Source organism: Strigops habroptila, chromosome 8, assembly GCF_004027225.2.
Source record: "Strigops habroptila isolate Jane chromosome 8, bStrHab1.2.pri, whole genome shotgun sequence".
Lineage (NCBI taxonomy): Eukaryota > Metazoa > Chordata > Aves > Psittaciformes > Psittacidae > Strigops > Strigops habroptila.
In genome coordinates, this window is record NC_044284.2 from 53,531,350 (window position 1) to 53,592,297 (window position 60,948).

General features: G+C 46.1%; 2 protein-coding genes across 9 annotated transcripts; both read right to left on the reverse strand.

The window, feature by feature from the left end:
• Positions 1–1,547: 1,547 nt before the first annotated feature.
• On the reverse strand, positions 1,548–26,068 carry MKNK1 (MAPK interacting serine/threonine kinase 1). 6 transcript variants are annotated; one of them, XM_030495252.1, is made up of 14 exons: positions 26,009–26,046; positions 24,990–25,073; positions 21,354–21,460; positions 17,832–17,930; positions 17,071–17,168; positions 15,544–15,623; positions 14,034–14,107; positions 10,622–10,726; positions 7,525–7,580; positions 6,860–6,955; positions 5,715–5,909; positions 4,932–5,096; positions 4,225–4,268; positions 1,548–3,302 (listed from the first exon to the last, which is right to left on the reverse strand). In XM_030495252.1, the coding sequence occupies exons 4-14, from the start codon at positions 17,926–17,928 to the stop codon at positions 3,074–3,076; spliced, it is 1,239 nt and encodes a 412-aa protein (XP_030351112.1). In that variant the 5' UTR covers positions 17,929–17,930; positions 21,354–21,460; positions 24,990–25,073; positions 26,009–26,046; the 3' UTR covers positions 1,548–3,073. The 6 variants fall into 6 exon arrangements, with proteins under 6 accessions (XP_030351112.1, XP_030351111.1, XP_030351110.1 ...); XM_030495251.1 differs by lacking the exon at positions 21,354–21,460 and having other exon boundaries at positions 4,225–4,265; positions 24,990–25,051; positions 26,009–26,068; XM_030495250.1 differs by lacking the exon at positions 21,354–21,460 and having other exon boundaries at positions 24,990–25,051; positions 26,009–26,068.
• A 9,300-nt stretch (positions 26,069–35,368) lies between these two features.
• Positions 35,369–57,897, reverse strand: MOB3C (MOB kinase activator 3C). 3 transcript variants are annotated; one of them, XM_030494462.1, is made up of 5 exons: positions 57,707–57,845; positions 57,112–57,282; positions 49,464–49,963; positions 40,334–40,536; positions 35,369–36,333 (listed from the first exon to the last, which is right to left on the reverse strand). In XM_030494462.1, the coding sequence occupies exons 3-5, from the start codon at positions 49,882–49,884 to the stop codon at positions 36,304–36,306; spliced, it is 654 nt and encodes a 217-aa protein (XP_030350322.1). In that variant the 5' UTR covers positions 49,885–49,963; positions 57,112–57,282; positions 57,707–57,845; the 3' UTR covers positions 35,369–36,303. The 3 variants fall into 3 exon arrangements, with proteins under 3 accessions (XP_030350322.1, XP_030350323.1, XP_030350321.1); XM_030494463.1 differs by lacking the exon at positions 57,707–57,845 and having other exon boundaries at positions 57,112–57,322; XM_030494461.1 differs by lacking the exon at positions 35,369–36,333 and having other exon boundaries at positions 39,977–40,536; positions 57,707–57,897.
• Positions 57,898–60,948: the final 3,051 nt, after the last annotated feature.

Below are 60,948 nucleotides of genomic sequence, written 5' to 3' on the forward strand. Positions count from 1 at the left end.
CACAGGGCAGTGGAGAGTTGCTGCATCCTGCCACCCTGGCAAAACAACCTACCCCATCCAAACTCCATTATGAACTCTTAGCCACACACCTCCAAAGAGGCAGTCAAAACTAGACTAGACCCAAGAGCAGGACAACTGGCTTAAATCAACACCTCTTCTTTGTTTGGGGAGGTTTTCTCATTACACAGCATTACACAGCTCCGGCATCTACCGCTACCCGCTGCTTGCCCTCCTCTCTGCCAGAGCTTACTGCCTTGCTGAAGGAAACGTAATGTCCACGTTTCAGCTCTTCAGTGAAAAACCTGGCATCCTGGCTTCAAGACCTGAACAGATGAGTTTGGAAGTACACACCAGTGCGGAGCAAGGATGCTCTAGCACAGCTCACATGTGGAGGAAGCTGCTGGCAGCATCCAACAGGCAGCTGAGCACGCTGCCAGCACCAGGCTGGGCCCTGAGCCACAGGGGAAAAGCTTGTTAAAGCCAAGCCTGGCTGGGCACTTCCAGTGTTTCATACACCAGTGCTTGACATCCTTCGCGCTGCACATCCATCAGCTGAAGCTTTCTCCTCACACAGGAGGCTTCAAGCCCAGAGGAGTTCTTGCACAGCTAGACTGCAATTCCCCTAGCTGAAGGTAATGGCATGAATAACCGCAAACTAAGGTTTTCTTTGGACATTTCACTCTCCTCCTAAGCTCCCTTTTGTGAAAGGAAAGCAAACCTGGGTAGTAAGCCAGCTTCTTCCTCACTGTGCAAGAAGACACATTGGATTCACTTTCCATGCTGCATTTTGGAGAGAGAGAGGGAAGGACTGACTGTGCAGACCAACAGTTTGCCCAATAACACAGGAACAGCAGCAGCTTTGCTCTTTGCTCCACCAACTCACTCTCTGGGGCTACCTCTACCACTAGTGAAAGGCAAAAGGCACAGAGCAAGCTCAGCAAAGAATTACTTACCAATGCTTGAATAAACCTACCACATCCAGCCGTTCCTGGGCAAGCAGCACCTCTAACATCCCCTTCTCACACCTCCATGCTCATGCTGCTGCTTAGATTTCTGGAGTCTGAAAAGCTTTTGGGCTCCAAGAGGTATATTTGCATTGCACCACCACTCCTGGCCAAGCTTCAGGAGTTTTGCTTCATGCACAAATCAAAGGGGAGAACATGAAAGGTAACAGTGCAGGTAAGTTCCTGAACTCACCAGAGCTGTTATCTGATCTCTTATGAATGTCAAAAGGATCACAGGATCCCTTCCAGCCCTCTCCATGCAGCCGTATCTTTATTCTACTTCAAGAAAGCTGAGATCACAGGAACCTCCAGAGATTGATAAAGCAATAGAAGAGGGAGGTATGCTTAGCCTTCAGAGACTTAAATTGTCCTAAATCCAGTGTCACACAGAGAAGGAAGTAATTCTCTATTTTTCTATGTCATCAAAAATCAAGAGGAAAAAAAACCACACAGAACTACCCATTGTGTTAAATCCATAACTTAGACCATTTTAATAAAAACAAAGCAAAATGCATTTCATAATCCGTCCACTGGCACAATGTATAAAATCTTTGAAACAACAACTTTAATATTAGTCACAAAAACCAGCATATTGTATAAAAATAGCTGTGTGCACACTGCTAAAAGATAATGTAAAACCGCTCTGAATAGGCCATGCAAAGACATTCAGCCTTGACCTTTCAATTTCCAAGCACTCGTTGGATCTGCTACTTTATTCCTTCTCCTTCTGCTTGGGAGGGTTTTGTGCTGGCACTCGGAGGCCTCCTCCTCTCCCTCTTCCCCCTGTACACAATGCCCTGGCAAAGGGTTTCGGAAATGGCTGGCAAATTAAGGTGCATCATGTTGGGCATCTCAGTGGCCCAGTTTTCACAGCTTACGTTTCAGAAAGTGCTCAACATCCGTGTCCTTCCCCATGGACACCTCACCTTGGTCACTCAAAGGCTTCAGCTTTTCAGCCAGTACCCTTCCAAATTACTCCTGACCCCTGGAGCACCACAGTAGTAAAACTGAAAGGAAGAATCTAGACATCCAGCCCGAGGTCACTGCAGGAGGCAGAATGCAGGAGCTGCAGCACCATTTTTGGACAGATGTACCCCTGGCATTTGATAATCCTAAATCATTCACACACCAAAATTCACTGAAGCCTGTCCATTCCCATTAAGAACTCCAGGCAACACACACAAAAGGAGCCAGAGAAATGAGAGTTTACAGAAAGGAAGATGTAACTGAGGGTAGCATTGATACAGAAAAAACCCTGATACTAAATATAACCTGTTACATAAACAATCTGTTATACTGTGGTTATCTGACTTAACAATGTAACTGCCAGAGAAGGGGACATTTTGGACACCAAAACCAAACCCAATTACAAAAAGAGATGATACATTTTAGTTAAGAACAAAAAGATGTCAGATAAAGAAAGAACACATCCTCAGCTTTCGTCCCATATGCCAACACACGAACTATCAACAGGATGAAAAAGCAACCCGGTGCTCTTCATCTCTACAAACCTGAGCAATCCCTGTGCCTTTACCTCATACAGTTTAAGCCCAATGAAGGTAATGGAGACAGAGATCCACGCAGTCATCATCTTCGCTTCCTGAGTCTACACAAAGAGAGAAGGGCACTGTTGGTTGAGAACAGTCCCTGCTGCTGACATGAGCAGCAGCACCTTGCAAGACATGCCGTCAAGGAGAGCAGCCACAGGCAGGGAGAGCCTTGATGCTCTGCCAGGCAAAGCAAGAAAGAAGGTTTCCTTGTTTTCAAGCTCACATTTTAAAGCATGCTCTTCTAAGAGGAAAATAAGGAAAGCTTAGTGATTTATCACCTCAGATAATACAGCAGCAAACCCATCTTCCCCAGTTTAAAAACATCAGTTAAATTATCTTAATGCACCAATCCTGACAGGCAAAAAACATTCCCATAAAAAGCTGTCCCCTTAAAGTTACAAGTCACATCACAAGAGCAAGCTTCTAATCAAAGTGTCAGAAGCAGAGAAGCTTTTATCAGCGCTGAAAATCCAAATAAGAACACAGGCTGATCTTGCCAATCCATAGCAGGAAAGAAGTTCAAAAGGCTTTATGGGGAACTGGCTGGAAGTCAGTGTTTTTGGTGGCATGCGTCATTGCTCTGCGCTTGGCCAGGTGGGACTTGGACGGAGGTGAAAGCTTCATGGAGCACACAGCATGGGCAATGCTCTCCTGCTCTGCGCTGAGTTCGTTCTCGTGCTGAGACAACTGCCGGTTGAGGGCTATAGCCTCAGCAGCAAAAAGTGTCAGGTCTTTCGTGCTACTGTTCCTTTCAAGGGAAAAGGAGAAAGCGGTTAAAGCACACACACAGGGTCACTTCAGCTGGTTACCCTCACAGCAGAGTATTTACTTCCAGACAGTTTTATTTCTGCTATCAAAACATCGACACAGCAGCCAAAATGACCAGTTAATATTTGCATCTCTCTGTACTGGGAGGACCAGCAATACATAACAAAAAACCTCTGAGAATTTGGAAACAGCCACAGTTCTAGTCCTCGTTCTGCCAAGGACTTCCCATGTAAACCCAAGAAGCCACTTGAGATGCCATGCTCAATTTCTGCATGTTATAAAAGGATGGGTATATGAGGCAATACTGTTGTCTTTCTTCAGAGAACTGCAATCCCACTGCAATTGCACATCTGGCTTAAGGAAATGCATTTCTGATGGGAAGAACCACCTGGAATTACTACTGGCAGACAGGGAAACAGAAACAGAGATGTATGACTCAGGTTCTCTGGCATACAGAATCTGCCATCAAATCACTTTAAATGAGGCTTGCCCTGCTCACAGCTACATTGATACAGTGATTACCACCAACTACATGGAAGTCAGATCCAAGCCCATGTTCACCCATCAGAAAGTAGTCTCTTTGGATAATATATACCTTCATGCCTTTTTTCCTCCCCCCTCCCGGGCAGCAAACTGCCAAAACCATCATTATTTCATGTCTAAGATTAGCACTGCACCACAGGAATCCTCTCCAATGCCTCTCCCACAAACAAATAAGATTAGATCATAAAGAAAAATCAGAGCTTTAATATTTCTGATATTCTTAAAATTAGTACTGCGCATTTATGAAGTTCTTCTCTCAAGCAGGGATCTTACCCCCTGATTTGTCACCTCCTATCTCTCCCTATTCTTTCACTAATGATTCTTGGTCAAGTTTACAGACACATAAAAAAAAATATTACCTTTGAAGAACTTGAGGGGTAGGTAATCCCCTTTCAGGAGCCTGCTAGAAGAAGAAGTTAAGAAGAATTAGTTATATATGAGCAGCTGGAAACCAAGCTTTTCCAAGAGAGTGATAAAAACCAGGGGGCTCCCCCAGATCTTTACAACTAATGGATATTGCATGTAAACTAATTCACTGTGGGTTTACAAATCACATTTCATAATCAGTCTCCCTTCACAAAAAGATACCACAGTTTGCAGGTATGAGACTAAAGCTTTGGAAGCTCTCTAGAGGTTCTATCCCTTCTTCCCTGAACTGGGAACTAAAGCAATAGAGGACACTGCTGTTCTTTTAAAACCATATCTACCAGCAGACTGCTTTACTGGAGGAAAGAGTAACATCATAATTCGTGTACTGCAGTGCTTGGTATTCACAAAAAAGCCATTTAAAATGCATAAAGCAATAATTAAAAAACAAAACAAAACACATTTAAAGGTTGACAGATTCATCTAAATATTTATCACACAGAGCTCCAGAAAGAATAAAGCCACTGTGTATTGTTTAATTAATCAAGAGCACTAAAACACATAATGACTCTATTAAAAGTTCAGAGATGGTGAACAACTTGTTTGTCATTCTGGAAAACAAATAAGCCTTAAAATAAAAAATAACTCTGTGCATATATATTTTTTTTTTTTATATATATATATATAGGGGGATACATACTCCTTGAACCCATGAATGTTGCAAAACTTGAGCAGCACTAAGTCGTTCTTTGGCATCACGAACCAGCAACTTTGAGATGAGATCTTTGGCCTCGGAAGATATATGCGACCAGTCCTTGTCAGGAAATTCATACTTGCCCTCCTGAATGCTCTCAAAAAGCTTGTTCTAGTAAAGGAAAATAGAGTGCTACAGAAGAGTTCTCAGGTGGGATTCTTCTCACTAAATTTTATCCACCTAATGTGGTGGGTGACAGTTGAACCAGCAGTCTCCTTATGGAGTAAATGGAGAGCGAAAGGCAGCTGCAACAGAGTGCTTCAGTGCATCCTGTGATGGACATGACACACTGTGCGCTGCAAACATCTCCCAACCCCCTTTTAACAGTGCAGACAGTGTACTCAGGTTTTAGAAAGAATAAATTCAAGCCCTGCACGGAGACTCTCCTGGGGCTCAATTTTTACATGAGGAATTGTAGCGACTACCACAAATCAGTTTGAGAATTACAGAATACAGGAGGATACTGGGGTGGGGGTGAGGATATGGAGAAGCTTCCAGATCTCACAGCAGGAGGAGAAAGAGGCAGTTGCCAAACCTTACTTTAGAAAGGGATATCATCACTCAACTTATGTATTACCACCCTCGCTTCTTAGTGACAGCTTATCCTCCCAAATAACAGGTTGGGTAACAGTCACAGCTCTTCGCTGCTGGCATTATGGCAAGTCTTACACCCTAAGTTCACAAGGCAAACTACACTCTCCCACGTACGCCTAGGGCATGTGCGTTCACCTGACAAACTCTGCAGACTTCTCCTCTGTCCCAGCCACAGTCCGTGCCACAGTTGCCCACAAAAGGGGGGTAACCACTGAGCATGATGTACAGAATCACTCCCAGGCTCCAAAGATCACACCGCTTATCATAGAACGTGGCCTCCTCCATGAAGACTTCAACCACTTCGGGTGCCATATATTCTGCAGACCCACACTAGGAAACCAAATTCAAGCAAGTTTTCAAAGGGTGGGTCAAATCAAAACAAAACTCAGGTTTATCATTCTCCTCTCTTTATAGCAGGCAGCTTGGTCTAAAAGCAGAATAAGGCATCAGGGACTACTGAAGTTTACTGCTGGCTTTCACTGCAAGTCTCATTTTGTTAAACCAAATTACAACTGCTCCCCGCATCCCTCAAAGGTTAAATGGAATTGCCAAGAGCTTTGAAACATTTTGTGAGCATACAGCACAGGAAAAAATTAACACATTTCAGGTCTAAGGACTACAGAGACCTTATAGAGACGTAATAGTTCCTACTGTTCTTTAGCAGAATCGTAAGCTGATCATTCAATATGAATCTATGATCATTTATACAGGGTCCAAATATTAATTTACGTATTTCAGCTTTTTAAATCTTACCCATTAGTTATCAGGCTTCTCAGAAAGTAAACAAGGGAGGTGATTTCTGTAACATACTCTTGCAAAACTGACAGATTTTTCTTCCACAGTAATGCCAAAAGCATAGCACTGCAGTTTTTCCAAACTAATGTGTACTATAAACCCTGATTAGAGAGCTTGCATTCCCCTTAGCTCATAGGTCTTAGCTACAGAACCCAAACATGGGGAAACAAACACAAAACTAAGGTTCAAACTCAGTCCATAAGCACACAAAAAACCTCCACTAAAGCTTCCTCATTTAATGGAGTAAGGGATGAACAGGATTAATATGTTACTTTCTAGCCAACAGGAGAATTAACATGGTGAGCTCCTGCGCTTTGTTTATTTCTTCTATGACTGGGAAACCAAGACAGTATTTATCACTTTAAACGAACTATCCACCACTGGATGTAGTTGGCAGTAAGCCCTTTGGAAGCTCTCCTCTGGGGAGAAGAAAATTTGTTGTATGGTAGAAGAGAAGCAGCATGAAGCCACAGTATGTCTCTTACCGGCGTTGTCAATTCAGGAGTAGTTATTGGAGTACACGCACTGTTCAGCTTCACCCCACTACCAAGATCAAAGTCACATATTTTTACTGGTGATACCTAAAAATAAGGACAAAACAGTAAGCGATCCAGAAGACTGGGATTAATGCAATACATATGAACACAGCACCATGGGGAAAACCCCAGGACAGAGCACAAGTTGTTCTAGCAGCAGCACTACTGAAACTGTCTCTTAGAGCTACATTCCACTCCTTGCCTTTGCCCCCTCTGCCCCAGTTGCTCCCACACTGCCAGCATCTGACCCTGTTGCATGGGTTTTTTATTTGGCCAGGCAAGTGCCAGTACACATCGGGGCAGTTCGGGTACACATAACATGACCAGCTGCTCTGTAAATGTTGCTTGTCCATCTGGGTACTCAGAGCAGATGAGGTGCTAAGTTGTAATTGCCATGCCCTCTCTAACAACAATTGGCTTATGTCCTAGCCAGATGCTCACATTTTTGCGGCTCAAAGAAGAATTTAGTTTCTTTCAGGCTTCAGTTCTGTTACATTTAGTTCAAGTTCACTAATGGGTTCAAAGGTTTTCAAGAAGAGAAGAAGAAACAGAGTCTGTTTCTGGAAACCAAGTTAAAAAATACACTTCAGAAGGTTAAGAGAGCAGAGCAGCACCTTTTCTGGAGATTCGCACAGGATGTTTTCAGGCTTCAGGTCCCTGTGAGCAATACCTAGACAAGAGTACAAATGTTTGTTAGAGAAGATACTCTCCTGTTTGATTTCTCATTGTTTCTCTTTATTAGAAGGAGGCCTGAGAAATATTCTAGGCCTGAGTTTGCTACATACACACACACTCCCCCTTAATGATACTGCAAAAAATTTAATTGCAAAGTGTATTTGTTAAAAGTCACTGTTGCATCCTGCTGTACCTTTATCATCCTTAAACGTACATGAGAGCCAGCCAAGCAAATAACTGAAATTGCTAATACTGGAACGTTTTGGCTTAGTCCAACTTAATTATGTTAATTAAAAGCAGCTTATTAAGATGATTGACCTGTAAGAAAGTTTACTTGTGTACAGAGTTTATTCAAAATACTTTTGTGCCTTCTACAGTAAGGTCCTTCTTTCCAAATGGATCAACTGGTGTTTTGCTAAAGTCCTACCAGCACAGACAATATTTGAGACACTCTCCCCAATAAGACCCCTAAATTCCCAGGTGAAAATATCCTCCCGTTAACAGGGAGGTACATACTCACTGTTGAAGCAAAGGAAAATTTAAAGGGTTTAGTTCAAGATGCAGGAAAAAAGCTAAAGAAGAACAACCAAAGGGCTTTTTCACTCATTCAACTGCTATCAGAACGGGCAAATCCAACAGGGAAGCACAAATCTGTGCAATTCACATGCAAAGGTGGTTCTGCATTGTCAAAGCAGTTCTTCAAATGCCTAAACACACAATTTCCAGAAGTTCCCCAATTTTGATGAAACTTAATGGGAAGGCAGAAAATTGGGAGCAAAGAAATCAAATCGAATGAGCATCTTGGCTGTAATTTAACTGCACTCTAGCCTTGCTTTAAAAAATTACACTCCAAGCACACTTGATACTACTTCAGAGTATGAAAGAGAAAATACCCCACCAAATCCTAGGCACAGAAGTTTCTAATGTCTTTTCTTCAGCACGCTCTACAAGACGTGATTTAAAATAGAACATTAACAGCAGAGCATAGCATCAATTTGAAGGAATCAGAGCTTTCATAATGATGCAGTTCACACAGCTTATGCATGGAAGATGGCATAATGAATCCATCAAGATGGCCCGTGCTGACATTTACAGCAAGGCTGACAAAACTCCCAACAGGTGGCTTGGTTTGCCATGTGAAACCCAACAGCACTTTTTTGTATTATTGCTTGAATTCAAATGTCTGATTGTATAACATTTTATTTTGCAGTTACACAGCACTGAGTAAAGAAGACAACTGCCTTTAAACACTCCTCCAGTGGATTATCAGCAATAAAGCACAGATATCCCAAGTGGGTGTAAGGCAGTAATATCATCCAGCTGAGTTTTAAACTACTCTTGGCAAAAGAGTAGTCCTCATTCAATTTTTTTTCTTAAGCATCTAGCTATAGCACTTCACTATTAAGCTGTGCAATAAAACTGCTTTAATTTCCTGTTTACTTTAGTGTTCTGTATGCTACTTACTAATTATTTTAATGTCACATGGAAGAACCATAAAGAGAACAATAAAATGGAAGGGGATGTTGTAGCCGATTCTGCAAGCCACGGCCCTACTGAAACAATTCACGGCAAAAAACAAGAAAGCGGATTGCTGCTCTAAAGCCATTTTAATGACTCACTCTGCTCTTGTTTGGGAAAAGGGGAATTAAATCTAAAAGCTGAGAGAGAACTACAGGAAGATATTAACCAAGTCGATGTTAAACTCCCTTGAATAGTGTTCCTAGACTTTCGGCTGTTAAGCAACCTACTATAGCATTAACACATCAAGTAAGTATTTCTCTACATGTTCAGCCTAAGCTTTCTGTTCCTTATTTGCCTCATATCTCAAAGTCAAAATCTTCTAAATTCAGGTATTCAAAGAGTACATTCTCTGCAGGTTTGAGTTATCGCATAGACAGGCTATGAAGATTACAAAAAAAATCTTTATCCCAACTAAGTTTATTTCCACATTCAAATCAACTTCTAACATGGTCACAACATGTGACTTGATCCATATTCCACAGGTTTACCACTTTATTCCCTATGCATTGCTACACTTTTTGATGGGTTCAACCCATTGAGGTACCAATGCTGTGATTCCAACTCAAGCCTATAAGTCATCCTGTGACATATAAGTAAAGCCCACAATTAAACATTTATTGAACTGGGGCCAGTACTAAACAACTCGGATATCAAATGTAGATCTGCTGAGATCTACCTGGCTAATCAGAATGCCAAAATAAATGGAGTGAAAAATTAATCAAAATAAATAACCAATAAAAATAGCCTCCAATTAAACGTCATTCTATTCAGAGGTAGTCACTGTTACCTTAACTGGAGCTGCTTAATCTATGCAAGACCAGATAATTATGACACAGGAAAGATTTTAAAGGGATCATATTCAACGTGAATTATATACCCTGGGGTGACCATAACACACACAGAAATTTTGAAATGAAACAAAAGTATTCCCAAGTAGAAAAAGCAGGAGGAAAACATTTTAACATAAAAGAACTCTCTACAAACAGAACTGCTTTTAAATCTGAGCAAGTCCCAAATGAAATGAGGGCACCTTCAAACAAGGACTGTGGTCCACTTGTAGGTCTCCCAACCCAACAGTGGGGGTCTAAATGTGGAGACCAAAAGCTGCTACAGACAAAGACATTTTGTAACCAGCAGAAATTCTGGGTAAATACAGAAAAACATCTCTGTAGACCTGATCGAGAAGGACATTAAAAACAGTATTTAGCTCCCTTTTGAGTAACCTTTATATGGTAGCTTAGGTAACAAGAACAAGCAAACAGATTCAACCCTAATATTAATTCTCCCTGGATGCCAGTTTAACTTTTCTTCTTCAAAAGGCTATACCATCTTAACACAGCTGATGACTTAAACTAACACATAATGAAAACGGCACTATAGAGGAAAACAGCACAAGTCATCTGGCATTGCTGTAAATAGAAATGCTAATCAAAGCTGACTACTTAGAGATAAAACGTGTTCCATAACCTAAATGTACAATATCAACTAGTAAAGATGGAGACGGCTTTCTCTTACCTTTTGTATGAAGAAAATCCAGAGCAGAGGCAATATCTCTCACCACTTTGCTAGCTTCTCGTTCATTGAAGTGCTTCCGCTTTTGTATATGGGCCAGAATTGAACCTGCCAGAGTAAGAGGTGAAAGGAAAAACCTTAGCATGAATGCTGCCTGGGCTGAGAAAAGGCTTTGTCAGGTACAAGGATAAAAATACAACAGCCACTACTAGTCTGACACAAAGGGAGAACAGATCTCAGCACGAGCAGGGCCAGAAGTAATTCAGAGAAGTTATTTGCAACAAACACTCTTAGTATGTTTATGTGGCAGAAACTGAAATGTCACAATCCCATGTTTTTATACGAAAAGACCCTCAGAAAATAATGATGAACTAGTACCAAGTATCATGAATTCATAACCTCATTTCTCATATTTTATAACAGCCTTTCACAGCAGGCAACTTCTGTAGACCAAACAGGAAAATGACTAAGAGAAAGGTACAACTGAGCAGCTTCAATACTTAAGCACGCTAGGACGTAATTTTCAAACACTGCAGCCCTCTAGTTTAAGCACAGCATGAGAGGCAATCACTTTTTACTGCCCCAGCAAGACTGGTCTGTTTTCCACACACTGTAGGCAGTAGAGACTTGCTAATAGTACTAGTAACAAACATCAGCTAAGGATGTATATAGCACTTCAGCCAAACCCCATGCCACAGGTGGCCATGCTCAAACTAACTCTCTTCATTTTGTGTAATGTGACAATTGAAGCCCTTTTGTCTCAAGACCATCAAAATGAAAGGACATTCTACCTTTAAATTCCCACTGATATCAAGGTAAGGTTTGGACACTGACTTCACGCAAAATTTGCCTGGGACATGGAATCTGACAAAAGACCTCTCAAATATGAACATACTGAAGGACTAGTAGCTTGCAGGCAGAACTCCACTGGTATCCCCTTTAACAAAAGATACAGGGAGGTTCGATTCCTTATCTTCAACTGAAATCCATCAATCTTCTCAAAAGATTTAATTGGGTTTTTCAAATATATTTTTAATGTAGTCCACAGAGATCCAGGCCCACTAAACAGCCTTATTACAGCCTTCCATTTTCTTACTCAGAGAGGTATATTTATAAAAGCAATCAAGCTGAGAAATTAATGAAATAACTGCCATCTGTTATCGGCCCCCAAGACAGTAAACATTTATATCTCGGGTGATTTCATTTTTATTCTTCAGCTCTAGATGTGGAAGGAAACCTCTCATTCTCTATTGCGGTAATTCCTTTTCTTAAGCCATCAATGCTGCTGCCACTCCTCCACACTAAGGATTCAGAGAGGAAACAGCAAAGAGTCAAAAAGAAGACTCTTCAGATGTGCTTTGATATGACAAGTTTCTTGGATATGCACAGATATGCTGTGCCAGGTGGGTGGAGGAAGGCCACTTTGGACCAGGTTATCACATTCAAATACAGGTTTCCCCTGCCAAATAACACTAGTTATTTGTCTAGTTTACTACAGATTTCTTAAGGGCACAGAGTTCAAAGGGTTTTCCTGGTATAGTTGTTCATTACATCTTTAGAAAATAATAACAGTTCTTGAATGTTTCTATATTGCTGTGGAAAAGGCCCCAGGCTTTGCAGGAAACAATACTGAGCCACCTGAAGTGCTTATTTCACTCGGCAGGTTTATTTCAGATTGCCCTTCTGAATAGAGCTAAAGTTCCAAACTCTCTCAGATAAAAATTATATCAGTAACAATGAAAACATACTCTACAGACTTTATATTCAACCCACAGAAGAATCCCACAAAGAGAAAGAAGAGCAGGGCACTCCTGCCACAGCGGTTACCATCACTTCAGTATTCACCGTAGAGAAAGCATCATGTAGCACCTCCCAAAATGCACTTCAGAGGGAAAAAAGGGAGAAAAGGATTCTTTTATCATGCAAGTTCAGTATAATAAGCTGGATTTTAATGCTTTCAATTATAAAATGCTGTCAGGCAAGGATATTAAAGGGCTTCTGCATATCATGGTGAACTGAACACAGCTAGAACAGGAACACAGCTCCTTCAGTTACCCAGCTACAGGAAGGCAAAGCTGAAAATGGAAAGTCCAAGTTATGTCCCAGCATTGTAGGTAACATCAGTCTCTGAGACTGGAGTTTCTAGAGGCTTCCAGTGAAGATTAATGTTCTCATTCTTGCCTGCCAGGCTGCCTACATCCAAATCTGCAGCGTATCAGAAGCTGGTCTGACCCCTAATTCCCACTATCTCTTTCTTCAAACCCACATACCTCACACTTCAAATACTGAAATTTTTCAAAGAGAAAACTAGCCTCAGCCCTAGTTGACCACTGTAAAAACAGAGGCTATGAGAGGGAAGAAGGTGTAGCATTATTATCCTTCCAGCAGCAGCAGCGGTACACTGATAACGACAGTCTCACAGTCAAAGAGGAGGTTTAACTAACAGAAGAATGTGGAAATAGGAAAATAGACAAATGCAGATTCATCCCAACCAAGCCCTACTATAGCTAATTTGTCAGAGAACTCTGTGTATTAAGAAGAACAGTGTTAGAGGAAATCACAATGAAATGATGCAGTAAATTTAAGGGAAGGTAAACAAAAGCTTTTACTCAAGAAAACCATATCCTTCTCTTTTTAAAGAGTTCTGCATCTCTACTGAAAGAATCTACATTTCCTGCACATATTGTCTTGACCAGTGACAATAGATGATGTTTCATGGACAGAATACATTCCTTCAGAAACTCAGCTTTTTTTGAAAGGTGGGCCACACTTTTAACTGATGGTTTTGCAGAGCCATGCAATTAATGGATACTGTAATTATGCTCAATACAGACAAACGTGAGAAAGTCCACAAAGTACTTGTGGAATGAGAACACTTGACACTTCTTGTTCCCCAGGCGAGTGTTGAATGCTGGAGACCAGTGACCACACATGCTGACTTAACTGGCCCTCAAACAGCAACAAGCAGACTGCTTTACAATTACAGCAATACGAGGCAGAGGCAAGATGTTGCTTGAAACAGCGCTCTGTGAATTTCAAGAAACAAAGCCAACCCTATTTCAAGATAAAATACTACCAAGTATATAGATGCTGGACTAAGATCACGCATAATAATTGACATACTGTATGTCTCCACTTGTTTGAAGGTACAGTGACCTGCTAACTATATTCCAAAACTTCCACTTTAGCAGAGCTGACATTTCCATTGCTTACCTGCAGAAAGGGATTGTAAATGTATGATCATCAATATTCAAGAATAACCCCACTTCAAGCTTTGTATATTAATTCCTCTACTTCCTCTTTGTCTTAATATTCTGAGGCATTTAAAACAAGCTCTTCATTTTCTACTTTAAAACACTGAGACAAACAGGACTGAGACAATGCCACGAACAAAAGCACAGTTAATGCACGGTACCTCCTCGCAGCTTCTCGAAGACAAGGTAGTATCTTGTGTCATCTTCAAAAAATTCTATTAACTCCAAAATGTTCCTTTAAAAGACAAAAAAAACCACAGAGGGGAAATGGAAGAAACTGGCACAGACTGGAAATAGGGCAATAGTTTCGGCATGGATAATTAGGAAGTGCCAGAAGTAACCGAAAGTAAAAGTTCAAATTAAACAAATTGCTCTGGTTGCCGATGGCTTTAAAACCACATTTCCAACTCACACTGAAATTGAAGCAGGGGAAGCAGGCCAAACACCAAAATCATGGTTGTGAGAGAGTTCTGCTACTGCTCAATTCACAGGAAAATAACTGGTAATAGGTTGTATTTAATAATTTAGAATATTGCATTTGTGCTGAAGGCAAGAACATAAAAATAATTAAACTGGCACTCTTTCTCTCTGGAAATCACAAGGCAAAACACACAGGGCTCAAAGGAGACAGGCATCTGTCAGCATGATATTAAATCCAGCACTGTAGTTACGATTTGTAGGCTAACTCACTCCTGTTTAGCTAGTGTACAGCCTTTGCAGCACAACACAAACACCCCATGTTGCCTTGAGAATGACAAAAGTGTAAGACAGATTCTTCTATACTTATAGCACACACAAAACCTAAATTCTGTATGTAGTCATAAGAGCTTGAGCTTTTCCATCAGTTATGTAACTGGATGACCATATGCTCTTAACCACAAACAGAACAAAGATACAATCTGCTTCTCTATAGCACAACTTAAGCCCATGAGTTTGGTAAACAAGTCTGGTTTTAAATTATCTTCAGGTGTTGTACTAAAATTTGTCTCAGAAAGGCTCAATATAAACCACACAACTGAGTACAGATAACAGCTGCTGTATACATTCTAGATTAACAGAGACAACTAAAGGAATAGTTTCAGAATTGGCTGCAACTCATCACAGAGCCAGGGCTGCCACTGGCTGTGCAGCCTTTCCCTCCTCTGTAGCAGATTTAAAGTCATTTCATCCTGTGGCTATGTGAAGTCAGCACACATCCAAATGAAAGCTAAATTAGCTTTTGGCTGATCTAAGAGTTCCAGTGCAAAAGCAGGAAGGCTGACACAAAGAGGACAAACCACACATTAGGGAAATGAATGGCAAGACTGTTCCTTTCAACAGCAGCTGGTCTCAGGTCAGCTTTTACTGGTGGTGAAATCACTGGGGAGAGTGTCAAAATGTTAATTCCTCATCTGGCCAAGAGCCATGCATCGCTGAAGCACATTCAGGCTGCACTGACCTGGTTGCTACCTGAGTTATGTAACTTTTAATGTGTAAATATTTCCCCAAATTTCACCGGTAAGAGAAGGGGAAATTTTTACTTTGAACAGGTCAAGCCTAAATTTCAACAGGTTTTGAGGAGACTACTGCAAAGCAACGACGCCAGTCATGCATAAGAGGCTTAAAAGTTTGCAAAAATACTCAAGAAACTTCAAACAAACAAAAAAACCCCACACAAGGTTCTATACTTACTTGTTCCCCTGACACTGGTACAGCGTTTCTATTTCACGGAAGACCCGACTCCGACTATGCCCAGCATCTTTTTCAATGATCTGTGGAAAGAGTTAGAGCTCAAATTTGAAAATTCACTGCAGAAACTCTGCATGTGGCTGTGGAATTAGATAACTGATGCAAAGCTTGAACCTCAGGCATGCCCACCAGAGGAAAAAACACTCCACCTTTGTTTTATTTCTCATCTGCCATTTATTTATAGTGTTAGCAGAGCTCTGGAAGGCATTCAAAGGATGAGAGAAATGAAGACAGGAAGAGAAGTAAGGAACTAAATCCACATGTTACGCAGTCACTGACCAGTTACCACAAGTTTCTTCTTGCATCACTTTATATCTGCAATGTGCAGAAAAGACTATCCTTTTGAGTTCTAACAGAAACAGATTTAAGTCATATCAGACATTGAACAGTCAAAAAAGAAGATATTTGTCATCATAGGCACTTAAGTAAGAAGTGCTAAATTCACCACAAAATGAGTTTGGTTCATAGTGCAAACTTCATGGAAACCCAATAGTAGGACCTAATGTGTTGAAGAAAATATACATTCAGTCTCAGAGCCCTTCTGTACAGCCATCAGAAGTCACCTTCCTTTACACACTCCTCAGGCTGAAAGATTACAAGGGCCTTCCAAAGAGGCTGAGACTACACAATTGCTACGTGACCTGAAAGCTCATGCCATTACCACAAATACTACCACCATCAGTACCCAGTATTGGTTTCTCATCTTTACAGCCAGAGTTCTGCGGTATGGAAGAGGCAACCATTCACCAGTACTACACTTGACTTGGTATCTGACCCTGTCTAATTCATAATATAGTGGTTTGTTTATTTATTCCAACTTCAACAATTCTACAGAGTACACACAAAATCATAGCATCTGCAGGACTAGATTTTTAATGGGGCTTAAAATTTGTGCACATGGTTCTAGAAAAGAATCAAGCATAAAGCTTTCCTATTTGTGTTTGTAATTAAATAAAGGACTTAGAATAACCACCGACCTGTAGATGAGCACTAACACTTAATATAGTGGTATTAATGAAGATTCACCTCTATCAAAAAATAAGAGACAGCTTTACATTAACTAATGGCAGTAACTGATGCTCTCTGAATTCAGAGCAGCATTCTCAAAAGCTTGCATTATTTGGTAGCCCATGCTAGCTAATGGCTCTCCCCCTTCTTTCACAGGGAGAGAGAAAAACTGGTTGGGCAGTCAAATCAGGACATGAGGGGAAAACTTGCCCTGAGACCCAACCATCACATAGTCATTTGCTGTTTGTGAATTCAGTCTGTGGCTGATACTACCAATTCACTCTGAAGGCACCATACTTAAGACGACAGAATCTCAATTGTTATAAAGCAGGCTCGTTTAAAGCATCAAAATGTTCTAAAAGGTTTTTCTATTACCCACTCTATTACAGGTTTTCACTGAGATACTAGGAGGAAGAAGATATATTACCCACAGAAGCGATGCTGCTTTTATTCTATACTTACTTTTACTGCGTATTCTTTCCCAGTTTGGAGGCTGACAGCACCCTGAACTTTGGCATATGCTCCCTCACCAAGCAGCTCAGCAGTCAGCTTGTACAAGTCTGGCAAAGAAATCCAACAGAAAGGACACATTAGCCACAGCATTTCAGTGAGTAACACCAAGACAAGCTATTTATCTGATGAGCATCCCTCATATGACAGCAACTGAAAAAATTGCCTTGGTAATGAAGACAGAAAATAGATTTATGCAGTATTAAAGTAGATGTGCCAGCCTTAATTATGCCTCATTTTTCACTTCCCCCCCCTTCAAATTCCAAAAAGATTTAAAGGAGACTTCATTCCAGTATCAAAATTACAAATCTGTTCATACAAGAAAAGTTTTGTATCTCAGCAATTGCTAGGACCTCATCCACCTTCCCTCCCTTCATGTAAAACTCAGAACCAGTTTTTTCAGGTTGAAAACATTTCACTCCTTGATCAGAAAATGCCTACTAAGTATTCAAATTTGAGGGCTTAGACCTAATAGACCGCTACCACCTTGATTTGCAATGTACAATGTTTCTTGCACACTAAGAAGTTTTACCACACTGAACTGTGTTTTACCTACAATGCTTCACAGAATGAAGACCAAAACATGAGGGATAAAGAAAAACACAAATGTCAACTTATAATATTTGCCAAAAAGCAATGTTTAGCAAAGAAAACTGTGAACAGCAGAGGGAAAACAGACCATTAAAATTAAAAGCTTAGAAGTTGCCACCAACCTTCAAACTTCCCAGGGACGTGATCTGTGGCTCTGGTTCTTTTTTTCTTTTTCCTTTTCCCACTGTCTGCTATGGGGAGAGGCTGACTGCTGACCATTGCTGTGTGGCAGAACATAAAGATGCCTTTAACACACAATTACTTCAGGAGAAAATGAACATGCGCTTCTCTGTTTATGTTCTTAAGCTATCCAAAAGTTTCTCTGTTTGTCTTCATCACAGGCTGCCATACCAGAGAAAACCTAAAAAGACAATTTGGGCTCTAATTAACAGCTCAGGGGAGGTTTGATAAACAAATGTAAAAATAGAAGAAATAACTATACTGAATCCTCCTCTCACAGCACAGTAAGGCAAAGCATGGGAATAACTTTGTCAACAACCACCATCAGCTACACACAACATAACACGTGCCCTGCTGTAAGACAAGATTTACAGCCCTCACAAGGGTGTTATTCTTAGAATTATTCTTCTGGTTTACAAGTAGACGGGTTTTTTTAAGATAGCTTAAGAAAATGAACTTCCAAAACAGGAGGAAGGTGTGGGGAAGTTTCAAACAACCTGGTGAAATGAAGCAACCACAGGAGCGAATAGGTCAAAGGAGTAATCTAGGTCAGTTTATGCTGCCAAAAGGCCAGAAAAAAATCTCTCATATAAACACAATGTGCCTTTCTAAACCACAGATAAGTGGATAACTTCTGCTCCAAAACAAGCAGTGGTTATAGCATTTAGGTATTTTTTTTCCTGCACCACTAGCTGCAGATATTACAAGAGCTAAGTCAGAGATAACAATTCACTGATGCAAGATAATAGGGCAAGAAAAGAAAGAACACCCACATATTCTTATGGAAGGCCTAAATAATAACATTGCCATACACTTTCTCTGCTAGAGGTTGCTTCATACAGCTAACCTATCTCCAAAAAGGCTAAACAATTCCACCCTATAGTCACATGAGCACTTCACACCACCAGTCACAGCCTATCAAATTGGCCTTAACAGTTAAAAATCATGGCTCACAGTCTTTAAGGCAGTAGCAAAGCAGTGCTGAGACATTTTACAGCCAGGATTCCTAAGAAAATTTGCAATTAAAGATCCTGTACTACAGAAAAAACCCTAGAAATAGTGTCATTATGAACACTGGTAATGAAAGAAGAGCAAGCCCTAAAAACGACGACAAAAAGTATTCTGGCAATTCTTCTCTAACAAAGAGCCTTTGTAAACAGCAGTTTTTCTGCCTTCCGCTGTTTCTAAAGTACTCATAACACGCAGGAAAAGTTCAGAGGCAGAAAAGGTTACACAACAGCCTACCAATACATGAAATATTTTTTCTTTGCTTCATTGTATTTTCCTTGCCAGTATTTGTCAGTAAAGGCTATTATGACTGTCACTTAGAACTCGTACCTTGTCTAAAAATTTAAGACAAGTGCTATTTTGAAGCCCTTTCTCTTTAACTGAAATACTTAAACATGTTCACTTAAAGCCTCAAGACAATAGTAAATCCTCATTTTCAAGTCTTAAGCAGAATGTGTTAAGAAATCATCATGATGGATGACATATGTGAGTTCTCAAATACAGTAAGAAATATGAAAGCATACATTTTACCAACTTCTGAAGCAACAGCTTCTTTTTAACTCAGACTGACACACATACAGCTTTGTATTTTAACAGAAAGAAAAGGCTTGTCTTTGACAGCAAGTTCCAGCTCTCCCTGATTTCAATTCAGCCTGCATTAGAAGTTATTCAGAATTGGGACTGAAATGACGCATATGAAGCTGCTCGGAGGTAGAGCTAGTCCGCTTGAAAGTGGTGCCTGATTTCCAGAAGGTGTCAAACAAGTCATTTTAATGACCTGACCTTCTGCAAGTCAACAAGTCATATGTAGACAGGTTCTATTCCATTTCAACTATTACATGGTTTCAGAGCTTGTAACAGACTAAAACTTAGCAAAAAGACAGGAGATGAATCCTGCATCTTAGTACAGCTGACATATTTCTTCACAACCCTCCCCTGCACTCTACCACTTGGCTATGATATTTACCATCTGCTGTTTAGTAACTCACTGCATTATTTCAATTCCCTTTAGTCTGACTCAATTCCTAAATTACAGAGAACTGCTTCCCTGAAACCAGGAAGTTCACTGGTCATGTATATAAAAACCAAGCTACTGAAAAGCTGATGTTTTCAAACTAGTCCTGACCAAATTTGTTATCAGAGAGGCATGAAATGTTTGCTATGTTAGCTTCTTATTACCCTTCTGGTCTGCTACTTCACATCATCGTGTAGCTCACTTCTGTCAACACAGCTTTTCCTTTAAAGGTATCACAGCTTTATTCTCGTTATTCACTTTGTTATAACGAACTTAAGTTAGAGCTGGTATGACAAGAAAATGCCTTTAACCCAGCCAAATGCTTTAGAGGTTTTTGAAGCTTTCAAATAAATGCTCGTTTCTGTGACCATAAACCAAAGAGTTTCTGATGACACTGAAAGACAGTGTGCCTCAACCATCCCGGCAACACTGAGGTGTCTTTGCATGCTGCAGGACTACCTTTGGTGACAAGGACACTGTGGGCTCTGAGGAAGCTCACCCTGCCAGACAGAAAGCTCAGAGACTGGATGAGCTGCTTTGGAGGGAAATGGCCCAGGGACACATCAGGCCCAAGATGAATGTCTAACTGTTGTCATTTTAAGGTCATTTTACAATATGGCCTGAAGCACTGAACCCCTGCTTCCACCAAATCAACTTTCCCACCCATTTTATCATCTACTCTGGCTGACTGCAGAGAGGTGGGAGTAGAACACTACTTGGTGTTCAGAGCAGACTAGCCAAAACTTTGATAAAAAGCACTTCTTACATCCCACTTCTTACTTATCCATAACACTCAGACTGTACTCCAAGAACTCCTGTCTGACCAGCAGTCTGACAAAAGCTGAAGAAATAGGGAACAGTTCAAATTCTGATCTGTCCTTCTCCTCCAGTCAGGTTAGGATTATTGCTCACAGGAAAATGTAACCCAGCCAAATCCATGCTGCAACAAAAAAGAGAACAAGTTTCTGTCTTTGCTGCAGTTTTGCTGAAGTCCTGTATCTTATTATCATCATCATAATTCAGTGTTTAGGCAATATTTAACATACATATTATTCAGAGCCTGTGTGGGAAGGTATGGTTACAGCCCTTCCCTTTTGCTATTGTGGCCTCTACAGCTACCTTCAAAAGGATGACAAAAACACTTATCATAAAGACTTGCAAACAATGCCAAGTAAAGAAGAAAAGGAACAATTACCACAAGTTTCACTTCATCCAGATCTTAAATGACCTTTCATCTTGCTTCCTAACACTTCATACCAAACATACCAAACATACCAAAATCCAAACTCGCCTCTCATTCTAATCCACTTCCCAAAGGAAGGAAGGGTATATTTAGAAAACAAGCACATATATATACCAGCATGCATATATTTAGAAAACAAGCACAAGTACAGGAAGCACTTGGAGAACACAGATGCTTTTTCTATTAAGAAGAAGATACCTTGTTTGTGCACTTGAGTTCAACGGAAGAAAGCAGTTTAAGAAGAAAGCCTGGGTACTCCCACCTCCTTCAAAAGTGGGTCTTGCTTAAGCCAGGTTGTTCCACAGCTGAAAAGAAACAAAATCACATTTATACTCAGAAATCACATAAATATTATTACAGACATCCGGGTAGGACTCAAGAGTCTCAAGAGACTGTAAGTGCCAGTTATGACGAGCTTCATGGGAGCACACAGCAAGATTGCACCCCTGCATTAAAGACTTTTTAACTCTAAAGTACAAAATACAAAACATAGTGCTATTTCCAGCCCTCCCATCATTTCAACTGAAGAGAAGACCCCCTCCTTACAGTCCTGCAAAAACAAGGGAGGGATTTATGGTGTGCATTAGCTCTTCTTGTTGTACCATTGGAGAACCATAACTGATTTAGAGATAAAATACAGAATTACTGTTAACAAACAAGAGCTATCATACTCCTAACCTAGATCAACCCTCTGCCAAGACAGAGCACCACAACTACAGCCATAACAGCACCAAGTTAAAGCATATCTTGAAATTGGCATCAAAGGCAGCCAAACCGGCTCCAACACCAGGAGCATGAGAAAGCATTTTCTACAGCTGAAAAGCTTCTCCTGAGAACAGGTACCACTAGCACTGAATTCACTTCTAGCAAGCAGCAAACAAGGCAGTGATGTTCAGGTAATACCATGTGAAGAAAAGAAGAATCAGGAGCCTTCTGTGGTTTCACAGGGGATAGCCACAACCCGGAATTCAATAGATGAAACAAACTCAAAGTTGATGTGCTATCACAGGATGTTTTCAGACCACTGAGGTGGTACCTAAACGGCTGCAATTACCAAACGATTACTGTCCCACAGATGCTGCAAAAGCAAAGGCTTTTTACTCAGACTGAATAAAAGCCCACTGAGATCCCTAATAAGGCTTCTGTAATTGAGATTTAGAAACACTATTTTGACTATCTGAACAACACAGGCACACCAGTCAACACCTTCTGAACAGCAACCAACTTCTCTGTTGATTTACGCTTCTTTTCAAAGCCGTTGTTTACTTCTTCAAACAGCTACAGATTCAATAGAATAGTTAGGCATGAGTAAGCCCCTTGATTCCACAAGCACGACATACCAGTGACTCTCAGACTTCAAATATAGAAGTGTGTGCTCAAAGCTCAAAAAAAAAAAGTTAAGCCACTTTAAAGTTTCAGACATCCAGAGTTTTAGACATAGAAACAAGAGGGAAACAGATTTCAGCCTCACTGTCCTCCCAGCTCAGTTGCTCACATCATTCTTGGATCCTCCCTTCTCCAGCAACACTTTGATACCTTTACATGTGGCTCATAATGAAACAGGACTCACTCACCAGGTGCTAACTCTGCCAAAATCTCCTAGTTGCAGGAAGCTCAGAAAAATCAAAGTTACCTTTTTAAAGCAGCTACATAGTGATTAATTGTGCTGGTAACACTACACATCAAGAGAAACACAATTTGAAGAGGACAGATATCCCGTCCTTTAGGACAGCCCTGTGTCAAATCCAGAGGCAGATTATTTTAATACTTATTATGTATTACATTAACTAAGAATGTTAATTTCAAATTATAAGAAGTGAGTATTCTTACAGGTCATTAATCTTTACAGCAGTTAGCCATAATTCACTTTTAGCTGTCAGAGTTACTTTCTCATCCCACCTACAAGAAAACTTCTAGTATCACTTAATTCACTAATCTGAATTATCCATGAAGGAAGAGTAACTTAAAAAACATTCCAACATCTTCCCAATAAGATACAGGAGCATTAACATTTTAGAGTGAACACTCGAGAGTCCACAGGAAGCCCGACCAATCTGATTTAATGAAAGAGCAAGTCAAAGAAAAATTACCAATTCTGCCCTATCACTGTAACACCCACAGAGTTTAACAGCTGACACCATCCTTATAAAATCCTTCACTCTGCAGAAAAGGTTACAGCAACCTTTTTCTTTACCTCTATACATGTCTTTCTGATTCCCTTCCGTCACACGTTTAGAAGACCAGAGTCACTTTATCTTCTGTGTACACAAGTTGCAGAGTCTAACTTCTCATGCTCTCAGCTATTCACTTCCTTTGCAAACTAAGCATGGGGCTTCCGAGGTTCTGAGTCAAACCCTCCAGCAATGGGTGGATCTCACCTTGCAGGACAGCACATAAAGTTATTTCAAACAGATTTCTCCCACCCCAATTTATTTCTTCACCATGATTACTACTGGGGAAGCAGGGAGAAGCTTAATGGAGAGAAGAGCACACAGAATTCCTTTCCCTCTCCTGCTGGGAGAAAATAGCATATTTTAGCACACGTGCTGTAGACGTGAGATGTGCTGCTGAGGTCTGCCTGTGTCTGCATAGACACACATGCATTTCTTAAAAAGCATCAGCTATTATGATAGCAAAAGAACTGTTACCACCCCCACTGGAAAGTCAAAGGCAAATAAGGCAAGTGTGCTGACCCTACTATGAGTTAACAAGTAAGGATAACAAATGAGACTGAAGGTGGCTTAAAAACAGAGTAATCTGTTTAATTTCTTGTTCTAGGACAACATGACTCTGAGATACACAGATGATAGGACATAGGGTATATTTAATGGGGCTAACAAATAAATGCCAAAGCCTTGTCAGGAACAGCGTGCCATACACACTGGATATCACACTGAAGACCGTCTTCCCTCCTTCCACATACAACAGTACAGCCAAACAAGGTATTTAATGCTACTGACCACTGACAGACAATTCATATTTAAGAGTTTCCATCACAGTGCAGTAGGAACTTAGCTGCAAAATTATTTTAAACTCCAGATCACACATATTCTAAATGAGAAAAGTCCTTACAATAGTATTTTGACTCAACTACTCAAAGCTTCTTTAACCCCTGGAGCACTTTTAAATTAGAGATATATAAGGCAAGTAAGTTCTGAAGGCCACTTACTAAAGAGTAAGCTGCTTACTCTATTCTGTTTTATGGCATCAACAACTCTCAGAAGACTGTCTCTGAGTCACCAGTTAGTTCCTCTAACCCCACTCAGCTCCCTTGCTAGTTTTCAAGGCTAAACCAAACCCTTCTTAGAAGACAACTTTTCATTTTATACAGATACAAGATAAGCATTTCCTGTTCTTGCTCCACACCCCACAAATGATCAGATGATGACACTTGTCACTGGATAAAAAAGCTACATAGCACACTCCCATATTAGCAAGCAGCCTTGTTTGGAGAGGTTAATCTACCTAAATGTGTTTTTAAGTTTGAACCAAGACAGATTTTTCTTCCTTTTCCCTCCTCTGTACTTTCAACTCTACAATGAATAGTCATTAAAATCCACTGCAGTTTCACATTTGATGTCACATAAAATTTGTACCAGTGTTTTAACATTTGTTACAAGGAAGGTACTGGAAGATGAGAGGAAATTCCTCATAGCAATAAATACCTTTTTTGGAAGCATTAGGGTGTACTGATACAGCATTCATACCATGAAATAATGTCACAGAATGGTTTAGGTTGGAAAAGACTGTCAACATCATCATCAAGAAACCTTGAAGTGTCCAAGGCACGCAAACCCACCTTACCTGGAGGGCTGCCAATACCAAACCAATTACCTTTAGAACTGCAGTGGAAGTTCAGCTCCACAAGTGTATTTTGCCTTGCTTCTGTCCAGCACCCGGAAGGCACGAAGAGGAGCTCTGTTTTGATAAAAATAAGCCAAACTGTAGTTCTTCGAAATTATCAGAATATATGTTAACCTTTCCAAGCTAATTGTGGGGCATTAGTTTATATGATAAGCAGGCTTTTATCAGCAGTAAGTTCATAAAAGGAAAAAAGTCTAACGATTTGTTTACTTCTAAACATATCTGACACTTCACAAACAAGTGCCAAAGGTATCAGTGGAATGGGCTGATTTTTGGCTATCGCACCTACTACTGAAGCCAGCAGCTGAGCTGTCACCAGGGCTGTGCTGCTGCCCTGCGTTTGCTTCTCTTCCCTCCAAACAGCCTCAGAAGGTCACCCTGGTCAGGCTAACAGATACTGCAGAGGCAACAGGTTAAATCTAGATTGACTTTCAGTGTTCCCAGGGGCTCACAGGTCTCACTGGTTTACGACAGATGAAATATACAAGAAGAACTAAAAGCCTGCTTGTCATCAGATCTAGGAACAAGTTCATTCGCCTTTGCCCACTCTTCTCCCACGCCAGCAACACTCTTCATAGAAAGCAGCCCTCGTAGGAGTTCGCAGAATTACCACTCTTTATTAAAAGTATAAAATACGAAATACAGCAGTTTAAGCCCTCAGGAATAACCCGCTCCAAGCAATAACTCTTACATCCTTCAGAAAGGACCCCGAAACCGCGGGCTGCCGGCCAGCGGGCACTTTACCCCCTTCCCCATGTCCCTGGTCCCCAGCTCCAGCACCGCGGGGTCAGCGTTTATCCCTCCACACACCCCGTGCCTCGCACAAGCCCCGCTGAGCAGCCCCGCGCTCGCAGCCAAGGGAGCCCAGCGGACACGGAGCCCCGGAGCTCCCCCTCGCACTCCTTCCTTCAGCTGACCGAGGCGGGAGGGCAGCGAGCCGCCTCTCCCCTCACACCGCCGCCTCACAGCCCCGCGCCCCCCGCCCTCACCTCCATGGCGGCCGCCAGCGTCCCCCGGCTCCGGGGCTTGAGGCAAGGGCAGCGCGCATGCGCGCAGCACTGCCCCGAGTGAGCCCGCCCTGTGCTCCGCCATGTTGTGTTGCTGCCCCCCGTCACTTTGCAGCGGTAGCCGAAAGCGCTTGATTAAGAACCACAGTAACTAATTAACAACATTCAGTACGTGCTGCTCAGGTGCTGCCTTCACAGAAAAGACCCTAATGAGTTAAAAAAGCCAGCGAGACACTCACATCTGCCTGCCCCAAGGGCTGTCTCTCACAAAACTTAGAGCCTAGGAGGGGTGATAAGGATAACTTTCAAGAAGCTTCGCTGTTCGGGAACTTTAGTCTCGGTTTACAAGTTATTGTACTATTTATGTAATGCCAGCAGCATAATAGATACTTCGAAAGCTCATATCCTTGCCTGCTTTTTCTGCTTCCTATGCTCCGCAAAAGCATTTTTCATGTGCCACTGATTTTTTGCGGTGATTTCCCGTTTGTCCTCAGTATCAGTTTGGTGCTGATGGACCTCAGCAGTTGCTCAGATGACAAGGGGAGATTGTTCTTTGCCTTCGGCTTCAGAGCGATGTGGCTACAGCACAGGGGTTTATAAAATCATAAATGAATGGTTGGAGTTGGAAAGGACCTTAAGATCCAACCCTCCTGCCATGGGCAGGGACGCCTCACACTAGACCGTGTCACCCAAGGCTCTGTGCACCTTCAAGCAGGACAGACTAAGAATGGAACGAAAAAGTAAAGTGATAACAACCAAAAGCCAAGGATAAATGTAGGGAGGCACAGCATGAACACCCCACTGTGGGACAGAGTGTCCAAAGGACTCTGAGAAGGCAGTGCTATACACCTGATTTGCTGTTTCTCCTTAGCAGATGGTTCTGTATCTCAGGCTCGCTTGCTCCTTTGGGATAAATCACAGCCCGTCTACATTAAGATGCATTTTCCCATTATTCTCATGCTCTCTTGAATAATTCAGACAGCAGCCTTATTACCTGCAGCTTTTTCTTTACCTCCCCAGAACTGCTGGCCCTTTTTATCTGGCCATGAAAGATAAGTCTCCTTCGTGGCCAATACAGCTGCAGAAGAGGGGCGGCAGTGTAAGAGCACTGAGGCAAAGGCAAGCATGCCACTCAAGTATTTTTTTAAATCTTTTAAAACAATTACTGTTGAATGAGGCTTTAAATTTTACCAGCTTTCTCTCTTTTTAGGTTGGTTATATTGCTTGCAAATATATTTGATTGAAAAAACAATCAGGTTTTCTTCTCAGCAGAGACACAAGACACCTGGTCTGCATGAGAGCTCCAAGAGAAAAAAGGCTGACTAATAGCAGAAATCATGCTTTGGAGTTTGGAGATGAGTCCCCTTCTTTTAGTTTTACAAAGAGAAGTTCTGATCTACTTCTCAGGTGTTAAAAAGCTCAGGAATAGACAGTTATCAGTGCTATTTCCCACTGTACGGCTGAGCAGGAAGCTGGATTCATTTGCAGAGAAGTGTGCCCAGCAAGAAGGAGCTCTTTTCCATGTCAACTCAGATTGACATTTTATAGTTATTCTCAGTTTGGATGACATTTCAGTTCTCCACTCACTGTAGTAGACTAAATGAAAAGACGTAAACTTGGTAAATTCAGAATTCGTATTAAAAAGTGAAAAGTAAAAGAGTAGGTTGAAATCAAGTCCATCCTGCCATCCCTGGCAGTGTTCAAGGCCAGGTTGGACAGAGCCTTGGGCGACATGGTCTAGTGTGACGTGTCCCTGCCCATGCAGGGGGCTTGGAACTAGAGATCTTAAGGTCCTTTCCAACCCAAACCATTCTATGATTCTATGCTCTAACTTATTTTATTTTTCATTTGTGAAGATCTGGGAATTGGCACACAGACTTATCACATTTCAGCTTGGAGACGGTAACTGCCACATGGCAAAAAGCCTGTAGGACTGTGGATGGCAAAGAGGTACAGCCGTTCCCACCCTGGAGCACCAGAAACCAGCTCCAAGTTGCCATGGAGGGAGAGCAACCTATTTTAGTTACACTGGCCCAAAACTTTCAACTCTGCTGCTGCCACATGTAGGATCAATAACCTGTTGTTGTATTTTTCACCCAAAGCTGTTCAATTCCACTAGTGCTGGCTATTGTTAAAATAGCTCAAGTGAAACACCAAATTCAGCTTAGCTAGTGAATTACAGCTTTAACCCATGAGCATCCCCGCACTGCATGGTTTCAGTGTGGACATGCAGCTTGGTATCCACAACTCTCAAAGCAGCAAGCTTATCAAATCTAAGGCAAGTTAAGACATAATGCTACCTGTTCTTGCTGCCTTCTCTGCCGAGGGGCCAGGAAGATGAACCACACTTTGAGAGAGCTGCCAATTCCTCACCCGGGATCAAAGGAAGCAGTCCAGAAGCAGAGCAGCACCTGAGACAGCTGAAGCCTGCAGGTCTCAGGATAGGATGCGGCTATTGAACATCAGTGGTATCTTTGTGGTATTCTCTCCCAGGATGAAAGCACGCTTTGTTCTTTCCACCAAGCTGGCATGGGAGAGCATGTCCTATAAACAGCAGAAGCAGTGAAGCCTGGTTTCCTGAGGATGCACTCGTGTGCACATTGGTGCAGTGCTCTGAAGACTTCTCCACTCCCAGCAGCTCTTTCCCACATGAATCTCCCATGGACCATCCAAGTTGAGGATGCTTCTGTTTCCCTCTCCCCTCAAGGAGAGCATTAGGAGTCTTTGCTTTCCACTAGCTGCCCAGCTATTTCCACAACACATCAAAACCTTTTATCCTTGAAGGGTTCAGGACTTATGTCTGAACATCTTACCATGTAGACCTCCACTTGAACAGAAATAAAGGGTGGTTTGCAAGAGTAGCTCAAATCCATGCAAGCTCATTTAGACTCTCAGCATCTAGGACTGTATCAGTTCAGGGGAGATTATCTCAAACTTCCATAGCATGTTTTCAAATTGAATTCATTATGGTTTTTCATTCCCATCCATTGCTTCTTGTTACACCTTTTTCTGATGAGTTTAAGGGCTCTTAAACCACACAGCGTCCTCTGTCTGTGAAAGCAGGTATCCATTCTCAAAGCAAGATCTATATACGTGGATCCTTGGTTTTCTGTCCCTTTGTTACTTGCAAGATAAACCAGCTGGACAAGACATTTAACCAGAGGGCAAATCTCAAGATTCAATCTAGCCTATTATAAAGCAGGAGCAAAAAAAAAAAAAAGAAAATAGCATTTTGATTTTCATTTTGTTGTTTTCCATAGAATATGCATGGTATTTCTGGGAAATGGTTATGCTCATATTTCAGGGCTAAGTCCCATGAAAAATGAAGAAGAAAGCACCTCCTCAAACACTATAATTGGGTTATTAACCACAGTAAAATACGCAGTTCTTCCACATGACTTTTCCTTTCAGGTTTTAATAGCTTTTCAGGTACATGTCTGCATTTCACCCATGCAGCACACAGCAGAGAAGATAAGGAGCCATTTATGCTGGCTGTTAGGCAAATAAGAAGTAATTACCAAAGCTGGTTTTGATTTAGCAGTGTTACAGTTGGATCACAGTATTTTTCCCTATCTTTTACTACTAAAATGATCTCAAGACTTGACTAGAATTATTTCTCATCTGCCCACAGCCAGGCACCTAAATCTGTATTTAAGCACCTGCAATCTAGTCTAGTCTGATTTTCAGGACATAAAGCATGTACCGTTCCCCCTGCTGTTCAAGGAATTTGTTTCAGGCTCAGTTTCTCTGAAAATTATACTTTTAGGTGATTAAACCCAGAGACAGGCTTATGCAATCACATTTGCCAAGACCAAGCTTCTGGGTCATTCTTTTGTTGTGAATGTCCCTTCTCTACTCCCACCTCTCACCCCAAAAAACAAGAAAAAAAGGGAAAAGACCTTATGATTCATGTGTGGCGTTGTGGGTAGCATGTCTCTCTCTAGCCCTAGAGACCGTATTTCAGTGTTCCATCTGGCAAAGCTGCTCACAAAATTAGCAGCTAATTATTAGCATTAAAAGTGCCCGTATGGATGTGAGTGCTAGGCTGAAACCTGCTTTTCCTGTCGCCAGACCCATGAGGAGTACTCACCTTCACAGATTTCCACCCCACTTGGACAGAGATCCTGATCTGACTGTTTAATGGAAAGCCCAGGCAACGTGGGACCTGGATATCGTGCAGTTTGCTGAAGATCAGCAAATCAAACCTGCTGGAACCAAGCAGAAAAGTGCTTCTGTCCACTGTATAAGATGATCATCAGAGGCTGTTACTGCATCCCCCTGAACTATCCCATTTATCCCAAACAGCTGTTCAGCAGCAGCAGTGACTTCTGCCAGTCCAGATTGCTTTTCATCATCAACAGTTCCTCGCTTTTCAGCCGGACTCAGCAGGACCCATTACATCATAGAATCATCATAGAATGGTTTGGGTTGGAAAGGACCTTAAAGATGACCCAGTTCCAACCCCCTGCCACGGGCAGGGACACCTTCCACTAGACCAGGTTGCTCCAAGCCCCGTCCAACTTGGCCTTGAACACTGCCAGGGATGGGGCAGCCACAGCTCCTCTGGGCAATGTGTGCCAGGGCCTCAGCACCTTCAGATTACAAAGTACAAATCTTTCTAGTCCATTTCCTATGGTGTGCTGCTTAGGAGAGCAAGGGGAAATGCAGACTGTGTGCTATCCCAAATGCAAGGCACTGGAGACATATGGGCTGTGCCCAAGTGGTCTAACTTAAGTGTTAAAACTTGGTACTGATAGTTTAGGTGGTGCCTATGCCATCATTACCAATGCAATATGGACAAAAGGGGTGAGATCTGGTGATGTTATGTGATGTTACCCATAGTGTTTTGATGATATATTCTTACTAAAATGAACAGGGCTAAGCTGTCTCATGCCCTTGGGTTCCTCGGGATATTACCCAGATGAGTAACAGCCTCCGTGGCCAAAGTTCCGGATGCTGCAGTTTCATCCTATGACACTGTCCATGCTACATCTATCTGCGCAGTCTAGAGGTTTAGAAAGTATTTGTACGTGGATTAAACAAAAGTCCTGGGGCCAGGGATATGCAGAACTCTCAGAAAATCCATTTGGAAAGCAAGGGTTGATACCTTCATCCCGCCCAACTGGGTTCCTCAGACGTGAAAGGTGCTGCTGTACAAGCGAGCAGCACCAAAGAGGGAGGCTCTCAAGAGTTTTGTTACATGCTTGTGCAGAAGGGGCTTTGTTTAAATCCTCCTATTCCTATGGGCTGCTTACAAGACAGCGTAATATAAGGATATCTGTGAGTTTTAATGGATTTAGAAGTTATAGCACAAAAGGATGTCTTGGGGAGGAAATTGCTGTAACTGCTAGGAACAGAAGTGGGAAGATGATTTTCCTCCTGAGTGGTGACATTTTCATTTCACTGCATCCCTGTTATGCTTAGGTATTTATTTTTGCACCAGAGAGCAGTAATATCGAGCAGATTGCAAAGTCAAGCAGGGGTGACTTAGACTGTCCTGTGTTTCCAGCACAGAGAAGACATTAGCCATGTTCCTAACAAGGCCAGTTATGGGTTACAGAAGCAATCCAAGGACTGAAACAAACAAGTCCTCAGAAATGAGCACAGTCACCTAAACAGCAGAACATTTTGCCATCACATCAGAAATCAAAGCCTTCCATAGCATTACCTCCACCTATATGCAGCTACCAAAACCAGCACATCCACCTTGTGTGCTCTTATTCCCCCCAGTGCACAGAAGAGTGGAGAATCCTCGCACTACTGGAAGATTGCAAGATGAATAAGATGCAAGGGAGGGAGATGATGAGCGCAGGGCTGGTCCTGGCCTCCAGCCCAGGATGCCTACAGCAAGTAGCCCTGAGACTGACAGGTCCTACCTATGCTCACCTGACAGCCACATGAATGGATGGCAAAATGCTTACCTCACTCCGTCATTGGGGCATAGCCCAGAGCAACTAGTAACTCACCCAATGGGTATGAAATACTAAATGACAAAGGAGATGTCTCTTGTAGTATTGCAACTCCCAGGTGGTACAGCTTCATTAAAGTTAATAAAATAGCTGCTGGAGGATTTATTGGTGGTGAAGCTTCTCCTTCTAACAGAGGCTGAAGAGTCATACAAGAGTCCTGAAAATACGGATCCTCTTCCTACTCCTCATGATTATTGTTCGCAGCAGGAGGATGTTAAATGCATATCACCACTTGCTGAGTATGGAGCAACCCTGTACCCCAGCAGCCAGCACCTGGACCCAACTGTTCTGCAAGGGGAGCCCTACAATCCAGGGTTCCTGCAAAGTCCCAAACTTCCTTCAAGTTTTCCACCAAAACACATGATTTGGAAGAACAAGTGTCAGATATTTTTAAGAAGCAGCAGTCGTGCAGCTGCTGGACTCACTTAGGATGCAGTGGGTGTCATCCGAACACTGTTTTCCCAGTTATCCTCCTTGCTGCCGAGGAACCTGGCCTCAGCAGTGAGCCAGCTTGGAAAGGGGGAAGGTTGGGTGAGCTCAGACACTGGAAGAGACCAGAGACCCTGGGGCTGTCAGAGTGTGGCCAGCACCAAGTGACTACAACGGGTAGTGAGTCCTGCCCTTTGGATTTCAGTAGCAGATGCCATCACCCGGTATCCCAAAGCATCAAAGTAAAGTGCCTCATTGGAGCTGAATGGATGGTGTTCCACTGCGACTGTGAAGAAATTTGCAGGCAGACCACGCTTTTGTTTCTCCCACAGCACCTCTTCAGAAAGAGAATTTCGTGTGAGACCTCGTTTGCTGTTGCTGTGTTCTACATTGGTGCAGACATGCAGTAGTCCCACACACACCGCTGGCATTTCAGCTCTGACTCAGGGTCTTTTTTCAGCAGGGAGCTGAATGCCACAGTCTTGCTTCATAGTTTTCTTGATTCTTATGAGATCTCTGAAGTCCTTGCCTGAACCCAAGCCCTCCCCCATCGCTGTGGCATTGGGATAGGAGCCATTATGCTCCACAAAGCCCTTTTTTTCCCCACTCAAGGCTATTCCTAAATTCTCCAACATCTGCAGACACTGCATAGTACAGCATCGCTCCTGTGCCAGCCTCTCTCTGACCCGTGATGGGTGCCACAGCCTTTTGTTTGATCCCAAAGGACACGGTGGCTGCAGAGAAGGGAAATAAAATCCTGCAGTAGCACATCTGCCCTACATCAGGAGAAAACAGGGATTTTGCAAAGAGAAAAATGAGTCCCAGGCACCTCACAGCCAGCCGAGCAGATGAGTCATTTAGGGAGCTGGAGCTAACAAGAGCTACTTGCATATTTAATGCATCCCTGGGTTCCTGCCTGCTTTCAAATTGCTCAGGGATGTTTGCGGAAGCTCTGAGGATGTTGGAGCCTCACAGGCACACTTCAACATCCTTGAAGGGAGGATATGTTTGACTTAGATACTTATCTCAGCACTTGCTGCTTCATAAACTTCTCTGCAGTGCTCAGGCATTAAACTCTCCAGGCTGGGAGGCACTCGGATGGATGAGAACCAGGGGAATAGCTCCGTGTCTTGGAGAAAGACAGAAAGACCTTTCTGGCAGTGAATGATCTCCATGTCTCCCCTTCCAATACTGCTTCCAGAGTTATTAAAGATGTGGTTGTCACAGCACAATCATGAGCTTTGTTTCCTTGGGTAAACCAGATTAAAAAGAAAAGGGAAAAAAGGAAAAAAAAAGAAAAACCTCAACCTTTGAAATTCTTTTTTTAATTACTGCTTGAGATAAGCCTGTGGGTTGATCTTTCAGAAATAGAGCTTTCTTTTCCATAGGAATCTATAGAATCATTATAGAATCATAGATACAGGAGCTCCAAGGTGTGGAGGAGGTAAACAGGAAACATTCCCAAAGCAGGAGGGCTGAAATCCTCAGGCAGGGGTTTAAAAAATAAACAGAGTACACTCCCCTATTGTAATGCAATTACCTGGTGGAACTTATTGCTGCAGGACAACATAGGGGGCAAAAATAAAAGCAGGCTTCTATGCACGGGCATTATTTACACCAAGTCTTGTTAATCTGAGGATGGTTAACGCTTCCTCTCTGGGTATCTGTCCCCTGGCTGCACCACCCTCTTGGATTTTTTTCTGTTGCTTAATTTGAACCTCTCAAGCCACAAATTGTGACTGTTAGTCACTGTCTTCCATAGCTGAGAAGAAGTTGACTCTATCATCTTTGTACCTCACCCTGAAGTAGCTGTAGGCTGGTGTCAATTCATCCCTTAGACCCCACTGTCAAGGCAGTTTCTCCATAATACTCAACCTTATTAGCTCCCAGAGGGTCCTGTGCATTGAGTCCAGTGATGCCCCACTTCTCGGGGTGGCAGAAGGTTCCCCATAAAGGTGTTGTCATCTCCTGCCTCTGCACCACACCACAATTGTGCTTCCAGGTCTGATTTATATGAAGAGGCTGGAACATGATTCTCAAGACCCAGGAAACACACGTCTTTACAAAAAGTACTGAGTAAAACTCACCAGCATGTATCGCTGGAAAAATAACCTTCAGTGGGATGCTGGTGAGAAGTCTGCAAGGGGAGGATGCAGACCATCATCAGCCTATGTCAAGCCACTTTCTGAGATGCAAGCTGAGGTCTCAACATGGCATTGAGATCCATCAGTGCAGTAACTCTCAGTGGAAATCCACTCTTCAAGTTACCCTGGGTGCTTTTTCATGGTGCTTGTCTTACTACAGGTGAATCAAGGAAGAGCGAAGCACACCAAGCTTATTAACTTTTCTTTAATTAGTAACAGAACAAAAACGTCTGGACTTTTACCAATTATTTTACATAGAAAATATTTGAATGATGTATCAGGTGGTTTTGTGTCCATTTTGCTCTGTTTTTTTTCCATGTAAAAATATATATCTGGTAGGTAAGCTTAAAAAAAAAATAGATTTTCACAACAAAATAAGTGCTTTGAGCACTAAAAATTCACTTATGCACCTTAATGTTGACCTAAATATTTACATTTTCCAGCCACATCCCCCCCATCCCAAAAATGGTCAAACCCCAGATTATAAATATCAGCTGTGTCTGGTATACAAAACTTTTCCAGAAGAAGGGCAGGAAACACAAACATAATGCAGTGGCTCAGACAGTTTGATTTTAACTCCCTAAAAACAGAAAAGAAGACTTCAACTCTTGTCAAAAGACAAATGGCAACAGGGAACACAACATTAGTTATAAGGCATTGCAAGCAGAAGGGAAAGAAATTTTGAGATGTGATAACATTCAGAGGAATAATGGCACAGACCAGGCAGCAATAGTGTGCTTTCAAAAGGACAAAAAGGTTTAAGAAGGACTGTTCTTGCTTTTTTGGTAGAACAGGGTAGATTAGGTGTCTCAAAGTCCTTCTCCACCTGATTTACTATCCTATAGATTTGGCAAATGGAAAAACATCAGTTTCTGCAGCCAGCATCTGCTGATCTTGAGCCAAGACATGTCAGGAAATGCTGACATGTTGAAAATGATGTTTTCTGGCAACAGCTTCCTCCACTTTCTGAGTCTTTCTCTCTGTGCTGATCACACTGAAGAGTGGACTAGTTCACCTCGTCAGTCATTGGGCCACCTTGCCACTAGTCCAGGCAGTGTTGGATGCATCTTAGAACATCATGAAGTCCCTCTGCCAAACATGAAAAATCCCTTGCAAGGAAAAATGGTCCCTTTGGTAAAGCATGAATTAGGGCAGAATGAGAGACATTCATAGCTTGTGGTTTAAAATGGTACATCAGCAACTAACCACATGAAGGCAGCTTGGATCAAATGTCACCAGCTTTGCAGAGCTGATCTCAGATGTTATCACAAACCCACTGCATGTGGGAATGGTTACAGGCATTACTCGGTAGCCAAGGTCACACCTGCCCACAGGGCAGGAATCACTGATAAAACGTCTGGAGATCAGTGTAGCTGAGGACAAAACAAGAGGAAAGGTAGCTGAGGGGATGCTAGCAGATGTGGGATTGAGTCGTAGAAACCAGAGTGTGCAAACGTCAACCAAACTTGCCTTGTTCTCCAGTAAGTCAGTGGCTTTCTAAGGCAGGAGCCATACAACAGAGGCTGGGATGTATAAAAAAAACCCCAAAATCTCTGTCCAGAGATGCTTTGCAAGCTTAGGCTTTGGCTGTGGTTTGAAGAGGCTCTTCTGCAGTCTTCATAGTTCATTGAGTTGAAATGCCCAGAGTGAGTCCTCAGGAAGAGTTCTCCCACCACAGGGTGTCTTGTCCCATCGGACTCCAAATGAGCCAGCTGAGTTTGCTTGCCAAAATGCTTCAGTGGCAAATTCGTTCTGTCATTTCTTTCTGCATTGAAAGGGGAGAGAGAAGAAAGAAACAGTAAGTGCAAAAGACAGGTTTTGGTAGAGTGACACGTCAGTTTGGTAGGTGTCCAAAAACAACCCAAAGAAGTGACCGTGAGAGTCTCAGGGAGTGTTTCTCTATTTCCCATGCCAGCCCTCATGGGAACTGCTCTGCCTCAGCAACTCCTTCCTGGCATCCTCCTCGGTTCCCGTGGCACAAGGCTTTTTTGGCAGCCTAGCTTTGAGAGCAGTCCAAGGAAAGAGCTGAGATGTTGAAAGATGCAGGTCCTGCTCCTGACTCAGCTGCGGAGCAGCCAAACAAGGCTGTGCTGCTCTTGGAGCCTCTGTTTGCAGCTGCTGAGGGAGACAGGACATGAAGCTGCTCCCGTCTCTGGCTCCAGGAGATAACAACAGCTCACCCAAAGGACCTATGGTTTTGGTGAGGAATGCCACAATCACACTGCAATGCAAATGAGTGCTAATAAGAGGTCCACAGGAAACCTCCTGCTAGACCGAGCTCTGTTTAGGCTGTTTAATTTAGCCAGGATGGCATCCTGCCAGCTGCATTAGGAAGGTGCCCAGCTTTCAGCTGGTGGAAGATGGTATTTGTGCTTGCCTTAAGGAGCTCAACTAAAAGCTTACAAATCATGTACTGCAGCAAGGAAGTCCTGTGATTCTCTCTGGCTCATCAGGTTCACTGCTTGTGAATCTGTGTTTGCACACCGACCCCCTCACACACCCCAAAGAAAGGTTTGCACATTAAAATGTACTCCCAAAATAGAGCTGAAGTAGGACTGGTCTGCAGAGAAGGAAGGATGCAACTGTAAAAAGGAGAACTAAGAAAGCAGGATGACCTGTAAGTAACCCTATAAAAGGCCTTTTAGTGATGGAACCAAAGGAGACAAAAGCTGCAATTTCACTCTTCAGCGGTGAGATATTTGTTTTTAAAATCCACTGGGGGAAAGTGGCAAAGAGAGGGCTTCTCTGTGGGAGTAACATGCAAAATCATTCAAGCAGCAGAACCCTACCAGCAAATCAAAAGCCAGTGCTCTGCCACAAATCTATGTTGCAAAAGGGAAATGTTTGCAGACATCTCAGAAGGAGAAAGAAGAAGGGGGTGAGAAGAACAAACATCCTCTTTTAACAACATTCAGCCTACCCCACTAGCACAGCACCACACACCTGAGCAGCCTTGAACTGGGTGGATTGAGGCGATCAGCGGACTGCCAAGCCACTTGCGAGCTCTTCAGGCTGGCCCCAAACGTCCAAAACGTTCATCAAACTCTAACAACCCCCACAGCTCTGCCTTAGGATATAACCAGCGGGACCTCTGCCAGTGCTGCTGCCCAGCACCGTGACCTGTTCTTGTCAAGGCGACAAGTGCACAGCTGCTCTCTGCCCCCATATTTCTTGATCTGTTAAGAGAGTGAATCACTGCCTTGTGCTGGTTCTGCCTGTACAAAGGATCTCTTTCATTCTCAGCTCTCAGGATTTGCTGCTAAGAAATCACATCTCAAAGAAGCTTGACAAAAGGGAAACTTAGGCAGCAAAGGGAGATTCCGCCAGAGGCAGGCTTAGAAACTGAGAACTTCATCCTACAGTCCCTGTAATTTTTCAAAGCTGTTTAAGCCTAACAGGACATCCTCTGGCTGGGGAGGTGCTGTTGTTTTCTTTCTTACTCCTCAATCTGAAAAGCTCCAACCATAATAGAGCACTCAGACCTGCTCTCCTGCTCCAGATATGCTCCGTCCACATGCTTGGTGGCCTTCCATAATCATGTGCAGGGAACAAACACCTCTGCAGGCAGGAGTCTCCTCTGTCATGGGATTCATGAGGACTAATTCTGGCCATCGAAATGCAAGGTTAAGAGAGTTATCTGGGCTCATGAGGCAGTCAAGAGAGACTGAACCTCTCAAGGACACTTTGTCTCATCCCTACTGAGAGATTATTGCCTTTCCACAAACCTTGAGAACTTGCAAAAACAAAACCCTGCAGTCTTAGCCTAAAACGTAGGCAGATGCAATGCACTGTCTGTCCTTGCTTAAGAGTCAAACCAGCTCCTGAATGCTTTGGGACTTAAAAACACTTTTTTAGTGTTTTAGCAGGGCAACAGCTATAGTGCAGCCACAGGGAAGTGGACTGAGGTCAAGTGTAGAGTGCTGAAGAGGCTGGATGTTACTATTTGTGCATCTTCACAACTGCTGCTGAAGCCAAGCCAGAGCAGCATGAACCCCCACACCAGGCTCCCGGGGGCTCACTGGAAAGCCCCTGGGATGGATGCACATCGAGAAACTTCCCATTATTACTTTCCCTACCTGCAGCAGAGAGGAATGCTGTTGGAAGCTTTTGGATCAATCCTAACCCTTGCAGACTTTGGGACTGATGGCAGTGTTACACTGCAGCCTCCCTGGGGTAACAGCATGGCCAGAAAGACCATTTTCAGTTTTTGAAAGTTACTCATAAGCTGCAGCAACTTGTCCCTCCCTCCTCAACTCAGCTTTGAGTCCTGGACACAGCCATCCTCTGGTTGCAGGATGCTTATACACACCTACAGCAAGTCATTGCCTGAGGGAAGGAGGTCTGCCATGCAGTTGGGTCTGCTTGCAGCTTGGATGCCAGGCAATGGGCACACCACAAAATGAGACACAGCTAGACCACAGGTAAATGTGTCTCATTTCCTTGTAGTTTAACCCTGGTTGCATCACACATGAAAATCTGCTCATGTTAGATTCATCCAGACCCATAAATCATCTCATGTCACATGTGAGTCACTGGCATTGAAAGCCTGTTTAGCAATGTCAGCCTCTGCTTTGGCTATTAGGTGCTAATTATTGGCATTAGCAAGCATCAGTCAAAGGAGATGACACCATTATGGGCTGTATATCAATACTAAAGAAGTTTGTCATGAGGAGTGGTGGTGAGGGAGACTAACAGGACAGAGTGAGGCTGAGCTGCCATTTTCTGGAGCTGAGGGCCATTGTGGTAATACAGGTCACAGTCAAACTCTAGGACATAATTCATGTAGATGCCGTTGTCATTCAAGTCTCCCCTGATTAGATCATCATCTCTCCATCCCAGAGCAGACAGGCAGCAAATTGACTGAGACAAATGAAAGCAGAAGAGTAAAGCTCTGGAACTCTTCTCAGCTCTTTCTCTCCCTGGGATTATACCCCTTTGGTCTTCCCTAACTCTCTATAGCTGGATATTTCCTTTTCTGCAACCCAGCCCTATCACAGCATGCTAGGTACTGGGTTCCCTGTTAATTCTTCTCCCCACTGCAACGTCTTCCTTAGGTCATGTTGTCTAACTGCCTGTGACACACTTGCTTCTCTTACAAAACTACATTTTATTTTCTAGTTCCCAAGCTGTCTGGCCTCTGCTTCCCACCAGTCCTGCTCTTTTCAAGGACTCTCACTCTCTGCCTGGCTAATTGCTTCCCAAGGGAGGCTGCAGAGAAGCTGGAACTCCAGCGAGGCACCTCCAGTGAGGCATCCATGGCTGCTGTCTGGAGGTGCATGTCCTATTGGGGCTTCCCTTCCTGCAGCCTCATTGTAATTCACAATAGGATCTCAAGCAGGGGATTGTCTGCTAACAAGAAAACTCAAGACTGTGGAGAGGAGACTTGAGCTCAAATCTGACCCCTGAAAGCCATGGCTGGAAATACTTTAATGTGCAAACTGCATTAGAGCTACTGAGATAGTATAGAGGGACACTATGTTATGGTGGTCTTGAGGACAATGAAGAGCGATTCACGGACACGGCAGCAGAAGCAGAGTTTAAGGGGTGTTTTCAAAGGGTAAAGGGCTGCTGAAAAGTTCTCTCTCAGAGCACTAAGGCTGATGGCTGCAGGACAGAAAGCATGGGTGTGCTTCAAGGTGGATGAAAGAGTCCAGAGAGGGTCACTGCACTGCTCAGAGTGCAGCCCCCACCTAAATCCATCAGTCTTGTGTTCAGGCCATGCCACTCTCACACTCTCCACCTCCCCATCCGTGGGGCATCCTTACCAAAGGCTCCAGCTCCCGATGGTCAACGAGGCTGAACTCCCTGATGAAGTAGTAAAAGTGCTTGTAGCAGGTGTTGACGTGAGCCTCAGCACCCATGTTGATGATGCTGTCAAAGTGGTGGATGTAGACATGGACAAAGACACGGAAGAGCCGGGTGAGGATCTTAGTGCAAACTTGCTGGAACTGCTTGGGGAAGGGAACACCTGCAAAGCAGAAGCAAGTTGGAAGCCATTTGACCATTAAAATAACACATAAACCAACTAGTGTTTAAATGTCATTGTCATGCTTAATAAGCAGTCATGGGTGATGAGGAAGGATCAAGAGTGGCAGCTACACCAGGGCAATGTGCCATCTAGATCTCCCCACATACTTCCTCATTGCCCAACCAGCAATTTCACACAGGTATGGGCTGAGGATTTGGGGAGTTTCCCTCGGAGAGAAAATTTCTCATCCAGTGGAGAGGGAAATCTCCCTCATTGAGAGCAGTCTGGCAGAGGATCCTGCCCTCTCTCCCTGCTTTTCCCTACAAGCCTGTGCAGGCACAGCATAAGTCAAGGTGTATTTATCCAGGTCCATGAACAAAACTAGACCTCCTCCCAGCAGAAAAGATACCTTCCCTGGTCCTCTGAATCAAAAGCATGCTTCATACCCTCATGTTTTTCCACACACCCTCAAACATCACTTCTGATGCATCACTAGAAACAGGTGGGGTTTCTACTTCTTTTCCTGATCCTTGTTTCTAACAAATGTCTCATTTTAGCCTAGTCCCACATAAAGACACAATTTCATACTCTGCATTTATGTTATCACAGCGAAAACCTCAGAGGTGTGATACAGCCAGTGTCAGCAAGCTTGAGGTAAATCTCTGAAGAAAACATTGGCTTTGATACCCCAAATATGTATTTTTCAGGAGGAGGAAAATGAAACAACTGGAATTTGTTTTCCTGAAGCTTCTTCCTCCCCCCTGAGCAATTCAATGCAAATTTGCAAAGAACAGAATAAACACCTCCCTTCCCACGGCTGTACCAGCCTCCTCCCTTAGCTTCTTATTAATGCAGCACATAACCTCTTAAAAATCTCTCCAAATAATCTCTGCTCAGGCATGGCCAGCTCACCACCTCACACATTTGCACTGTGGAAAGCACCAGCAAGTCTCTTAGCTAAAAAAAAAGGAATTAAAAATGGTAATTTTATGTTTGAATCTTTCTCATCAGCCTCACAAGGCAATTAAACCATTGTTCTCAAAGGCTTCTGGCAGTTTTGTTTCCCATGCCCATTCTCTCCTCCATGGATGGGAATTGCCAAGGATCTGTTCCTCCAACATCATGCGTGGAGCCGGTGTTTTCAATGCCCAGGGTGCTGGGTTCAGTATCACAGCACTCGTGACAGAAAGTGATCTTTCTTTGATCTAAACCAGGCTCATCCCAGCCCAGTCTCGCCTTGCTTCGTGCACAGCATGAGTGCGATGGGCAGGGGGGGATGTCCCAGACACCACTTGGAGGAGGACACGTATCTCGGTTCAATGTCACGCACACAAGGAGAGGTGGTTTTGAGGCTGATTCTCAGCCACTGCTCTGCACAACCACGAGCACACTGCAGCCCCAGGGCTGTTACCACAGCAGGGACCTCAGCATGACCCGTGCCACTGACAGCTCTAGCAGATCCCATTAGGACTTTCTGGGAAAGGTGCTTACATCTGGCAAAGTACAACCAGGCTCTCCCGGTGCCAGCACCTGAGGGTTGGTAGTGGAGATCTGCTTCTGCCCTGCACCTTTGACTGTGGAGCTCTCCTTGCTTGCCAGTCTGATAAGGGCAGGGATCAGAGAGAGGTCTCCCAAGTTTCCCTGCAGTCTGGAGGGACACGGTGCTTTACCAACAGCTTCATTGGAGCTTTTTGCACTGAGTGAGAATTTGCGGAGCAAATAAAAGCCGTAATCACCCAGCGGGGGGCTCAGAGATGCTTCTAGGGCATCCCCTGCAGACTTGCTTTGAAGAACCAGTCAAGAAACTGTTTTTAATAAAGACATATTCATCACGGCAAGTAGTTTCTGATGGATGCACATTGCCAGGCCCCGGCTGGGGAATACACACTGTTCTGAACAGCCTGTCTCATGGGACCAGGGGTTAGCAGTCGCTGCAGGGAACTCAGCAAGTTGCCAGCAGGCAGACAGCAACGTGTTTGTTGCCTCCAGTTTGTCACCCGTCCTACTTGCCTAGTGCCTCCTCTGGTGAAAGCAGGCAGCAAGGATGAAATCAGACCTGATCAGCCACTGGGAGTTTATCACCAGACTGGGAAGAGTGATAGTGAAGGAAAGCAGCAAACCTCGACCCAGTCCTGAGCTGAGAAAGAAAGAACATCAGACATGAACAGCAGATCAAAAGAGCTCACACTCTGAGGGCTGATAGCATCTACAGTCCAGATATTGCTGTCAGGTGAGCAACCTCCAGAGCTGGCAGATGTTGACAAGTGGCTTTTCATCACTTTTGTCCGGAGGATAGCCAGGAACCATCTTGTCCTATAAATCAGTTAACAACAAGCCTTCACGGACACGCTGGCAGCCAAGAGGGGAGACACCTCCAGCCACATCCTGGGTTCTCCAAAAGCAGCTTTTGCATCAGGGAACAGAGATGTAGCATAAATCGTAGCTCACAGAATGGTTTGGGTTGGAAGGAATCTTTAAAGGTCATCTTCTGGGCTACCCCACCACTGTGCTTTCATGTGAACCCAGTTCCCAGGAGGTGAAGCTGCGCTGCTCTTCTTTGTGTCCATCACAAGGTGTCAGTGTGTGGCCATCCCCTCCAGACATGGCCAGCCTGCAGAGGTGGCTGGCTGCCACTAATGGACATTAATGTCACTAATGGACAGGTCACCCCTCTCCCTACCATGTCATGACACCACTGCCCACCCTGGGTCCCTTGGATCCAGGGATTACTGGACTTCAGCTCTGGCTCCTTCTCCGCACATCACCCCTTTCACTCGCACATGTGCCCAGGGAGGCATGAACAGCCCCAGCAGCACAGAGCACAACCCTGGGCCATCACGTCCTGCTTCCTCTCCCCATGCTGCAGCCACATCTGTGCCTCCTGGGCCAGGACCCTCAATACGGGCTACAGATGCTTGACTGGACCCTGCATCAGGCACAGAGGCCTGCACCAGTTGATCAAAGCACTTCCCATGGGAAGGAAGCAGGGCGGATATGTGATAAGCAGGTTGCCTCCGCCAGCAGCAGTTGTGTCTCGCTGCTGATCTCCAGTGGCTTGGAAAGCAAACCCACAGCAGCCACAGCAGGCACTGGCCATGCTGGCAAGGAGATGGAGACGTTCCCCATCCCCTCACCCAGAGCTGAAAGGAAAGGGCTCTCCAGTAGAGCCTGCATCTGACCAACCCATGGAGAGCAGCAGAAAGATGTGGCATAAATAGCCTTGCCCTGGGTCATGGCTGCTGGCTCAGCGGATGTCCAGCAGACAACGCATGTGACATCCTCTCCAGCATGCGAGGGGACACAGTGAGAGCAGGCTGTGCCTCCTCCCTGCAGCCACCACATCCCAGCAAGGGACAAGCCCCTGGGGGGACAGGGATCTCAGCACTATCCTCTTCTTGCAGGTGTTTAGCTTTAAACCAAGCAGTCAGTTCACATCAGAGTCATCCTGGCTGCTGAGAGGGGTCACCATGCATCCCCCAAGCACAGAGGGGGACAGGCTGCTCCCTTTGTGGCTCTCACCTCCCAGTCAGGCTGGGCCAGGCAGATCAGTGTTACAGCCAGTGGCAGAGAAAGCCCATTAGTGGCCAATGTCCTGATAAGCAGCACTTGGGAGCAGGGCATTTGTGGCCCTTGTTTGGGCAACTTCTTCCATCTCGGAGGTGGTACATGATGGCACAAACCAGCAGGAGTTGCAGCTTGGTGAGAGGAAGGGATGAGGCTGGTGGGACCAGCTCTGCATGGCTGAGATAGATGACCTGTTAGCAGAAGTGTGGCAGGCCAAGGCAAAGTCAGGATGGAGCCCCAGGTTTTGACAAACCAGCCCAGCAGGGTGACACTGCTTGTGTTTGCTTCACCCTCCGCAGCCCTGTACACATATAGGGACCCAGCAATGCCATCCCAGTGCATCCCACTGATGCTGATCCCAGCTGCCTCACTCCCAGCAGAACACCACAAAACCCACCTGGGCTGATTTAAAGGTACTAAAATTACCTTTACATTTAATTCACTGGTGCTCACCACCCAGCAACCTTGGAGAAAGCAGCAGCAAACCCACAGTCTGGAAGGGATTAGCCCCCCTTTGACTCTTCTTGCGTGATGAGGAGGGGACTACAGGGTGCAATATGAACTTCATCAGATACCAGGAACAAGATTTATACACAAGGTCAGCTCTTCTCCTCCCATTATCCAGATATGTACTACCCAGACACTGCACACAGACCAGGCAGCCGGTGGCTTGGAGCATCGTCTATTCCAGTGTGGAAACACAGCCCAATCCCAGGAGGAGTGGAGCAGAGCAGCCATCCCTTGCAGCAGAAAAGGGAGAACCTTACCGTGTTCCAAGCCAGGGCAAAGCTCTAAGTACAGCAGGTACAATTTCATTGCAGTGCAGCCAGGGCGAGCAGCATGACTCAGAGCCCTGAAATGAATTAGCACCTTCAGTTTATCTTGGATATTTTGCTTGAAAACCCCAAGACGTGATTTAATGCCCCAAAAAAGCTGTTTTCTTCACTCTGTGCTGATTGCTTCAAAACATAAGGAAACCATGTGGGACCATGTGTAAAAGGAAATGAAAATGAGAACCAACAAAGTCCCAGCGCTTATGGTACGGGACTGCAAATGGCTCTTGGATCTCTCCTGCCACCTCTCCTGTCCCTAACCCTTGTGCTCCAGCCAATTTAATATTTTCAGGATGAATCAGTACTGGGAAGCTGTTTTGCTTCTTGGCAATTGTATTTTTGGTCTCTGCAAGAGCAGCAGTTCAATGAACTACGTGATGAATTATTGTTGTTGTTATTATTTCTCAATTCCATTTTGGCAACCGTGCTGTCGGTGATTAATTTTTTGCCTAAAAATAAGTCTGTAAAGCCCCATTGAAAACTAACGGCATGATGGCAGCTGCAAGCTGGGGTGAAAGAAGCTGCAAGAAAATAGGCAGGAAAAAAAAAGAAGACAAAGCATGTAAAAAATAGCCAGCTGAGAGAAGGGCAATAATTAGCTGAATCCTGAACATTTTTCTCCTGTTGTTATGGGGAGAAAGTATCGGATAATTTCACACCAAGTTCTCTCTGGTTTTCTAATTGTTTTGAGACAACGCTTGAATGGCAGAGCTTGAGTTTTGAAAAGCTTTCTAAGAACTGTTCCAACCCCTCCTGTGACTGACGCTCTGTAGAGCTGCAGGCACATTTGGCAGAGAGCGCGGGGTGTTTCCGGCGCTGGGTCTGGTCCAAGCCGTGCGTCTGCACTGATTTAAGAACGCCACGACGGTGCTGATGGAGGACGCCTGTGTGCAACCAGCAGCCTGACGCTGGGCTGATGATGCAGACACAGCGAGCTGCCACGGGCCCTGCAAACCCCATCCAGACAACCCTGTGCAGCTCCCTAAAACCAGGCACCACGGGGCAGAACGGTTACTGGAAGGAGCTGATGTTTTCCAGGTGGTAATGTGTTCATGTGGCCACTCGCTGAAGAAATTTACTGATACAGTTTTACCAGCTGGTAAAAATACACCTGTAGAATCATTTATTCTTCTCCCTGGATGGGAACAATGCTTATTCTCCATTTAAATGTATTTTTCAGGACAGCTACATTGGTTGAAAGAGTGGAAACAGAGCGCTAGCACATGCAAACTGATACAGGTAGTCTGGGAAAGCTGCTGGTGCTGCAGATTTATAGCAACCAGGTTGGCATAGCTCACCCTGTGCAGGGATTTGTCTCATCTTGACCAGCAGACAAACAGGTTTCCGCTCCAGAGGAAGGATTATACAGCAAAGCCTTTAAGTGGGACCGAGCCCTGCAGGTAGATGGGGAAGACACAGCATCTCCCCCCAGCTGTTGCTGTGGTACACAACAGTGGCCCCATTATATCACCAAAGGGATTTTCTGCTCATGGAGGCAGCCATCCAAGGGCTGCGGTCCCACTGGTTAACTCCGCCAGGTCACAAGCTGTCTGCTGGCGTCAGGCTCCCTTGCTGGAGCCAGGACAGGGACCTGGTGCTTCAGTGGTGCAACTGAAGCATCTCACTGGAGTTGTGCCCTGTGATGCCAAAGGACCCTGTGAGCCCACAAGCCACTGAACCACCTCTGCTCATTTCCAGCTGAGCCTCTCACTCCAGAGTGAAGGATTTCCCCTCTCTGACCCATGAGATACCTCTCCTTTAACCATCAGGACAGCCATGAGCAAGCCCCACTGAATCATGCGCTGCTTCAGGCTTTGTAGTTGTTGGATAGAGAAGAATGCTGAGGTTAGCCTCAGGCAACATTAGCAACTTTGGGGAACACTTACTTAAAGGAAAAATATAAAAGAGAAGCCTGTTTTGTCTGCGGTCAGGTGGCCTCAGCCAGGGAAATCTTTGTGCTGGGACAGTTTTATTGCATATGGCAAAGAGGGGCCAGGAGGGAAAGCTGAGATGCACACAGCTCATGAAACACCCGCTCACACAGTGGTCAGCTGTGCCGGTGGACCTCACTGGTACAAGCAGGAGTGGAACAAACCTTCACACTAAACCCCATCTCTGCTGTTAATATTGAAGAGCCTCACAACTACTCCAAAGCATGATATTTGTAATTTCCCTCCATCACTTCATCACTCATTTCCCCTCCTTCAGAGAGCTCACATCTCCCCTGTGTCCTCTAGGTGCCTTACTCCCTTTGTCCTGGGTCTCTTCCAGAGGGGCTGGCTCTTTAGGAGGGAGGCTGAGCATCCCCGTTTGCTCATCCCTCAGCCCCATGTCCCTCCCCTCTGTGTGTCCCCCAGCCTCCCCCATCATCCTGTGCAGTGACAAGGAGCAGCACATCAGGAACAGGCGGATGTGACATTTCCCTTTGGCCAAACACCTCCACTTTCTGAAATGCCAGAGCAACCGGGCACACAAGGCAGGCCAGTGAAAGACAGTTAACGGGGGACACACTGGTGACAAATTGCCACCAGCTCCCTCCTCCCTCTGCCTCCCACAACAGCCTTTCATGCGTTTTAAAGTGTGATCTCAGCCTAAGTTCCCTTTCGCATGTGGGAGGCCACAACCACCAAGCCGTGCCTGCAAGGGGGCTGAAGTCACTCGGGGACACAAGTATCCCTGCAACAAAGGGGCTTGGAAGAGGGACCCCCGAATGGCTTTGGAAGAGAAAATGCCCTGTGACTGCCTGCAGCCAGCCTGGATCTCACCCTGAACTGTCCCCATACCAATGCAAAAGGAGAAGTGGAAACCAGAGGCACCAGCTGTCCCTCCCCACGTCAGGATGTGTTATACCTCAGAGGCAGAAGTGCCAGAAATGGGGTAAAAACCAGCAGGGCCACGACTGTACTTTGCTTTTGCACTTCAGATGTGAGAGAGTGGAGGGTGCTGCAGACTCCCTGTAGCACTGACTCCCTGGAGTAGCTTCCAAGCAGCATCACATCCCAAATCCCACCTGAAAGGCATGAAATTGGACCAGGACACTCGTTTCTAGCTGGAGGGAAAACTGAGTAAATCCACACCTGTGCGCATGCTTTTAATGGCGTGCAGAGCTCCTCCTTGGGAAGAAGCCCCCTTGGGAAGAGGAAAACCCAGCCTGTACCTTATGGCTGCTGTTTCACCCCTTGGCAGCAGCAACACTGTGTCCAGCTGCAGGCAGAATCAACAGGGATTTTGTTGGGACTGCCAGCACAGAGTATCCTGCACCAACACTGTCAGCCAGCCACGCTTCCAGCCTCCTCCATCCTCTGGGATGTGTGGAGCCCACTGAGCCCATGAGGGAGGGATGCCACCATGGCACAGCAAATGCCCCTGTGAATCCTAGGGACTGGCTCCCCCATGTGCCTCAAAGACAGCCTGTCTGTGTGTCCTCCAGCATGAGGATCTGGCACTGCCCTTACCTGGCCTTCCGCTTTTGCTTGCAGAGAGCCACAACCCATCCAAGCCTGCAAGAGCCAGAGTCTCTCCCGAAAAAGACACACAAATAGATGCTACAGCACAGACAAATAGGGCTACAGCAGCTAGTGGCTGCCAGTAATCCCACATAGACCATTTTCTTCAATGTTTCCCAGCGTATTAATGAAAATCCTGAGCCTCAAGTGCACTGATTTCATAGGCTCTGTCAGCTGTGCTGCTTGGGGAAAAAAACCAAGGTCAAGCAGCCTTGCAAAGCCATATCTTTCCTCCTGAAACCCTTTAAATATTCTTTTACATTCAAGTACCTCTCCATTTCATCTGAAAAGCAACCACACCGAGGCACACCTGAGGCTCCAGCAGCCCCACCAGCCTACACATCAGCTCCAACTCTTGAACTCATCTCCCCAAATGACAATAAAGCAGCTAAGTAGCAGGGCTAACATCAGCCCTGGCAGCTGCCAAGCACTGCAGGTCAGCCACAGAGAGGTTAGTTTCAAGCTGCGTTGCCTTCGGCAGCCGCTGCAAGCTCCTAAGGCCAAACTTTTGGAAGGGGTGCATTGTACACCCTGGGGGTTGGCAGCTGGAAAGGCTAGATTCCAGGGACAGGCGTCTCTGCTCAGGCAATGCCTCAGCTAAGTAGTAAGAATGTGATGTATAATCAGGGCTGAGATGAATTAGCAGAGGTGGAAAGGAGCTGAGAAGTGAAATAACAAGGTGGGATGAGGATTGGACCTTGGGACCACCTTTAACCAGCTCTGCAGCTCAGCTCCTTGAGGAAGTACAAGGAAGCTGATGATCTACCTGCCTTTATTTCTCCCAAGCACAGAATACTTGGAAAAAGCACAGAAAAGGAGAACATTGTTTTCCACATCCCCTAGGAGCAGAACGAGGGCTCCCAAGCTCAATCTGGGACAGACACTGAGGAACACCTGGAACAGGTAAGGCCATGATCTTTGGGATTGCAAAGTCAGCAACACCAACCCCAAGATGCACCAGCAGGTTGGGAACCTGCACCAGTTACAACCCCAGCCTTCTTGTGAAGACCCAGAGCACGCTCACCTATCCTGGTGGGGAAGATGTCCTCGTTGTTAATGAGCATCTCGATCCAGTCCATCAGCATACACATGTACTGCGGAGCCGACACCTTGGTTGGCTTCTTGTATTTGCTATCATCCTGCCACCTGTACTCGTACTTGAGTCCACCAGACATGATGGGGCAGCTCTTTTCCGTGCAGTACTCCGACATGGTGCCGTAGATGAGGTTGATGCGGTTGAAGAAGTCCACCACGTGCACCGCGATCCAGTCGTTGATGCTCTCACCGGGAGGCAGCTGCACCACTGATTTCAGGTCCAGGCCAGACTTGAGGGAGGCCTGGGCTTTCTTGTACAGCTCGAAGCGCTGGGTGCCCGGCTCAAACTTCTTTCGGGGTCGAAACGTTTTGTCTTTGTTGAAGACTTGCTTGAGACACAACGCCATCATGGGCAGGCACGACCAGGATGAGGGCAGGGGCTCGGCACAACGTCAAACCCAAAGCTGGGGTCTTCAGGGGTGGAGGTTTCTGAAGGGAGAAAGAGACAAATTTTGGTCACATATGAAGCCAACATAAGCACGCTCACAGGGGTGAGTTCACACCAGGTTGCTAACTGGCCCTGCTGCTCTGACAGCACATAAGGATGGAGGTTTGGGGTGAGCTCCTGGCCCCTCCACATCAGGGTGACATGGAGCAGCTGATGCCACCTCACACAGCAGCTCCTGGCACTTGAGAAGGTGAGCATTGCCGCATGTACCTTGTGCAAGGCTCGATGGCAGACAGAGCCCTTCCTCACTTCTGCACACACCGGGAGCTCACCAGGCTCTTACCTCCAGGGCTTTTATCAATAACTGCTGCAATAAAGTGAGAGCCACGATATCAACAGAGTTCACCAGCCCGGGAAGTCCCAACCTGGTGGCCTTTTCCTTTTCTGGCCAAGGGAAACATCTCTTTCCCAGGGATTTCTCAGGACAAATAACCCCCATCCCACCACTGCGGCTGGCGAGCGATGCTCTGGGAACCGCACTGTGACCGCAGCTGGCTGCTGGTTCACACAGCCCCAGCGCCGACATCAATGGGAAAAGGGGGGATTATTTTTGTTGTTCTGCCCCGTGTGTTTGTCCAACAGAACAAAACATGCATCCGAAGAAGGGAAACAGCAGCACAACAACACGACGTGCCAGGATGCAGCCAGCCCTCGGCGTGCTCACAATGAACACAAGCATTGCGGTGGCCGATGCTCCTCCGGGTGACTCGGTCTGGAAGTCACAGCTCAGCAAAGCGCTGAGCTCACCCCTTCCTGCCCGGGTTAGCAGTTATTTCCCTTTATTCCTTTTCCTCCCTGAAGCTCCAGTGGAAATCCCATCTGCCCCAGGGTGAATGACAGGCTGAAATGTTGTGTTTTGTTACCTGCACTCACCACCAGTGGTGGTAACGTGAGATCAAGGTCCTCTTCTGCTAAAGGCTTTGGTGAGGCTTAGGAAAGAGAAAGTCCTCCAACAGCGACCCCCCCAACAGGAGGAGATGCAGAAAGACTTAAAAAAAAGGAAGGAAAAGATTCATGGAAAGTAGAAGTGACTTACCCAAAGTCACAAGCAGGAGGGAATGGTGCCCCAGCAAAACTCGGATGCACATTCGTCATTAAAAAGACAGCTTTTAGGCAGAAGCTTGCTACATAAACTCTGTTTTCTAAACTTAGCCCTGAGCCACACAGCGAGAGTCCGTGTTGCCCAGCAGAGACCAGCTAAACATCTTGCAAGAGAAACCTTGTGCTCCTTTCAAAGCCCACACAGGGGGGTATCACTGGAGGCAGCAGGACCTACTGATCATCCCGAACACCAGCAGGACCTGCCCGCAGGGATTTCTACACCACAGTCAGCACGTGGCTGTGAGGGGAAAACCCTGATGTGGTTGGAAACCCCAGCACAAGTGCCATTCGTGCTCTAACCATGGCCTTTACCACAGGCTGGAGCATTGCTTTGCCACTGTTAGGTAGCTCACAGCATGGTGGCACCAAACCCTGCCGTGCTTTGCTGTACCCAGGTACAACCAGACCTGAAACCATATGGTTTTAGGTGCTTTATGCCCCACAGAAGGGGTCACAGCTATCATACCGTGTTATGTAGTATGTCTTTAATAGTGGGGTACCTGTAAACCTTCCCCAGCTCATGTGGCTGGGTAGGATTTTAATGGCTCCAGCCCTGTTATCTGCGTTTTAGGGAGGGAACAAGGGGGAATATCTTTTAGCTAAAAGGGGAGATTTAGATTAAACATTAGGAAAGAAACTCTTCACTATGAGGGTGCTGAGGCGCTGGCACAGGGTGCCCAGAGAAGCTGTGGCTGCCCCATCCCTGGCAGTGTTCAAGGCCAGGTTGGACACAGGGGCTTGGAGCAACCTGGTCTAGTGGAAGGTGTCCCTGCCCGTGGCAGGGGGTTGGAACTGGATGAGCTTTAAGGCCCCTTCCAACCAAAACCACTGTATGATTCTATGATTTACTGCCAAAGGGCAGTGACTGGGGGATGTTTCTTGGATGCTTTTTCCTTCCCTGCCCCAAGCAGCCTCCAACTATGTCAAAGAGCTTGTTCCCCACTTCAGAAAAAGAGCATGAGCTCTTCAAAATGCCAACCGATGGAGAGAGCCAACAGCAGCCCTGAGGAAGCCCAAGGTAGGCCAGGGGACTCTGGACACAGCAAGGCTGCAAAGAAAAGCCTTTATCTGGGGCTTCCCACCCGGCTGTCACATATTCAAGGCACATCCTGTTGATAATACCTCTAAAAAAAGCCTCCCGGGGAGTCTGATAATGCATAACAGCTTCTGAACTATGTACACATACATACAGATACATTTATATACAACTGCTGCAGTGGCGATCCTAATCTAGCAGCAAAGGAAGTGTTGGGATACCCTTTGGGATGAGGCATCCTGCAGGGTCTGCCTGTATGGAGGAATACATGATGGGGATAAGCAGTGCTCAGCCCTGTAGCTAGCATGGGAGGGAGGGAGCCAGCAGCACCTCTAGTGCTTTCATCCCTCTCAAAGCACTAGTCACTAACTGGCTTTGCACCAAGCCAGGACATGGGGCTGTCCCTGCCTTGCTGCTGTCCATACCCTCACACATGGATTATTTTTGCTCTCCTGTCACCAGGCAGCAGCAGGGGGCTCTGGCTGAAACATAAAAGCCATTAAAATAAGCATAAATAAACAACTGGTCCTCTAACAAGAAGTCAGGATTTCCCCATCTGACACTTGGCTGCTTCACAGGATGAGGATGATGCAGCACCCAGTAACCTCTCCTTATCCTGCAGTTCCTTCATCCTTGTCCTCAAGCAGTCCATGACTCCCAGCAAAGCTGAGCAGCCCCAGCACCCAAATAAAGCCCAGGGGCTGCCATCCTGCAGGGCAGGACAGGCATCACACAGCAACACACCAAGCCTGTGTCCTCCGTCTCTTTGCTGGGCAGATATAGGATGAACAACTTAGAATCATAGAATCAATTAGGCTGGAAAAGACCTTTAAGATCATCAAGTCCAACCATTACCCCAGGACTGCCAAGTCCATTCACTGCTCTGGAAGCTATTGTTGTTTGCAGGCTCTTCCATGCAGAGACTGGGTTGTTGCGGGGTGATGAGGAGCCCATCTAGCAGAAGATATCCCATCACATGTGTCCTTTCAGGGGCCACCAGCACTGAAATCAGTTGTCCATGAATACCGTGTGGGGGTCTCTTGTTCCTGTGTCTCACACTACAAGTCCTCTGCAAATATTAAGCCACTCACTGGGAGGTAAACTGCATCTCATCTCCTGAAGCCAGACCCGTAACTGCACCTCTTCATCATCCACAACTGGATCTCTGTGTTTCCCTGCAAGCTGCTCTCACTCACCAGGCAGGTGGGAATGTGCTTCATGCTTCAGGACCATCCAAATAAAACACCAGTTAAAAACATAAATAAAGCAACAAACCTGCTAAACATCTGCCAGGTGTTCTCCTAACATGCATCTGTCAGAGATTCCCGGGAATGGGGGAGAAAAACCTGTCACTGCCCAAGTGCTCGGAGCAGACCTGTCCCCGGGATGCCAGCAGGGCAATGCAGCCTCTCTGCTCCCCAGGCAGCAGCACGCACCAGAGTAGCACAAGTGGTTTTACTTTCAGGATCCTCGCCAGCATCGCTGCCAAATTACCAAGTCATCAAAAGGCCGTGTCAGTCTTCACTGGAGCAAATGTTCTCCAGAAATTAAATTTAACACAAAGCCAGAAACACAGCCTGGGATTTACGACCCGAAGAAGCAGAGAGGCACCGGGCCAAAGAACAGATTTGTTCTCTACTTCACTCCAAAGCTTTCACTGCCCAGAGATGGATGTGCAGGAAGGATGTGAGCAGCACAGGGAGGAACTGCACGGAGGCCAGGACCAGGGCTTGAAATACCGGCTATGGCCCTTGCAGCTGAGGTGCTGAGATGGGACATACCAACTCAAAGCAAACAGGCTCTGCGAAGTGACTGATGCCTCAGTTTCCCCTCGCACAGGGACCCAGCACCTGCCCCCGCTTTCTGGGAACAAAAGCAAAGTCCTTTGGGAATGGACCCAAACACATCCTGAGCCTAACTGGAAGAAAAGGGCATCAGCATCGAATGCAAGAACAGATCTTCCTTGTGTCCACCTTTATGGATCTGACTCAGCCAGTGCTCTTCCATCACTGGCCAAGTATTTGGGACAGATCCACATAAAGAGACAGAAAATGAGAGATCTTCCAAGGTTTAGCTGTGGTATGGAGTTCAGCTGAGCCTGATGTCCAGGGCTGTCGCATTCCTGGAAATCAGGCTGTGGTCACTGGGGATTGGGGTGGGACAGGAGACCCGTCCAAGTCCAAATCCAAATTGTCCAAGTCCAAATCACGGCTTGCACTGCCTATCTTGGGAAATCTGAGGTGAGCTGCCATTCAACAAGCTCAGACAGCAGCTTCCTACGACATGACCGTACACATCCCACTGGCAGCGCCTGGACCGGCACCGCAGCGGCCGCCGGCAGGTCTCTGCCTTCAGTTCCCACGTATGAAATCAAAGCTTCTCCGAGAGGAGCCTTGGCAAAGGCTGCAAACCCCTTCACCTCGCTGCAGTTCCCATCAGGGGTGGTGCCAGCACCTCGGGGGCTCGCATGTCCCTTTCTGAAGCAAACCCCCAAATCAAACTTCATCCCACTCCTGGGAGCAGACAGGGAGGGAAGCTGGCGGCTGCAGAGCCAGAGACTTTTCCTGCTGTCACCCCATGTCCCTGCTAAGGACAGTAGGAAGAGGATGAGCGAAGCTGCCGGGTGGAAAGAGGCTGCTGCTTCTCATGGGACATCCGTGCCACAGCCTGCTTCGTGCTCACCCCCATCCGTGCTCCCAGAATAGCCTTGGCTTTGCAGAGGGCTGGCTACAAACCCAGCTGAGTGGCCACAAAACCCCATCCAGAGCTCTGAAGGCTGCTGGCTTCAGTCCTGCCCCTGCTTTTACCAGCAGCAGCAGAAGCAAAACTCAGTTGGGTTTAGCAAGAACCAAATGAGCACAGGGTTAAGCTCTGCAAAGGCACAGCAGAGCTGCTGGCAGGGTTGCGGCAGGCAGAGATATGTGAAAAACTGATTTCCCAGCTAGCTGGTGGGTCCAGAGATGAAAGGAAATGAACTGGATGGGGGGGAATGTAAGTTCAGGGTCAAACTAAGCTGCTAATTTCAGATTTGAGAGTTGTTTTGGGGTTTTACTTCACCTTTTTGTTTCTCCTTTTTTTATCATTTGGAAACCACAGAGGAACACAGGAAGTTTAGGTGTCAGCTAAAAACAACTTTGAAAGTTCTGTTTGGAAGCTGGCAAAACAAAAGGGAAAAGCAGGCAGAGTGGCAGGAGGGGGGCTTCCTCCCCCCCCAGTCCCAATACAAGGTCACCGAAGACAACCTCTGGTTTTGACCCCAAATAAGCTTTAGTCAGAAACGCTGCAGGAAGGATCAGTCAGACACACCACTGGTCTCCAGGGTGATGGGCACGGGGCGGTCCTGTGCTTCCTGCCTCAGTTTCCCCAGTTTCAAGACTCCTCTCCCTCTCTGGGCTGCCTCTATATTAAGGGCTGCAAAAGCAAAGGCCTTAGGAGGACAAGTGCTTTGCAATGGTCATGGAGGGTAAGGAGAGAGGAAAGCTTTGACACCGGCACCTCCTGCAGCTCCAGGGCCAAGTGCATCCTCTCTGGGTCCAGCCCGAGACAGTTACACACTCGCACAAGCATCTGGCTGGAAACCACAGGCAGCCTCTTTAGCAGCAACCTCCAGCCCTCGCTGGCAGTGCGACAGTGTGGGAGCACAACAAGGGGTCCAACACCACGGGTAATCCATAGGGAGACTCCTGCTCCTGCTGCTTTGGGAGGAGGATGTAGGGAGAGAGCGCAGATCCATGCAGCTCCAGGCAGCATAGAGTAAATTGTAGGTTAACTACTGCCAGCTCTGTGCATCCATCCCGGGGTTTCCCTAGGGGGATCTTGCCTTCGGTCACCCAGATGTCTACTTCTGCTTCCCTGCTTTAGGAGATTCCCTTCTCCCCACCACAAGCAGCATGAAAGTCCCGTGCTTCCCCATCCCCAGCAGGGCAGGCATCAGCTCAGCTACCGTGCGCCAGAGCCCTGGCACAAGCAGCCAGCCTCCAGATGGACAATCTGACCAGAAACCCACTGGCTTTTCACTGCTCTAGAAAGCGTTGCTGTCTGCCTGCTGACTCAGCAGCCCTGCATCTGAGCTTCCCTTCAAGCCCCAGAGAAGCCCTGTTGGTCTTCAACCTGTCCTAGAGCATCTTTCCAACCAGGGCTGGATTAGAATCCCAAAGACCAAGGCAGCTTCTCCCAAGCAGCCCTTGAACTGCAGCCACCCCAGCCCCAATCCAGGCAGGGGCTGTGGAGGCATGATGCTCCCAGGGAAGGGAATGTGCCCCCTCTTTTCCAGCCTTTGCAGTAGCCATATCTGGTTTTAATCATCTAAGGAAGGGGGAATTGCAGAAGGAGGATGCTGGGGAGCACCGTCTTGGGGTGCTGGCTCCCCTCCCTCCATGCTTCCTGCTGGAGCCAAGCCTCAGCTGGGCTGTCCGTGAGAAATGGGGTTATTGGCTGCCGATCCCAAATATAACCCAAACGATGGAAAATTCCAGGAAACGAGCCAAGACAAGATGCCGGGAGGGGGATCAAGGCCCAGCACGTAGGCTGGGGGAGCTGCAGAGAATCTCCCTGCTGCCAAACCCTCCTTGTGCAAACCCTCCCTGGTGCCAGAGAGACCCACGAGAGGTGCGAGCATCCTCAGAGGCAGCCCTGGAGCACCAGTCTCCAGAGCAGCAGGACTCAGTCCCCCATAGCTGCCAGTGGGAAGCCGTGATGGTGCTTGGAAATCCCCAGCTCCTGCAGAATGGACCCAGCATGACTTCCAGGAACAGGGCTGCACACACTTGGCTCATCCCCTGCTCTGTCCTGCTCCATGCCCTGCCTCCCTGCCACACCACTAGCACAGCAGCAGTTCCCAGCGGACCACAGCCTGGCCCAAAGGCACTGAAAAGGCTTTTCCCGCGTCACCCAAGATGCCTCCAAGCAGAAAAGCCAAGCCCCATCTCTCCAGCATGTCCAGTTCATTTTGGGGGTGAAACCCAGTGAGGACAGGGGGCTTTTTGGGGGTACCTCATTCCTGGGCGCTGGGATCTCGCTGCTGCTACCAGTGACTTGCAGGGAGCAGTGTGAAGAGGTGTCCAATGGGCTCTGCAGCACCCAACTGCTCCGGACCAGTCCCAGGGGTGCTTACTCCGCAGTCAGCGCTGTAATCCCAAGCACCGGGAGCTGCAGGCCTGCGAGCTGCGGGAGGGAGGTGAGAGGAGACAAACCAGCTGCTGAAAACCCATCTCCAATGCTCGCTCTCACCCAGTTTCCCCACCCACAACTTTCCGCCCTCCCTCTGACACCGCTGCCGGGACCGTCCCAGCCGGGAAGCATGTGTCTGTGCTGCCTTTCCCTGCCTGTCCCCCTTCCCCTTCCCACCACTGGCCATCCCTGCCCTGCTGCCAAGGGCTCCCGGACCCTCCCGCATCCCCAAAATAGGCTCTCTTGGTATTTACACACTGACACGCCAGAGAAAGGGGAAGAGCCTTCTACAGGCATCCATGAAGGATTGCTCCTTCCCAGCCTAACCCCAAGCAGGTCTTCTCCAACCCATGCTTAAAAGCACCCCAGGAGCATCCTCAGGGGTGCAGCACTGGCTCTTCCCCCCGCCAGGACTCACCTCATCCCTGGCATGCTTGGCTTCCAGCCCCAAATTCTTCAGCTGCACTTTCTGCTCTTACTGAGGGAAAAGAGGGAAAAAGTAAGAAGAAACCAGTCCCGGGCAGGTTTCCCGTCGGGAATGCCGGCGGTTTGGGGATGGCAGCGGCACAGAGAACCACACGCTCTGGTGTTCACTGGGGTTTCATTAACAAATGAAACCCTCGGAGCCAAGGGCTTTTCTCTGGCTGGTGATGTCACATCCTGACCCCGCTGCCAGCAGCTCCGGTTGTCCCTGGAAAACCCACTGGGAAGCGGCCTGCCGGGCCCCCACGACCACCCACTCCCGAACACCATTCCTGGGTGCTGAGGTCCTTTTTGGCACCGCTGGTTAGCTCTGAGCTTTCACGGGACAGCAGCACACTGGGGGAAAGGAGATGAAACCGGGCAGTATTTTTCCCCCTCGTCTTTTCCCTCTCCCTTCATCCTTCCCCCCTCCACACTCACACCAAAATCAGACAGAGGTTTCAGTGCCAGGCCATGCTGGACATCATCCAGAACAGAAAAGCCAGAGAGAAAGGAAAGAAAACACCAGACCAGCTTCCTTTGCTCAGAGCAGACTTACTTTCTGTCGGTCTCGGAGGTGGGGTGAGTTCTGAAGCGCGCTGTGGTATTTAAACACTGCTCGGTGGAAGCAAGCCTGCGCCAGCACGCTCAGCGCCGAGAGGAGCAGCCAGCCCGGGTGGGATGGCTCTGCTTCAGATCAGGATGTGCAGCTGATGGTGCACCCCACGAGGGATGCTTTGGGGTGTTGCAGCGGGGTGGGAGGCAGCAGCTCCTGGTGCTCGCTGTGCCCTTCCTGGCACTGCAGTGTGTCTTTCCCAGGGGAGCAGTTGGCTCAGCCACAGTGAGATGAGATGTTAGCGCTGCTGGAAACGTCTGCAAGTTGTTTGGCACCAGGTCAGTTCTAGTGAATGAAGCATTTCCAGGCTTTGCTTCAATGTGTGTGGAACTCGGGTTGAGCCAAGCACGGCAGGTGATGGGGAGAGCTGGGACCATAACGCAGGTGAGGGGGGAAGGACCAGGAGGAGTGTGAGAAAGGAAACCACAGACCCAGCAGCCTGAGGCAGCAGGAGGATCCAGCCGCTGGGTATGTTTGGGTGAAGGAGGAGGGTTTAGCATAAGGGGTTCCCTCCCTGGAGGGTTTCCCTTCCCGATCCCTGCCTGCCTTCTGCTGCTGCAGCTGTGGATTCACCTTCTGACCCCATCCAGCAGGATGCATCTCTGCAGGATTTGGACTCCTTTCCCCGTAATGGTGATGCCAAGGGTTTGCCCCTGAGGCACAACATTCAGAGACAGTCTAAAACTAAAGTTATGGCCGCAGCAATGGCAAAGAGCCTTGATTATCCAGCAGCCTCCCCAGGCAGCCAGCCACGAGGGAGCTCAGCCTGGGCACTACAATGCATCTGCTCTCCTTTCCTCCCAGCACTGTTTTGTGCTGGTGCAATAGAATCTGTTTGTCACCTGCAGCAGCATCTTACTAGGAGCAAAGAAGGCATCAAAGGGCCCATAGCATCAGGCAGAGCTGCTAGCAGATTGCTTTTTACTGGAGCCAGAGGGAATCATGGCTTGCACACTGCAGCAGCCCCTTGCTTCCCTGTGGGACATGGCTGAAGGAGAGACTGATGAGAGGACACACTGAGAACATGCAGGATTCACCCGTGCTTGGCACCCATTGCAACAGGACATGGCTGGGACGTCTCACACCTACAGCATGTTTCTGCAGAAAAGGTACAACCTGGAAGGGAGCTTGGCTGCTGGGGATGGAGGGAAAGCACATCAGATTCATTTGTCTGGCTGCTTCGCACCACGATCATCAGCTAATTCAGCACAAGAGGCTCATCTCTGTGTGTACATCCACCCCAGGACCTGCAGGCTGGTTTATGGACATGCAGCCTTTTCCATATCAGCCCTGCCTGACTCTTGAGTGAATCTCTCACATCATTGCAAGTCCCAGGTTGAAGTAATACCCCTAAAATGAGGATGTGGCTCAAGCAGACTCCTCCTGGCCTCTGGCTAACAAGCCCTGTGCCTGGCTCCAGCATGTTCAGGTCACAGCAGCAGCTCTACAAAGTCTTTTTTGGCACCTGGAGGAGCATCCCCAATGCTGCATGCTCCCTGCTTGCACATCACAGCCACCCTGAGTCCTGCCAGGGTCCTTCATCCCAATGACAGTGTCTGTACTTCTCCACAAGGGATGCAGAAAACCACAGAACGTCCTCAGACCTTGTGAGCAGGAGGGGGAGGTCTGTGGAGCAGATGTAACTCCTAACAGCTAATGCCAAGCCAGGAGGAAACTTTCAACTGAAATCCAAGCAGAAAAATGGGCACAAATCCAAAATTTAGAGGGTTTGGCCGGATAGCAAAGATCCTGAAGGGAACTCATGGCCAGGATTTACATCCAGGCGAGACAGAGCCAAAATACTTAAAGGCGAGATGGGGTCCTCCCATCCTCAGCAGCCTGGAGCCAAAGGAGAGGGGCCAGGAAAACAGCACAAGGGCTGAAGCTGTATTAGCTGCAGCCCCACAAGTCCATGGGGGTGAGCAGCACCTCTTGGACAGGGAGTTACCACCTTGAATGAGGTTTTGGAAACACACAGAGCAGAGAAACCCACCAGGATGGAGGGTCTCAGCTACAGGGAGGGAGGGCAGGAGTCACTTGGGAGAGAGGAAAAGGTCTGAGGGGCAGGTTTGGGCCAGGAGGGACGTGTTATTGTGAAGAGGGCATTCGTCTACCCTGGAGGAAGGAAGAAGGGGGGAGGTTGACCCCATCCTGAAGGCAGGTGCATGGCTGAATTTATCAGGAGGAAGGAAGCAAGGAAGGAAACAAGCCCAGAGCACTGGATGGCTCCATCGGACCTCACGGGTGGTCATGGAAAGAGGCCCAATGCAGTGATTCAGCTCCACACAGCTTGGCATGCCACAGCTGCATGGGGGGTGGGTGCAGTGAGCCCCCCACCAGCCCCAGGCTGGGCTTTCCCATGCCACACAATGCCCTGCACCCCATCAGCCAGGGAGATGCTTGTTCCCAGGCTGGGGCTGAGGGCTCTGCATGCCTGTGCAGACCACAAGACACAGCAAAGGGAGCAGCAGGTTTGTGCTGATTATTCCCAGAGAGACCAAGGACATGCCCATTAAAGTTTACCTCGGCTGTGCAGCGCCCCAGGAACAGCCAGTTCCCACTCCCTGCTCCACCACGTCCTG

Excerpts from the sequence above, each read along its gene's own strand:
- MKNK1 (XM_030495250.1), bottom strand. The coding sequence starts at position 26,067 with ATGCGCGCTGCCCTTGCCTCAAGCCCCGGAGCCGGGGGACGCTGGCGG. Across the intron at positions 6,956-7,524 it reads TGTGCGAATCTCCAGAAAAG|GTATCACCAGTAAAAATATG; the intron begins GTGCTGCTCTGC and ends CCTTATTTTTAG. Across the intron at positions 4,269-4,931 it reads AACATTCATGGGTTCAAGGA|CAGGCTCCTGAAAGGGGATT; the intron begins GTATGTATCCCC and ends TTCTTCTTCTAG.
- MOB3C (XM_030494461.1), bottom strand. The coding sequence starts at position 49,884 with ATGATGGCGTTGTGTCTCAAGCAAGTCTTCAACAAAGACAAAACGTTT. Across the intron at positions 40,537-49,463 it reads CATCTTCCCCACCAGGATAG|GTGTTCCCTTCCCCAAGCAG; the intron begins GTGAGCGTGCTC and ends TCTGCTTTGCAG.